This window comes from Mobula hypostoma, chromosome 10 (genome assembly GCF_963921235.1).
Source record: "Mobula hypostoma chromosome 10, sMobHyp1.1, whole genome shotgun sequence".
NCBI lineage: Eukaryota > Metazoa > Chordata > Chondrichthyes > Myliobatiformes > Myliobatidae > Mobula > Mobula hypostoma.
The window spans coordinates 38,929,033-38,997,598 of NC_086106.1; the positions used below are offsets into that span (position 1 = coordinate 38,929,033).

General features: G+C 49.7%; 1 protein-coding gene across 3 annotated transcripts; it reads left to right on the top strand.

Moving 5' to 3' along the window:
* Positions 1–7,335: 7,335 nt before the first annotated feature.
* Positions 7,336–49,190, top strand: pld3 (phospholipase D family member 3). Of its 3 annotated transcripts, XM_063060363.1 has the most exons (13): positions 7,336–7,644; positions 16,181–16,219; positions 16,999–17,061; positions 17,821–17,889; positions 21,528–21,700; positions 23,588–23,771; positions 28,896–29,013; positions 30,923–31,050; positions 32,363–32,563; positions 33,376–33,515; positions 40,078–40,243; positions 45,483–45,582; positions 48,028–49,190. In XM_063060363.1, the coding sequence occupies exons 3-13, from the start codon at positions 17,035–17,037 to the stop codon at positions 48,228–48,230; spliced, it is 1,509 nt and encodes a 502-aa protein (XP_062916433.1). In that variant the 5' UTR covers positions 7,336–7,644; positions 16,181–16,219; positions 16,999–17,034; the 3' UTR covers positions 48,231–49,190. The 3 variants fall into 3 exon arrangements, with proteins under 3 accessions (XP_062916433.1, XP_062916432.1, XP_062916431.1); XM_063060362.1 differs by lacking the exon at positions 16,181–16,219 and having other exon boundaries at positions 7,337–7,710; XM_063060361.1 differs by lacking the exon at positions 16,181–16,219 and having other exon boundaries at positions 7,337–7,644.
* Positions 49,191–68,566: the final 19,376 nt, after the last annotated feature.

The following is a 68,566-nucleotide window of genomic DNA, read 5'->3' on the forward strand; positions in this document are numbered from 1 at the left end:
ATGTTCAGCACAGCTTTGTGGGCTGAAGGGCCTGTATTGTGCTGTAGGTTTTCTATGTTTCTATAAACACTCTCTCAATGCTTTTCATCACCATAGATGTGAGTGCTACTGGATGGTAGTCGTTAAGGCAGCTCACACTACGTTTCTTAGGTACTGGTGTAATTGTCGCCCTTTTGAAGCAGGTGGGAACTTCCGACCGTAGCAGTGAGATATTGAAGATGTCTTTGAACACACCCACCAGGTGGTTGGCACAGGTTTTCAGAGTCCAACCAGGTACTCCATCAGGGCCTGTCGCCTTGCGGGGGTTCACCCTCTTGTAAGACAATCTGACTTTGGCATCTGAGACACAGATCACAGAGTTACTAGATGCTACAGGGGTCCTCATAGCTGTGTTTTTTTCACCCTTTCAAAGCGAGCACAAAAGACATTGAGCTCATCTGGCTGTGAAGCATCACTGCCATTCATGACATTAGGTTTTGCTTTGTAGGAAGCAATGGTCTGCGATCCCTGCAGAGTTGACGTGCATCTGATTCCTCATCCAACCTTGTTTAGAATTGTTCCTTTGCTTTTGAGGTAGCCCTCTGCAAGTCGTACTGCTTTCCTTGTACAGACCTGGGTCACCAGACTTGATTGCCACAGATCTAGCCCTCAGGTCAACCATATTCTGTCCATTACAGCCACCTGGAGCTTTCATTATCCCCCGGATTTCCACAATGACCTGTCTATCCTTGGTCTCGCCCATTGCCAGGGTGAGGCCAAACACGAATTAAGGAGCAGCCCCTGGTTAGTCTCCAGCCATGAACACTGAGTTTTCCACTTCCAGGTAACCCACACTCCTCTCTCCTGGTTCATCCTGAATGCTGATGCTTGCTTTATTGTTTGCATGGTTGGATTTCATTTGTGCATCTGGTGTTGGTTGTTTTTTCAAATTGGATTCTTTTGGGTTTCTTGTTTGGTGGTTGCCTATTAAGCAGAAGGATCTCAAGTTTGTATAATTTATACAGACTTTGATAATAAAATATACTTTGAACTTTGAACGTCTGCCCATCCCTCACACACTCCTCCCACTGGGTCCCTTGCTCTCCACCCCCATTGTTTCCATTTGCCCTCCTCCCCTCCCTTATTTGTTTCATGCTCCAGCTTCCTCTCCTATCAGTTCCTACCATCTCCCTCCACCTGTCACCTCCCAACCTCTGTCACTGTCCCCAACCTTTGCTCCCACACGACTCCATCGGCCGATCAACTCCTCCCTGCCCACATCCACCTATCATCTGCCGGCTCCTGCCTCACCCCCCCACCCCCCGCCGACCTCTTTATACTGACTATAAAGATGAATGGTCTTGACCTGAAGCATTGACTGTCTTCTTTCCTCCACAGATGCTGCCTGGCCCACTGACATGTTCCAGCAGTTCTATTTTTTGCTCCAGTTTCCAGCATCTGCAGTCTCCTGTGTCTTCTAGTCCATCACTTTCTCCTTAGACCCACCAAAGGGTGACATAGTTACCAGGTTCAGATTTTGCTGCTGGTATCCCCACGGCTATCTGAAGCTCAGGCTGGTGTAATTGAAGCCTGTCCAGTCACAAGAATTCACCTTGTCTTTGGCTTGTTCAGAAAAATGTTCTGTCCCACCTTCTCATCATTCTTGTGTTCAGGGCTCTTCCTATATGCAGCCAAGAGATTTGATTTGAGTGCAGAGATGAGAGTGGGCATCATTGCCACTCGCACAAGAACCTTATTCACACCTCCTTAAACGTACTTCATTGTATCTGCAGACAGTCATTGCTGAATGTCTCAGATGTTCTGGAAAAGGCTGGCTTATCAGAAGCAGATGGACGATGGCATCCTCACTGTGTGTGTTGCTGAGGATTTCCAGCATCTGAAGAATCCCTTGGGTTACTGCTACATCTTTAGTGCTCCGTAGTTACGATGCTGAGGATGTTCTACGAGTCTGTGGTGGCCAGTGCTATCATGTTTGCTGTTGTGTGCTGGGGCAGCAGGCTGAGGGTGGCAGACACCAACAGAATCAACAAACTCATTCGTAAGGCCAGTGATGCTGTGGGGATGGAACTGGACTCTCTGACGGTGGTGTCTGAAAAGAGGATGCTGTCTAAGTTGCATGCCATCTTGGACAATGTCTCCCATCCACTACATAATGTACTGGTTGGGCACAGGAGTTCATTCAGCCAGAGACTCATTCCACCGAGATGCAACACAGAGCATCTTAGGAAGTCATTCCTGCCTGTGGCCATCAAACTTTACAACTCCTCCCTTGGAGGGTCAGAAATCCTGAGCCAATAGGCTGGTCCTGGACTTATTTCATAATTTACTGGCATAATTTACATATTACTATTTAACTATTTATGGTTCTATTACTATTTATTATTTATGGAGCAACTATAACGAAAACCAATTTCCCCCGGGATTAATAAAGTATGACTATGACTATGACTACACAAAGCCTCAGACTTCAAGCCTGACTGAATTTCTAATGCTGAATCCCAATAAAACAGCATTGATTACCTGACCTGTCTCGGCACTTTTCCAGTTTAGAAGTGAAAATTTTCAAGGGGAAGTGACTGGAAAGGACGAAGGAAGAAGCCAGAATAAGTCGGAGGGGTGGAGGAGGAGGAGTACAACCTGTCAGGTGATAGGTGAGAGCAGGTAAGGGGGGAGGTATGACGTGAGAAGCTGGGAGGTGATAGGTCAGAAAGGTAAAGGGCTGAATGAGGAGGAATCTGATAGGAGAGAAGAGTGGACCATGGGAGAAAGGGAAGGAGGAGGGGAACCAAAGGAAGGTGATGGGCAGCAGGGAAGGGGTAAGAGAGGAGTAGAACAGGGGATCTAAAATTACAAGCCATCCCTGGGCAATGACATTCAAAATGCTGGAGGAACTCAGCAGGTCAAGTTCTCCAGCATGTTGTGTGTGTTGCTCCAGATTTCCAGCATCTGTAGAATCTCTTTTATCCCTGGGTAACAAAGCAATTCCATTTTTTACAAGCATCCATAAGCTGATTTTGTGCAAAAGTCAGAAAATACAATTACTAAAAGTTGTGAGAGACAGGAAACTAGTTCTGATAGCTGTAGGAATTAAAATCAGTATGTACATCAGATTTTTTAATTTAATAATAATATTATGGGAGCTCATTCATATGTCGGGTGTTGATAACCTGTGACAACCTATCTCTGGATGAAATTCATTATGTAGGGTGTTAGTAACCTGGGACAGCCCATCTCTGGATAAAATTCATTACGTAGGGTGTGGATAACCTGGGACAGCCCATCTCTGGATGAAATTCATATGAAGGGTGTGGATAACCTGGGACAGCCCATCTCTGGATGAGATTCAAATGTAGGGCGTTAATAACCTGGGACAGCCCATCTCTGGATGAAATTCATTATATAGGGTGTGGATAACCTTGGGCAGCCCATCTCTGGATGAGATTCAAATGTAGGGTGTTAATAACCTGGGACAGCCCATCTCTGGATGAAATTCATTATGTAGGGTGTGGATAAGCTGGGACAGCCCATCTCTGGATGAGATTCATTATGTAGGGTGTTAATAACCTGGGACAGCCCATCTCTGGATGAAACATAGAAACATGGAAAATAGGTGCAGGAGTAGGCCATTCAGCCCTTCGAGCCTGCACCGCCGTTCAGTATGATCATGGCTGATCATCCAACTCAGAACCCTGTACCAGCCTTCCCTCCATACCCACTGATCCCTTTAGCCACAAGGGCCATATCTAACTCCCTCTTAAATATAGCCAATGAACTGGCCTCAACTGTTTCCTGTGGCAGAGAATTCCACAGATTCACTACTCTCTGTGTGAAGAAGTTTTTCCTAATCTCGGTCCTAAAAGGCTTCCCCTTTATCCTCAAACTGTGACCCCTCGTTCTGGACTTCCCCAACATCGGGAACAATCTTCCTGCATCTAGCCTGTCCAATCCCTTTAGGATTTTATACGTTTCAATCAGATCCCCCCTCAATCTTCTAAACTCCAACGAGTATAAGCCTAGTTCAACCAGTCTTTCATCATATGAAAGTCCTGCCATCCCAGGAATCAATCTGGTGAACCTTCTTTGTACTCCCTCTATGGCAAGGATGTCTTTCCTCAGATTAGGGGACCAAAACTGCACACAATACTCCAGGTGTGGTCTCACCAAGGCCTTGTACAACTGCAGTAGTACCTCCCTACTCCTGTACTCGAATCCTCTCGCTATAAATGCCAGCATACCATCTGCCTTTTTCACTGCCTGCTGTACCTGCATGCCCACTTTCAATCACTGGTGTATAATGACACCCAGGTCCCGTTGCACCTCCCCTTTTCCTAATCGGCCACCATTCAGATAATAATCTGTTTTCCTGTTTTTGCCACCAAGGTGGATAACCTCACATTTATCCACATTAAAATGCATCTGCCATGAATTTGCCCACTCACCTAACCTATCCAAGTCACCCTACATCCTCTTAGCATCCTCCTCACAGCTAACACTGCCACCCAGCTTTGTGTCATCCGCAAACTTGGAGGTGCTGCATTTAATTCCCTCATCCAAGTCATTAATAAATATTGTAAACAACTGGGGTCCTAGCACTGAGCCTTGCGGTACCCTACTAGTCACTGCCTGCCATTCTGAAAAGGTCCCGTTTATTCCCACTCTTTGCTTCCTGTCTGCCAACCAATTCTCCACCCACACCAATACCTTACCCCCAATACCGTGTGCTTTAAGTTTGCACACTAATCTCCTGTGTGGGACCTTGTCAAAAGCCTTTTGAAAATCCAAATATACCACATCCACTGGTTCTCCCCTATCCACTCTACTAGTTACATCCTCAAAAAATTCTATGAGATTCGTCAGACATTATTTTCCTTTCACAAATCCATGCTGACTTTGTCCGATGATTTCACCGCTTTCCAAATGTGCTGTTATCACATCTTTGATAACTGACTCTAGCAGTTTCCCCACCACCGACGTTAGGCTAACCGGTCTATAATTCCCCGGTTTCTCTCTCCCTCCTTTTTTAAAAAGTGGGGTTACATTTGCCACCCTCCAATCCTCAGGAACTAGTCCAGAATCTAAAGGTTTTGAAAGATTATCACTAATGCATCCACTATTTCTTGGGCTACTTCCTTAAGCACTCTGGGATGCAGACCATCTGGCCCTGGGGATTTATCTGCCTTTAATCCCTTCAATTTACCTAATACCACATCCCTACTAACATGTATTTCCCTCAGTTCCTCCATCTCACTGGACCCTCTGTCCCCTACTATTTCCGGAAGATTATTTATGTCCTCCTTAGTGAAGACAGAACCAAAGTAATTATTCAATTGGTCTGCCATGTCCTTGCTCCCCATAATCAAAAAATATGTTGGGTGTTGATAACCTGGGACAGCCCATCTCTGGATGAATTGGCAAGACAAAGAAATCTACAGACCAAGTGCTGTTAAGTGGAAAATGTGAAGATGAGCTATTTAATAGTCAATGTGGATATGGTGGTCAAAGAGACTGTTTCTGAGCAACACAAACAAAATGCTGGCGGAATGCTGCAGGTCAGGTAGCATATATGGAGGAGAAAAACAGATGATATTTCAGGCAGAGACACTTTCTCAGGGCACTGAGTTGTGAGGAGCTTATGGTTGACTGTTCATTTCCCAGTCAGATGCTGCCTGACCTGCTGAGTTCCTCCAATATTTTGTGTGCAATGGTGAAGACGTACAGCATTTGCTGAATCTCTTGTATATGTGAGCCTGTTTCTGTGCTGTGTAGTTCTAAGCCTTTATATGGACCACCGGGAATGTGACACAGGAGAGGCTGTGGATGCTGGAAATCTGCATCAACACAACACACACAAAATGTTGGAAGAACTCAGCAGGACAGGTAGCAAATCATAAAACAAGTGATTCTGCAAGTACTGGCAATCCAGAGCAACACACACAAAACGCTGGAGGAGCTCAGCACGTCAGGCAGCATCGGTGGAGAAGAATCGACAGCCAATCCTTTGATCGGAACTGGAAAGGAAGGGGGAATAAGAAGGTGGGAAGGTGGGAAGGGTGTAAGGGGGAGGAGTGCAAGCTGGCACATGACAGGCGAGGGGAAAAGTAGGTGGGTAGGGGTGGGAATGATGTGAGAAGCAGGGAGGGTACAGGTGGAAGTAAGGGCTGAAGAAGCAGCACGAAAACCAATTTCCCCCGGGATCAATAAAGTACGACTATGACTATGACTACTATGACTAACACAAGAAAAAACGGTCCACAGGAGAAAGGAAGGAGGAAGGGAACCAGAGGGAGGTGATCAGAAGTTGAGAAGAGAAGGAGTAGAGGGGATCGGAATGGAGAAGAGGAGGAGGGGAGGGGGAAGAAATTACTGGAAGTTAGTGAAGTTGATGTACACGCCATCAGGTTGGATGCTACCCTGACAGAATACCAGGTCTATCCTGAGAGTAGCCTCATAGAGGAAGCCATGGACTGACATGTCGGAATGGGAATGGGAAGCAAAATTAGGAAGTCTCACCTTTTGCAGCAGACAAGGTGCTCAACAAAGCAGCCCCCCCATCTACTGTACACCAAGTGTCACTGTTTTTTTTATAATTAAAATAAAATGTATTCATAATAAAAATTATTTACACGAATAAACCGTGCAATGCCTTTTCCTTCTCCATCCACAGTCAATGCTGTCAGTATTGTTTTATTACATTCCTGAAACCCAATAGGACTGTTACCCCTCACATCTCCCCCCGGGGTGGTTCCCTACTATAAGGCGGGTGGAGGAGGGAAGTGGCCAATTGACAGTTTGGGCTGAGACCCCTCACCAGGACACGCTAACGTGAGTAGTTTATGATTGCCTGATTTCAGGTACATGATTGCTCAAAAAAAAAGTAACAAGAAATTGTACCGTATTTGTGTTAAACAAGTCAGGGTCAGAAACTGCCACAGAGGCAGGATAGCTGAATAGAATTGCAAGGCATCTCGAGAACCTCCACTCCTTCCGTCAAACATGCAATGTCCCAGTGGCCAAACAATTTAATTCCCATCCCCACTCCCATTCCGACATGTTAGTCCATGGTCAGCGTGGTGGGGTAACGCCTCGTATTCCTTCTACGTAGCCTCCGACCTGATGGCGTGAGCCTCATTTCCCTCTTCAAGCTTCCAAACCTCTCCTCTTCACCTGGTGCCTCGCCTCCCCTTTCTCCCATGGTCCACTCCTCTCCTCTCAGATTCCTTCTTCTCCACCTATCGCATTGTAACTTGCCCTCCCGCTCCCCACCTTTCTATTCCGGTGCCTTCCCCCTTCCCATCCAGTCCTGAAGAAGGGTGTCAGCCTGTTGTTCATTTCCACAGACGCTGCCGGGCTCCTCCGGCACGTCGAGCGCGCTGCCGCTTTGATCAGGGATGCCGGAGACGGGAACACGCTCTGATTGGCGCCGCTCCCGATTTCTGGGAATCATGTGATCCTGATGTCAGCCTCTGTAACTGGAGCTGGCCCGGCCGGCCGGCACACACGATTGGTGTGACCGCAGTCCTGTGCCGGACGTGAATCGTTCAGCTGCTGCCGTGTCCCGCGGCGTGGTCAGGCCGAACCGGGAGCCGGCGAGTCACCCGGCAGTGCCGTGGACGGACACGCCAGACGGGAGGCGGACGTAAACTGGTAGGTTGGCCCTTCGCAGTCCCGCAGCCTTCGGTGAAAGTTGGGCTCCTTTCGCGGAGATTAGAGGTACTGAAAATAAGGATTCAGGGGTCGGAAGGGTGAGGGGGTTCGGATCTGGGTGGAGCTTTGACGGGAGGTGGGGTGGGGGAGGCGGGTTCGATCTTGTTCTCGGGTGCTGTTTGTGTGGAGTTTGCACGTTCGTCCAGTTTCCTCCAGCATCCCAAGGTTAGTAGGTCAATTAGTCGCTGTAACATTCTCCCAGTATGTAGGAGAGAACGTCGGTGAATGTAGGTGAGTGTATTGAAGGGAACTTGGGGAGATGGGACCCCATTGCAGGCGGGGTATTGGGGAGCAGGACACTGGGTGATGGGACCCCAGTGGGGATGGGGTATTGGGGAGCAAGACACTGGGTGATGGGACCCCAGTGGGGACGGGGTATTGGGGAGCAGGACACCGGGTGATGGGACCCCAGTGGGGACGAGGTATTGAGGAGCAGGACACTGGGTGATGGAAGCCCAGCGGGGATGGGGTCTTTGGGAGCAGTTCACTGGGTGATGGGACCCCAGCAGGGATGTGGTATTGAGGAGCAGGACACTGGGTGATGGGACCCCAGTGGGGATGGACAGGGTATTGGGGAGCAGGACACTGGGTGATGGAACCTCATTGGAGATGGGGTGCTGGTGAAAGGGATTGTGGGTGCTGTCATCTATGTGTGGACAGGGTGCTGGTGAACAGGACTGTGGGTGGGGGAACTCAGTTGGGGACAGGGGCTGGTGAACAGGACATTGGATGCTGAGATTTGTGTGTGTGGGAAGTCAGCATTGGAGCATTGGAATATCAGGTACCCGACTTCACTTAAGCATAGAGAAGGCTAATTCCTTCACAGGGTGTGGGTGCCCAATTGCAGTCTTCAGGGGGCTTCAAGTGTTAAACGCTGATGCCATCAGGTGCTGTGCCGACATGATGGAGAACTATCACCTTCTCTCTCAACACACTGGCCTGTGAGTTTCAGAAATGTTAGGGAGAGTTGTCAGGTACAACGGAGAAACAGGCCTTTTGTCCCAGTGAGTTTGCTGTGGAATCCTACTGCCCTTTGGCCTATTGGATTTGTGCTGAATATCAGCCACCAGTTTACAGTGATCCTTTTTTAGTCCGTCCTCGTTCAAAGTAAGGTGTAACTGCTGCGTACCTTTGCCACTGGACTCTGCAACGTGGGATGTGATGCACAGTATATAGTTTTGGGGGCCAATGTAACAAAATTTCACCTCAAATAGACCATGGCACTTCTCCACCTTCAGTGAGGCTCTGTGTGAGGAGCCAAGGTGAGACCTTGGGTGTAGGGAAGGGAGGAATATTCCCTTGCCTCGGACGGCTCAGCGGTTTAGACTAATGTGTGACGGAAGCTCAGATCACTTGGTGGTTTTGGAGGAGGAGCGGAGAGGTTTCTGCAACGTGCAGAGGGAACATTGTGCAGTCATCCGCACTTCCTCCCTATGTGGTTTTAGATTTGCACCAAACCAATCAGCCCTCCCGGCTGCACGGATCACTGCTGGCTTTGAGACCCCCACCAATACCTGAGAGCTATTCGCCTTTCGAAATGAAAAGTGGGCCCTTTTACAGTTTCCACCGTAACTTAAGGGCCCAATTGTCGAAAGTAGGAATCACAGCAGTGAGTGAAGGCCATAGGGTCATATGACATAGGAGTAGTGATAGTCCATTCGGCCCATCAAGCCTGCTCTGCCATTCGATTATGGCTGATTTATTTTCCCTCTGACTATGGACTCACTTCCATGCATTCTGCAACACATGTTCACAGTACTATTTATTGATTTTTTTTTTGTATTCGTCTTTCGTACATTGGTTGTCAGTCTTTGTGTGTAGTTTTTCATTGATTCTATTTTATTTGTTCTACTTTGAATGCCTGCAAAAAATGAATTTCATAGTAGTATATGATGACAAAGACATACTTTGAAAATAAATTTACTTTGAACACTGAACCCCATTCCCTGGTTTTCTCCCTGTATCCTTTGCCTTTACAAATCAAGGACCTATCAACCTCCACTTTAAATATACCCAGTGACTTGGCCTCCACAGCTGCCTGTGGCAATGAAGTCCACAGATTCACTGCCCTCCAGATAAAGAAATTCCTCCTCATTTTTGTTCTAAAGAGATACACTGCCATCAGAGGCTGTGCCCTCTGGTCCTAAACTCCCCCACTATTGGTAACATACTCACCAATATTCAGTAGATTTCAATGAGATCCTTCCCTCATTCTTCTAAATTCTAGTGAGTACAGGGTCTGGGCCATCCCATTCCTCGTACGTTAACCCTGACAGCCAGAAGGGAAAGTTTGTAAGTTAGGTTGGAATCGGGCCGGGGCGGGGGGGGTGGTGCAGTGTGGGTGTGGGGTAGAAATAGACATGTTTGACAGAAGAACAGAGGCAAGAGCTGATTGTAACTCTGACTGTAAATGTCACAGTCCTTTCCGTAACTGGTTTCATCAGTTCTACAGTGAAACACTTCCAGGTGCCCAAGCACTGTGGTAGGCAACACGTGCATTATAAACTCCCAGGACAAAACACTTCTGAAGTTCAAAGTGCATTTATTATTAAGGTATGTATGCCATATGCAACCTTGTGATTCACCTTCTTGCAGCCAGCCAGAAAACAAAGAAACACAATAAAAGATCCACACAACAAACACCATCAAACATCCAATGTGCGAGTTTAAAAAGAACAAATCATGCAAACAATTAAAGTGAGCAAATAACATAGTGAGATCCTGGACCACAGAGTGAGCCACAGCCACAGAGCCAGTTCAGTGCCACAGCCAGTCCAAGGGCCTGACGGCTGCAGGCTTCAGGCCACAGCCACAGAGCCAGTTCAGTGCTGCGACGAGTAAAGCCTCATGGAATGGTGAGCTGAACACCGGATCATACTTTGCCCCTGGCCTCGCTGTCTTAATATTTTAAATTTCTGTGCAACCTGTGTACTTTCTATGTGATTAACAAAAACTTCTAGAACACACATCAGGTCAGGCTGCATCTGTGAAGAAAGAAACAGTTTATGTTTCGGGTCTGTGACCCTATTCTCAGATTTCCAGCATCTGCAGTCTTTTTAAACTTTTGATTTGTGTTTCGATGAGTTGGTTTGGGTGGAACATTGGCCCTGGTCCCAAAATAAAATTGACTTGTGAGTTTGTGATTCATCATCCATTTGCAGCTTCAAGCCTTGTCTCCTCCCCACCTCTGTACTCTCTGAAAACCCTGCATGGTTCCTCTAATTATGCTGCTGTGATCATCCTCAACGTTAGCTGCTCTGCCATTGCTGAATAAGTCCTCAGCATCTGTGATCCTAAACTCTGGAATTAGCGTTCCTAAACTTCTACCTGCTCTGGATTAGACTCTGAAAACACTGCTGTTACGGGTGCTACATAAATGCAAGCTGTCATTTGTGGCTGAGTAATTTGTGCAGACCGATACTGAAACGCAAGTTTCGTGAGGAAGTCGGCACAGGATGAATGGGACGGCAGCTCTCCTCACTTCCCTGGAGCCTGACCCTGATCTGCTCACGATGCTGCGACAGCACTTTCTGCTTGTGCTGTGGCAGGGCAATGACTGGAAGTGTCAAAGTAATGCCCAGTGTCTTCCCACTAACTTCCTCACAAAGGCTCGCAGTTTTTAGAGAAGGTGGGGCTCTTTTGCTAAATATTATCTTTTAATCTGAATCAATTTACATGGTTTCCTTCCTATTTTATGTTATATAAATGTGAATTGGCAGTTGTTGTTTTCTTTTTCTTCTTATATATATATAAATGATTGTAAGACGTATTGCTCCGGGAGTTGGTTCCTAATGTTTTTTTTTCTTTTTTTGTTTTATAGTTAGTGGGTTTTTTTTATTTAGCTGGAGTTCTCTTTTTTTCCTTCTTTTCCTTTTATAAAATTCTTTTTTCATTAGCATATGTAAGTCTTTTTTCCAGCTTTATTAATTATATACTAATTTGTTGAATTTCGGTATTTTATAGCTGTAGAAGATTATATATTAATAAAAAGATTTTAAAATGCAATTAACGAAGCCTCTAATTGGTTGCGATCAAAGTCATTAACCAATGAGCAGAAATAAGTTCTCCCTTTTTACTGTAATGAATGTTGAAGGAAGGAAGCCAAGCAAATTATTACATATTGTTATGAATAGTATGACTTCCTTTATTTACTGCACACGTATGCTCATGGCAAGCCCCTCGACACAGGATGGTGGCAGGTGCAGCTGAGGAATGGGCCTTTCGGCCCATCATGGCCGTGCTGGTGGCCTGTACACTTCCTTGGCTGCAACACAACACACAGACGGCACTCAATGACTGAATGAGTGTGTTGGATGAATCCCACTCCCCCAACAACCTTGCTGGATATGACTGGCCTCTGGCTCAGGGGGTTTGTATTTTTTATTTATTTAGAGATTCAGAATTAGGTTCAATATTGCTGGCATATGTCACGAAATTTGTTTTGTGGCAGCAGTACCTTGCAATACAGAATGAAGCTACAAATTACGAGAGAGAGAGAGCGAGAGAGAAGTAAATATTTATTTATTTACAGATGCAGTATGGTGTAGGTCTTTCAGGCCCTTGGAGACTTGCTGCCCCAGCAAACCCCAAAAACCTCAATTTAATCCTAATTAATCACAGGACAGTTTACAATGGACAATTAACTTAGCCGGTACATCTTTGGGTTGCGGGATGATACTGGAGGGCACGTGGAAGACCCACACACTCCACGTCGATGAGCCTCCTTGGGGAACATCACCAGAATTAAACTCCAGAGTTGTAATGGCATCACACTGCCCACTACCCTGCCGCGTGTGTATGTGTGGTAGTGCTCGGGGGTGCAATTAAGAAGTCTGATGGTGGGGGGGTAGGGGGCGGTGAGGTAGATGCTGTTCCTGAAGTGTTGAGTGTGTTTTCAGACTTCGGTACCTCCTCGATCAGGAGAGGGCATGTCCTAGGTACAGCGTGGTAACAGGCCCTTGGAGCAATTCCATTCCCCCACTAATTCCCTGCTGCGCATTTTCTCTCTCATTAACTCCTCAATGATCTTTCCCCACTTGCCACGGGGCAGTGTACGGTAGCTGATCAGCAACCCACCCAGTATGTCTTTGTGGCATGTTGGAGGAAACCAGAACACTAGGAAGAACTTGAGCATTTGCAATGTACATACATCTATTGATGCTTCTGGACACATCTTCAGTGATGTTCCTGGAATCATCGGGTGTTTCGGGACTTGCAACATCATACACCCTCGTCCAGGTGACCCAGCCGGGGCTGATCAGACCCCAGCTTGTGTCCAGATGGCCAGCTACTTATGACTCCATGGCTCCCCTCTTTTGAGCCACAGCCATCTTGAGGCCCTCTCTGCCGCATCCATGGTACTGCGGATGGCTCTCCTCGTCTTCTCTCCCTCGATGCCCAAAATGCTGAAGGCTCTAACTAAAGAACGGGCTACGAATCCCCTACAACCAACCTCCACTGGGAGACACCTCGCTCTCCATCCAGCCTGCTGACAGTTGCTGACCAGTCCTGCATACTTGGAGAGCTTCCTTTCAAAGGCTTCTTCCAAGCTATCTTCCCATGGGACTGTCAGCTCCAGCAGCACCACTTGTTTAGTAGACTCAGACACTAGGACAATGTCTGGCCGCAGGGTGGTGGCTGCAGTATGGTTGGGGAACTTCAGCTGCCCTTCGAGGTCCACCAACAGCTGCCAGTCCCTTGCAAAGGTCAGGATGCCTGCAGATGTTCTTTTGGCAGGTATTGACTGCTCCCCAGCTCTGACAAAGGCAATGGTCTGCTTGGAGGGTCGGGACCACTTCACCCACTCAACTCCTGCACTGATGGCTTCAGCGATGGTCTTCAGGACCTGAACATCAGAAAACTGCAGACGCTGGAAATCTTCAGTAAAGCTTGAAAATGCAAGAAGCACTCAGCAGGTCAGGCACCATCTGTGGAGAGAGAAACAGAGTTTCTAGTCCGAGTCTCTAATGAGGAAGAATCTGAGACCTGCAACGCCCATTGTTTCTCTTTCCTCAGATGCCACCTATCCTGCCGGGTATTCTCAACACTTTCTGTTTTGGTCACGGAGAACGTGCAAACTCCACACAGACAGCTTGATGGCTGAGCGCCTGCAGCCGTCTCGGGCTCCCAGCTGTCAGCCTCTTCAACTCTTGCTTCTTGTTCCCACAATGACCAGTCAGTGCTCAACCTCGTCCACTGCCAGAAAACCTGGTATTCCACCTGGGTGGTCTACAAGCACATTGAATTTTCCAATTTCAGCCTACCCACACCTGTTCTTCCTTTCTCTCTCCCTCTAACGCATCCCCAACTTCTTCCCAAACTCCCTCCACCCCCAGCCCTCCATTTCCAATTTTCCACTAGTTCTGCCTGTGCTTGGCTCTCCGTAATCTGGTTCCACTGACTTTCCCCTTTACTTATCAGATTCCAGCATCTGTGACGTCTTGTTTCTCTGATTATTGCCTTCCAGTCTGTCTGCCTACCTCCGGCCCCTGCCCTCCCTGTACCTGGCTCCATCACCTGCCAGCTCCTGCCTCACCCCTCCTCGCTTCGCTGTCCTCGCGCTCCCCCCCCCCATGCTCTCTGTCCTTGCGCAAGATCTCAATCTGAAACATTGACTGTCCCTCAGTCTCCGTGGATGTTCCCTGACCTGTTAACTTTCCTGCTGGTGGGTTTAGTTGTCTAGGCTGGGGCAAAGGAGTTTGGTTTAATCTCTGGTCAAATACTAAGTAAACAAAAGCACAGTTTCACTCTTGCACGTGGTTACATGTTTACAGGAAATGGAGGGGAGAGCAGTGCTGAACTGAGAATAACTATTTGTTTATTGAGATACAGTGCGAAATAGACCTTTTCCTAGAGATGCTGCCTGGCCTGCTGCGTTCACCAGCAACTTTGATGTGTGTTGCGAAATAGGCCCTTCAGGTTGCACTACCCAGCAACTCCTGAGTTAACCCCAGCTTCATCACAGACAATTTACAATGACTAATTAACCTAGTAACCGGTACATCTTTGGACTGTGGGAGGAAACCGGAGCACCAGGAGGAAACCCACTCATTCCAAGGGGAGTCTGTACACCAGAGCACGCTGGAATTGAACTCTGAACTCCGACGCCCTGAGCTGTAATAGTGTCGTGCCAGCTGGGTGCCACAATAACGCAGCAGTCAGATTGCACTGTGTGAGGGTGGGGGCCGGGAGAGTGAAGCCTGGGGCAGAGCAGAATGTTGCACATTGGAGTAGTTTTAACAAGTTCTTTGTCGAAGGAAAGTGCAGAGAATTTGTGTTTAAACTTCCAGAAAATGTAGGTGGGGCCCCAGCTGGCCCCAGATCAAGGCTTGGGTCATAGAACATGGACACAGTGGCTAGCAAGGGATTTTGCTGGGACTTGACGGCCTGAGTTCTCGGGAAAGGTCAGATAGACTAGGTCTTTATTCCTTCTAACTTGGGTGAATGTGGGGAGATTTGATAATATATTAAAATATAAAATATATAAGTATATAAAATTATGAGTGCGACGTGGGGTAAATGCAGGCTGGGTTTGGGTGAGACTTGAACTGGAGGTGATAAGTGAAAGGTGAAGTAAATTGAGGGGAATCTTCTTCACTCAGATGGTGGTGAGAGTGTGGAATGAACTGCCAGCAAAAGTGCTGGATGGGGGTTTGATTTCAACATTTAAGAGAGATTGGGGTAAGTACATGGCTTACAGGGGTATGGAGGGCTATGTTCCAGGTGAGGCAGAATAATAGAATCAGCATTGACTAGATGGGCCAAATGGCTGTTTGTGTGCTGTGGTGCTCTCTGACCCAGACTCAGGTCTGCAGAGAGTACCATCTGTCAGAAGTGCTGAACGCATCACGTGCGTCAGTCTACCTGCCATCGTGTATGCTATACATATATACAGAAAAGGACCAGTAACATCACAAAGGGTCCCACCCACCCTGCTCATGAACTGTTTGTCCCACTCCCATCAGGGAGGAGGCTACGTAGCATCCACTCCAGGACCACCAGACTCAAAAACAGTTCCTTTCCCCAAGCAGTAAGGCTGATCAACACCTTCACTGCTACTTTATTTAAATCTTCTAGATTTTTACTTTAATCTTGTGTATTTATATTTATCGTGTTTTTCTAAGACTGTCATCTTTGTCTTTTGTGGGTTTCTTTTATGCTGCATTGGATCCAGAGTAACAATTATTTCAAGCAACACACATCAAAGTTGCTGATGAATGCCCTGACGAAGGGTCTCGGCCCAAATCGTTGACTGTACCTCTTCCTATAGATGGTGCCTGGCCTGCTGCATTCACCAGCAACTTTGATGTGTGTTGCTTGAATTTGCAGCATCTGCAGATTTCCTTGTGTATGCGTAACAATTATTTCATTCTCCTTTATATTTGTGTACAGGAAAGATACGAAACTATCTTGAATTTACTGTAAATATTTTTATTTATTCTCCCCATGTTCCCATCAACTCTCCCCCCCCCCCCAGATTCTTCCATTCACCCACACACTCGGGGCAATTCCAGCGGTCAGTTAACCCACCAGACCCTACATCTTAGGGATGCAGAAGGAAGCCCACGTGGTTGTAAACAGGACATGCAAACTCTGTGACAACAGTGTCCGAGGCCGGGATTGAACCTGGATCTCTGGTGCAGCTCTACCAGCTGTGCCATCCATTAAGCAGCACCGGGTGGGAGAGAGCAGTCACTCGGAAGGACAGTGGGACGGTGGCCTGTAGGATCCTGAGGGACTTGAATCAAAGTTATCAACAAGGACCGTCTGAGTGGCTCAGAGATAATGATACTTAAGAACAGGTGGCTGTTGTTCAGGCTGTCTGCTGTTGTGGTCTAGCGATCTAGTAACCAGTGACCTCTAGCTCTGTTGCATAGTTGTTAGCACAGCTTGGGGCGTTGAAGTTTGAATTCATTTCCGGTACCATCCGTGAGGAGTTTGTACGTTCTCCTCATGAAGCGCATGGGTGCTCCCACGGTCCACGGACATATGGGTTGGTAGGTTAATTGGTCGTTGTAAGTTGTCCTGTGATTAGGCTCGGGTTAAATCGGGGGTTGCTGGGCAACATGACTCAAAGGGCCTGTTCTGTGCTGGATCCCAATAAATATCACTAAATAAATAAGGGAGTTGGATACGAGAAACATTATTTTTAAATCCAGAGTCACAGCTTGGGAGTCAAGGGGCAAGTGGGAAAATAGACAGAAAGGTCTATACTTTGATCAGTACCTTACTGGGTGTGTGGTGCTGCCTTTCTTTCCCCTCTTCACTAATGCCCCACCTTGTCCCATTCTGCAGCTACGTGACTGAGCTCCAATCCTGCGCGATAACAACATGAGGCTACAGCTGATCCACCAAAAGGTAATTGTGTCCCTGACACTGTGCTGGGGGTAGCTGGTGTCATGGGACTGGGCCTGGTCTCATCGGCATCTCCAGGACCATTTATGATCGATATTTATTGTGCTCGATTCTCATTCCTGCTAGATCCTTGGTTCTCTATTGAGAGGAAATTTGATGGAGGTATGCAAAATTATGAGGGGTATAGATAGGGTAAATGCAAGTAGGCTTTTTCCACTGATGTTGGGTGGGACTGCAACTAGAGGTCGTGGGTTAAGGGGGAAAGTTGAAATGTTTAAGGAGAGCGAGGGGAAACTGCTTCACTCAGAGAGTCGTGAGAATGTGGAGCAAACTGCCAGTGGTACATGCAAGCTCGATTTCAACATCTAAGAGAAGTTTAGATGGGTACGTGGATGTGCTTGGGGCCTGGTGCAGGTCAATGGGAGTAGGCAGTTTAGATGGTTTGGCACAGACTAGGTGGGCCAAAAGGCCTGTTTCTGTTCTGTACTTCTCTGACTAACATTTCTATCCCTTTGCATTGATATTGTGTGAGAGAATACGGGGGGGGGTGTGTGGAGGGGGAAGAGATTGTGTGAGAGAAGGAGTGTATGCACACTGTGTGTGAGCTGTCATTAACTAGTGATAGTGGGAACAGGTTCAATGTTACACAGTCAGTCAGTGCCCAGTCCTTTGTATTTCGAAACCAAAGATCCTGTGGGACTCGGGAAACTCACCGTTAGCGCCGTTAACTCCTTCTGACCATGATCTTCTTTCTCCCTGTAGATGAAGCCATCACTACCATCACCCAATGGGAGTGTAAGCTGCACCCCACCAACCCCAGGACTGCACAAGGTACGCGTCCAACCTCCAACACATCCCTGCGGTCTGGGAAAGTCTGTCACCAGGGGTGAGGAGGATGGGCAGGTCTGTCCTGCTCAGCGTGGGTGGTTTCCACAGCAACACAAGGGTTAAATTATAGGTCACGCTATGTTACTTCTGTTTAAACGTACCGTGGGTTAACAGTAAAGAATCATATTTATTTACAGTAATAAACAAACATGTCTTAACCCCGCCATGTGCTGAAACATTCTAGCAATCCTGCGTGTGCTCAGTGCTCTGTCCAATCCTGTACTGGCACATCATTGCACGTGATATCATCACATCTTCCTTTCCTTAAAAAGAAAAAATAATTAACAACGTTAATCAAAGCAAATACATAATTCAACAAGTCTCTATCAGTCTCTCTGTGGGTTTATGAACACGAGTAGACCTTCTAAGTGGTACACACAGATCTTGTGTTTCCTTGTTATTATTTACATGTTTTGTCTCGTCTGCATCAGTTAACTGAATCTCTGAAGAATCACATCTACCTTTCATTAAAAAGAAAAACAAGTAACAACATTAACCAATAAACAAATCTATATCTGCTAACTGAAACTTTTGAAGTTGGCTCTTCGCTTTCTGAGCCATGTCTCTTCTTGTGCTTCTTCTTTGCTGCTTCAAGCTTTTCTTTATGTATCTGAACTAAGCTTTTTGGTATACTCTCACATGTCTCCTGGTTGGAATCTGGAATTTCAGGTAAGCAGTTCATGCTGTCCTCAGCAATCTGCTTCCCTGCTTCTGTTTGGACTGTATCTTTCCTAATTCCTTCCACTTCCATTTGTAATGAAATGCAAATCTTCTTTTCTTCATCTAATTCATTCATTAACTGTGTAATCTTTTTTTTTATGAAGTTTCAATAAAACTTCTCAATTCCTTCACTTGTGCTTTCACTTCTTCCTTATACTGTGCCCACTGTGAGCGTTCTTGCTCTAGACAGTGATTAGACTGAATCTCATATTCCCTCTGTGTCTCTCTCATTATCGCTTTCATTGAAGCAACTGCATCCTCCCATTGCTTTTTCACACCATCAATTGCCTCCTGTTTGGTCGTCTCAGACACTGCAGCTGCTGCTTTTATATTCTCCATGTCAGCATTTGCATAAAGTGCATCTATATAGGATTCCTCACGATCATCTTCAATCACTGTGTTTACTTGTTTCATTTTATTTTCCTTCTTTCTACTTCTACAACAGCGCAAAAAATGATTAATCTTACCGCAGTTGTAGCAAGTTTTTGCCATATGTGAAACACTGATTTGGGTGATGTTCCTGTGCACAGCGATCACATGACTTTTTTCTTTCAAATGCTGTCTTGCTCCCTGTCGGTTTTGTCAACATATTATTATATTTCTTAATATATTTGTGCTTTTTTACAGCATTTACATTGCAGTTTTCAACAAAAAGCTCTTCGGCCTGTGACATTACGGTCTCAGAAGCTTTGCAGAGCGCGAAAGCTTTTTCAGAATTTAAATCTTGCTCTCTCAATAGCCTTCCTCTCAGTGCATTATCTTGAATGCCATAAACAATCTTTAATAAGAGAGTCTGTGAGCAATCCAAACTTCCACGTTCTGCTACACTTTCTTAACTCAGTCACATACTGATCAATTGTTTCAGTAGCTCTAGCACACGTGAATAATTTAAATTGCTCATACGTTAAATTACACTTAGGTGTACAAAATACTTCAAATCTGTCCATTATCGACTTCAAATTGAAATTATCTCTATCTTCAAAGACAAAATTATTATATACCTCGACTGCGTCATTCCCGATTACATGGAGCAGGACTGCAGCTTTAGTTTTGTCCGCTTTTCTATCAGCTCCGATCGCCGATAAATATATTTCAAACGTTGCTTGAATATCCTCCCATTCTCAGCTACATTACCAGTCAGCTGCAATTTTGGTGGGGGTTGTAAATCTTTCTTTTCACTGTTTACAGTTCAAACTTTTTTTCCGATTATCTTCGATTCTTGATCTTCCCGTATTATTCTCCCAGAACCACTTCTGACACCATGTTATGTTACTTCTGTTTAAACGTACCATGGGTTAACAGTAAAGTATCATATTCTGGAAGAATTAGAGAACTTTTATTTACAGTAATAAACAAACATGTCTTAACCCCCACCACGTGCTGGAACATTCTAGCAATCCCGCGCATGCTCAGTGCTCTGTCCAGCCATGTACTGGCAGATCATTGCACATGATATCATCACAGGTTACACAGGCTGGGTTAATGTGGGTACACAATTAGCAGATGACCCTTTTGAGAGAATCACAGTGGACACCGTCAGAGGTGGGGGGGAGTCTCCTCTGAAAGGACAACTCATAACAAGTTTGTACGTTCTTGTGTGACCTGATCTGCGGACTAGAGCAGGGCAGTTCCAGAGTGAACTCGGAAACTTCTTTGTCGTGGGGTAGGTGCTGAAAGTGAGTGGTGGGTGTCCAGTCAGAATGCTAGTGCGACAAAATGGAGTTTATGGTTCTGCATGTGTACACTGTGATTAAAAACTTATTTGCAGCAGCATCAGAGGCTGCAAACATAAATCCAGTTAAGCATTTACAAGAAAACAATAAATTAATAACAACAGTTATACACGAAAGGACACAATGGGACCAAATTGTAATGCAAAGTGATGGTAGTGTTGCTATGCTGGGGTAGAGAATAGGGTTGTGCAGGCTGGTTCAAGAACTGAATGGTTAAAGGGAAGCAGCTGTTCTTGAACTTGAATCTGGCAGGACTTCAGGCCTCTGTACCTCCTGCCTGATGGTACTGTGCATGGCCCAGATGATGGGGTCCTCTGACAGAGGTAGCCCTCTTGAGGTGACACCTCCTGTAGATACTACTGACGGTGAGGGAGGGATGTGCCCGTGATGTATTGACCTGAGTCCATTACTCTGCAGCTTCCTATGTTCTTGCACATTTGAATTACCACACCAGAGCATGATGCAACCAGTCAGGGTAGTTTCCGTAAGAAATAAGACAAAGGAGCAGAAGTCGGCCATTCGGCCCATCGAGTCTGCTCTGCCATTTTATCATGAGCTGATCCATTCTCCCATTTAGTCCCACTCCCCCGCCTTCTCACCATAACCTTTGCTACCCTGGCTACTCCCATACCTATCAATCTCTGCCTTAAATACACTCAATGACTTGGCCTCCACTGCCGCCCGTGGCAACAAATTCCGCAGGTTCACCACCCTCTGCTAAAAAAAATTTCTTCGCATTTCTGTTCTGAACGGGCGCCCTTCAATCTGTAAGTCATGCCCTCTCGTACTAGACTCCCCCATCCTGGGAAACAACTTTGCCACATCCACTCTGTCCATGTCTTTCAACATTCGAAATGTTTCTGTGAGGTCCCCCCTCATTCTTCTAAACTCCAAGGAGTTTCAGCAGTATAATAATCGATATTAGTGGAAGCAACATCTAACAGTCTGGGAAATCTGCTGGTCTGCAACAGCCAGAATACATTATCAGAATTTGCCCTGTGTCTTGCTTTTACCGACTGCAGTGTCTCTCTGGAAGGGCCTGTGTGGAGGGGTTTGTGGACAGATTGTTGGGTGGGGGTGCAGCGTTGCTGTTTTAGCCCACACTGAATATGAATCTTCCTGCTTCAGATCTACCGAGAGGCAGCCATGGTGCTGTCTGTCATCCTCATCCTCGTCCTCGTGATGCTGGTGCAGCTGCTGCTCTTCCCACTCAACCAGCGAGTCAGCCACACGGCTCGGACGCAGGGCGGAGAGCTACAGCCAGACAAGGACCAGAGCCAGGCTTGCACTGACCCCTGCAGGTACCCCATGGGATAGCGGGCTATTCAGCCTCCTGAGGTTAGCCTAGCCTTGGGAATGCCGGGCTGTAGTGGCTTCTCCAATTATCTGGGCGGGTTGGGGGTTGGGGGAGGGAGGAGTGTCAAATTCCATCATCTCCTGCTGGTATCCCGGGGAACAGATTGGCAGCAGTGTATTCTGGGTGTATTCTGTGGCGTTGGCAGTGGTGCGCCCTGTTGTAGCAGGTTTACTTGTTTCAGCTAATAAAGTGGCCACTGAGTGTGTCTTTGTGATCTCCTGCTGTTGTAGCCCATCCACTTCTAGGTTTGACATGCTGTGCATTTTGGAGCTGCGCTTCTGCACACCACTGTTGTAACATGTGGTTATTTGAGTTACTGTCACCTCCCTGTCAGCTTGAACCAATCTGGCCATTCTCCTCTGACCTCTCATTAGCAAGGTGTTTTGTCCCACAGAACTGCTACTCACTGGATATTTTTTGTTTTTCACACCATTCTCTTTAAACTCTCGAGACTGTTCATGAAAATCCCAGGAGGTGAGCAGTTTCTGAGATACTCAAACCTCCCTGTCTGGCACCAGCAATCATTCCACGGTCAATGTCACAGGTCACATTTCTTCCCCATTCTGATGTTTGATCTGAACAACAACTGAACCGCTTGACCATGTCTGCATGCTTCCATGGATTGAGTTGTTGCCACATGATCGGCTGATTAGGTATTTGCATTAATGAGTAGGTGTACCTAATAAAGTGGCTTCTAAGTGCAGATTTTTCCAGTAGAAGTCAAGTTCTCTCCAATGAAGATTTATTCTATGAAGCATTAAGGCTAACAAGGTTTGGCTGCATAACCTATAGTTGGTGTCACTAACATAGAACATTTCATCTGAGCATAGGTCCTTTGGCCACAATGTTGTGCTGATCTCTTGCTTTAAGGTCAATCTAACCTTTTCCTCTTGCATAGACCTCTATTTTTCTGTCATCTATGTGCCGTCTAAGTGTTTCTTAAATGCCCCTAATGTTTCTACCTCTACCACCACCCCAAGGGTGTTCCATGCAGTCAGCACTCTCCACGCGAAGAACTTGCTTCTGACAGTCTCTCCCCACTATGGTTTCCTCCAATCTCCGTATTCCCCCTTGTGAAAGCCATTTTCATCCTGGGGAATAAGTCAGGATGCCCAGGGCTGCCCACCCAGTCTATTTCTGTTATCTTGTACGCCTCTATCAAGTTACTTTTCATCCTCCTCTGCTTCAAAGAGAAAAGCCCTAGCTCGTTCAGCATTTCCTCATGAGACATGGCAGCCTTTTCTGATTATCTGGACTGCATTCCTTCAGTACAGACAGTGCCAGATCTGCGAATGATTAAGGAACAGACTAATTCCCACTCCCATCAGGGGGAGGATACTCCAGGACCACCAGACCCAAAAACGGTAACTTTCTCCAAGCAGTAAGGCTGAGCAACACCTCCACCCACTAACCCAACCCTCCACCACTACTTTATCATTTCCTGATAGAGTCGCCTTGTGTACAGACTCTCCTGGACCTAGTGTCACTTCATGGACATACAATCAATCTATATAAGCTATCTTATATGTATTGATTTTTTTATTGTTTTGTGTTTTTTTTTGCGCTACGTTGGATCTGGAGTAACAATTTTCTATCACGCTGGAAATGACATTAAGCAACGTTGCATTAATAAGGTTTCCCTGCCCCTCGGTGTAAGTGGGAGTCACGGGGGACAGTATTACAGCCCTGGCTTCCAGGTCCCACCCATTACCTAATGCCACTTCTGTGAGGGGGGTGCCAGCCAAATGTAGTGACGGGGAGAGATCTTGTTGTAACGAATTATTTTTTTTGTTCAAGTTCCACCTACTGAAGATCATTCTTCTGTTCCCAGTCTCACCCTTGTCGAAAGCATTCCAGAAGGGATACACTTTGATCCCAATTTCACCAGGAATCCCTCCATTTCTGATGGTTGGATGAGGCTGTTAAGCAGTGCTGGGAGCAGCGTTGACATCGCTTCCTTCTACTGGACCATGAGAAACAACGACACGAGGACAGCAGAGCCCACAGCCAGGCAGGTGGGTCAGGAGGTGCTCAGTGTCAGTGACCTCTGCCCGTAACCCATCACTGACATCTTCACAGGCACGCGGGAGTCGAAACGATGCATGGGCCACCCTTGGTCATAGATGAATTTAACAGAGAAACAGGCCCTTTGGCCCATCTAGTCCATGTCAGCCACAGCATTCTCCCTGCTAGCCTGAGCTGCCTGCATTTGTCCCACAACCCTCGAACCCACTTTCCTTCATTCAAATGCCTATTAAATATTGCTGTGAACCTGGCAGCTCATTCCAGCTACTTACTGACCTGTTACCTCTCGGGTTTCCCATCTTATCTTGCATCTGTACTCTAGTTGTGGTCTCCCCAACCCTAGGGAAAACCCTGTGGTCATCCACCTTATGCATTCCCTCATGATTTTACAAACATCTGTGAAGGCATCCCTCATTGTCCTATACTCCAGGGAATAAGACAGTGTGGCCAACCATTCTGTATAACCTCAACCCTCTAGTCTCTAGCAGGTAGCATCCTCATGTAGAGTGCCTATAAAGAGTATTCCCCCCCCCCATTTGGGAGTTTTTGTGTCATATTGTTTCACAACATTGAATCACAGTGGATTTGATTTGTCTTTTTTTGACACTGATCAACAGAAAAATACTCTTTCATGTCAAAGTGAAAACAGATCTCTACAAAGTGATCTAAATCAATTACAAATATAAAACACAAAATAATTGCATAAGTATTCACCCCCCTTTGATATGACACACCAAATCATCACTGGTGCAGCCAACTGGCTTGAGAAGTCATCTAATTAGTTAAATGGAGATCACCTGTGTGCAGTCAAGATGTTTCGATTGACCGTAGTAAAAATACACCTGTATCTGGAAGGTCCAATTGCTGCTGAGTCAGTATCCCGGCAAAAACTACACCATGAAGACAAAGGAACACTCCAAGCAATTCCATGAAAAGTATATTGAAAAGCACAAGTCAGGGGATGGATAAAAGAAAATTTCCAAGTCCCTGAATATCCCTTGGAGTACAGTTAAATCAGTCATCAAGAAATGGAAAGAATATGGTACAACTGCAAGTCTGCTTAGAGCAGGCTGTCCTCAAAAACTGAGTGAGCGTGCAAGAAGGGAACAGTGAGGGAGGCCACTGTGACAACTCTGGAGGAGTTGCAAGCTTCAGTGGCTGAGATGGGAGAGACTGCACATACAACAACTGTTGCCTGGATGCTTCACCAGTCACAGCTTTACGGGAGAGTGGCAAGGAGAGACCCACTGTTGGGAAAAAAAACTTACATGAAATCTCAGTTGGAGTTTGCCAGAAGGCATGTGGAAGATTCTGAAGTCAGCTGGAAGAAGGTTCTATGGTCTGATGAAACCAAAATGAGCTTTTTGGCCATCAGAGTAAACACTGTGTTTGGTGTAAACCAAACACCACACGTCATCAAAAACACACCATCCCTATTGTGAAACATGGCTGCATCATGCTCTGGGGAGGCTTCACTGCAGCAGGGCCTGGAAGGCTTGTGAAGGTAGAGGGTAAAATGACTGTAGCAAAATACAGGGAAAACCTGATGCAGTCTGCAAGAGAAACTTGACTTGAGAGATTTGTTTTCCAGCAAGACAATGACTCCAAGCAGAAAGTCAAAATTACACAGGAATGGGTTAAAAATAACAAAGTTAATGTCCTGATGGCCAAGTCAGGGTCCAGACCTCAATCTAGTTGAGAATTTGTGGCTGGACTTGAAAATGGCTGTTCACTCGCAATTCCCATGTAACATAACAGAGCTTCAGCAGTTTTGTAAAGAAGAATGTGGAAAAATTTCAGTGTCCAGATGTGCAAAGCTGATAGAGACCTATCCACACAGGCTCAAGGCTGTAATTGCTGCCAAGGGTTCATCTACTAGTTACTAACTTGAAGAGGGTGAATAATTATGCAATCAATTATTTTGTGTTTAATAATTGTAATAAATTTAGACCAATTTGTAGAAATTTGTTTTCACTTTGACACAGGTATTTTCTGTTAATCAGTGTCAAAAAAGCCAAATTAAGTACACTGTGATTCAATGTTGTAAAACACGAAAACTTCCAAGGTGTTGAATACTTTTTGTAGGCACCATATCTCTTCTGCACCCTCTTCAGCTTGACAATGTCTTTCCTATAACAGGGTGACCAAATCTGTACACAATAGGCCAAGCACGGTCCCATGGGCGACTTTTATAATGTTCCTGCTGATCAACGTAATGCCTTGACTGATGAAAGCCAGCCTTCTCTACCGTCTACGTGAGCGGCCATTTTCAGTGAACTGTGCCCTTGTGGGCAGGACTGTGCTGCAGTAGTCTCCAGATGGCCAGATGGATACAACTTCAGTACCTCACATGAAAATTGTGAGCACAGCAATCTTCCTAACAGGCCTGCCATCTGTCCACAGAAACGTTCACTTCCACCACCACAGAGTAGCTGTGATGTGTCCTGCCTTCAAAGCACACTGCAGTTACTTGCCCAGGACACTCAGACAGCATTTCCTAAACTCTGCCATCCTTCCTCCTTGAAGGAAAATGACAGCAACTGCAAGGGAATTAGAATCCAAATCAGGTTTGATATCACTGGCATACATCGTAAAATTTCGCAGTAGCAGTTCATGGCAATATGTGATTTTTTTAAAAAAACTTTAAGTTGCAATAAATATATATAAAAAAAGAGAATTTATTTAAATAGTGCATTAAAAAAGGAGGAAAAAACATACTGAGCTAGTGTTCCTGAAATGTTTACTGTGGCTCTTCAAGCTCCTGAATCTCCCTCATGATGGATGCCACCTTTGGGAAGCATCACCTTTTGACGGGGTCCTGGATGCAGAGCAGACAAGTGCCCTTGATGGATCTGTCTGAGTTTACGTCTCTCTGCAGCTTTTTCTGGTCCTGTGCAAGGGCCCCGTCCATACCAGACGGTGATGCAGCCAGTTGGAATGCTCTCCACGGTACATCTGTAGAAATTTGGGAGTTGACAGCTCCTACGGGCTCCCATTCAGTTCATTGATTCAGCACAGTAAGAGGCACTTCCAGCCCAACGAGCTCGCACCGCTCTGTTACACCTACGTGCCAAATAATCTACTAACTTGTACACCTTTTGACTGGGAGGAAATCGGAGCACCCGGAGGAAACCCACACATTCATGGGAAGAACATACAAACTCCTTACAGACAGCGACAGAATTGAAGCCGAGTCTGTGGCGTTGTATTAGTGTTAGGCTAATCGCAACGTTACCATGCTACCTTGTGGCTAGTCCTTCATTGTCACTTGGTCTTAGTCCATAACTGTAGAAGCAAAACTCGGCTATTCAGCCCATCGAGACTGCTCCAACATTCTTTCATGGCTGATTTATTGTACCTCTCAACTCTATTCTCCTATCATCTCCTTGTAACCTTTGACACCCTGACTATTCAAGAACATATCCTCCAAGTTGAGTGAACTTGGCCTTTTCTCCTTGGAGCGACGGAGGATGAGAGGTGACCTGATAGAGGTGTATAAGATGATGAGAGGCATTGATCGTGTGGATAGCCAGAGGCTTTGTCCCAGGGCTGGAATGGCTAATGTGAAGAGGTATAGTTTGAAAGTGCTTGGAAGGTTGGCGGGGAGGGGGTGATAGAGGGAAGTTTCTCACAGATTGGTGAGTGCATGGAATGCACTGCCAGCAACGGTGGTGGAGGCGGAGACAATAGGGTCTTTTAAGAGACTCTTAGATAGCTACATGGAGCTTAAAAAAGTAGAGGGCTATGCGGTGGGGAAATTGTAGGCAGTCTCTAGAGTAGGTAGCATGGTCAGCACAACATTGTTCTATATTAAGTTCTGCTTTAAAGATACTCAATGATTTGCTGTCTGTCGTCATGAATTCCATAGATTCACCACCCTCTGGCTAAAGAAATTCCTCCTCATCTCTGTTCTAAATGGACGTCCATTCTGAAGCTGTGGCCTGTGGTCTCTCCACACCCACTCTTATCAGTTCACCAGATCTCATCGCTCCTTCTCCCACATCTGTGATCCTGTGCTGCGGTCATTGACTTCAATGCCGGTTTCAAAGAAAAAAGCAACTTTATTGGAAGTGCTGCAATAAATCGTTTCAAACTGCAATGACAACTGAACCTATTGATGATAGAGAAACTGTCCAATTGGCCCCTCTGGCCCTCTGGCTGCACTATGCAGCAGGGAGGAGGGAACATCGACTCAGACCATGAGAGGCCTGCGTCGGGCATTTTCATATCTTACAAGGCGCAGATTGGAGGTCTGTGTGGGGCGCCACTCCTTGCACAGACACTAGAGCAATGTGTGGTTAAGTGCCTTGCTCAAGGACACAAGTACGCAACCACAGCGGAGGCTCAAACTAGTGACCTTCAAATCACTAGACGAGCACCTTAACCACTTGGCCATGTGCCCAACGCAAATGCAGCAACCCTGGCCTAATTCACAGGACAATTTACCTACTAACCGGTAAGATGTTTGGATGTGGAAGGAAACCGAAGCACCAGGAGAAAGCCCACGCATTCCACAAGGGGTCATAACAGGGGCTCCTTGCAGATCATATTGGAATTGAACCCTGAGCTACAAAAGAATTGTGCTAACAGCTGTGCTGCTATTGCACCCGACTAACTTCAGCCAAATTAAAATATTGCCATACTGATCTGGAAAGCAATTGATTTCCCCGCAGTGTCCAGCACTTCTTTCGTGCCCATTGACAGCGCGTTTTATTTTTCAGAGATGCCAGGAGTCTACCCCTGGAAGAAGGCCAAGCATCCAGCTTGGGCAGGGCCCTCAACTCCATGGGCAGTTTGGTCAGGCCCAGGGGGAGGTCAATCTCCTCTTGGTCTTCACGCTGCCCTGTGAACCCCTGCAGTGACTGTAGTTGTGCTGTGTAGGGTTTAATATAAATTCGTTGCTCTTCCCTTGGGTCTTGGGCTAACCAGCTCTGTTTCCTTCGGCGATACGAACACACCCATCCTACCCAGATCTCTGTTCTTGCAGCCTCTCACAGTTGGCTCCATCCACCTCATCTCATTCCTGTTGCTGAATGTATGGCCCCGTGCTATCCTGCGCTGAATTCCGTCTGCACCTGTCGCTAACCTCCTGATCTGTGGCCTTGTCTCCTCAGGGGGAAGCCATACTAAAGGAACTACAGAGAGTATCTGGGAAGCTCTCAGTCCGAGTTGTTGTTAGCAAGCCGAACAAGGAACAGACTCTGGCCGACCTTAATCTGCTGAAGCAGAGTGGTGAGGAAACTGGGGTGCTGGGGAGCGATCGGGATACCAGAGTGTGTCGGAGGTGGGAGAATGTTGCTGGATGGAAGGTGTGTGGAGAGATCCTGTGGCGGAGAATGGGGATTGGGGCTAATGGCGCTGTTTAAGAGGGTGAGAGGCTCCAACAGTTCCGGCCAGTGGTTCAGTGGGACACCAGACTTCGTTGTTTCCTTCTCCCAGGTGTGTGACCCTGTGCTGCCTGTCATCGACGTCACTGGGCTGGAATGCAGATCCAACCCAGGTGCAGGGTTTTGCCTGGAAGTGTTGCCTGTCCACAATGTGAATGAATTATCGGAAGTGTAGGTGGAGCGATACACATGGTCAGCTAGAGAAGTGGGTAACAGTGCTGTGCGATATCAGAATAGTACATCAGGAAGCGGAGATAAAACTACTTTGGTGGTGACTTCTTATCTTCATTTTGGGGGATTTTTTTTTCATATCTGATTTACAGAAAAATTGGTTTACAGACAGTTCTCCGGGACAGAACCCTTGGTAACCAGGGACGGCCTGTACTTATCTTAAAGCAGGGGTTCCCAACCTTTTTTATGCCATGGACCCCTACCATTATCCAAGGGGTCCTTGGAACTCCTGCCTTAGAGGGAGTGGACCACCACTCTGTGCAGATATGAATGAGGAGAGATTAAATAGGTTGCATTTTGAAAGGGCACCTGAGTTTGCAACGCTTTGACAAATAGACGGGAGGGGGAGTCAAATCACTGAATAGTGTTGAGGTGGACAGTCCATGTTTAAGCAGCAATTAGATAATGGTAATTGGTTTATTATTGTTAGATGCATGAAGATACAGCAAAAAGCTTTTTGTCTGCCTGCCATCTTGGCAGATCATTCCAGATATCAGTACATGGCAATGGTACAAAAGGAGAAACGGTTGTAGAGAATGTCCTGCCCTGGTAGATGTTACTGTGCAGACGTCATGAGGAGTGGAAGGGAGGGGCCATGAGGAGATAGTAGAGTGAAGAGGTCATGAGTGGAAGGGAGGGGCCATGAGGCGATAGTACAGTGCCAGTGGAGAATATCACAGTGCAGAGGTTGTGAGGAGTGGAAGGGAGGGGCCATGAGGAGATAGTAGAGTGCAGAGGTCATGAGTGGAAGGGAGGGGCCATGAGGCGATAGTACAGTGCCAGTGGAGAATATCACAGTGCAGAGGTTGTGAGGAGTGGAAGGGAGGGGCCATGAGGAGGTAGTACAGTACCAGTGGAGAATATCACAGTGCAGAGGTCATGACTGGGAGGGAGGGGCCATGAGGAGATAGTACAGTGCCAGTGGAGAATATCACAGTGCAGAGGTCGTGAGGAGTGGAAAGGAGGGGCCATGAGGAGATAGTACAGTGCAGAGGTCATGAGTGGGAGGGAGGGGCCATGAGGAGATAGTACAGTGCAGAGGTCATGAGGAGACAGACAGAGCAATCAGGAGTTCATCTTTAATGTACAAGAGGTCCAGTCAATAGTTTTGTAACAACAGTTGATCTGGTGGTATGTGTTGTCAAGCTTTTGTATCTTCTATCTTCTGGGAGGGGCGAGAAGAGTCCTTGATTATGTTGGGTGCTTTCCTGAGGAAATGGGAAGTGTAGATGGAAAAATTTAACATGACGAGGGAAAGGACTATCCTACTGCATGCACGTGGGTTGAGTGTAGAAAGAGAAAGGGTCATCACGGACAGGATGGGCTGAAGGGTGTGCTCTGGTGTTCTAGACACCAAAGGCATTGAGAATATTGGCAAGAGTGTGAATGTGGTGTTGAGATGGAGGGTCAACAGCAATTGTGTTGAACGGCAGGGAAGGGTTGATGAGCTGAAGGGTCTGACCCTGTTTCCAATGTTTCTATGGACATGCAGTTGGGTTAATGTGTGTTTGATGCATTGGCAGGAGCCAAGGTGACAGTGGTGGATATGCCCAGACTGACCACTGGGGTTCTGCACACAAAGTTCTGGATTGTGGATAAGAAACACTTGTACATTGGGAGTGCCAACATGGACTGGAGATCACTGACACAGGTACAGGGGACCAAGCTGAGGCTGAGACCCTGACACTGATATTGCACTAACACAGACACAATTGCTGCCCTTTAGAGAGGACCCAGAGCTAAGGTATGACAGAGGATGTTAGATGCCTTGTGTCACAGTCTGACAAAGATCCTCAGTGAAACTGATTCTTCTAGAACCCTTCCCTCTCCCTACTGTTTGCTTCACCGCTGCCCATGAGATCTTCATGTTTATGTTGCCCGTGTTCCGTCTCAATACCCAACCCTAATCCTGTGTTCACTCTCAATACCCAACCCTAATCCTGTGTTCACTCTCAATACCCAACCCTAATCCTGTGTTCAGTCTCAATACCCAACGCTATTGAACAGGCAAAGATCCCTGCGTTCGCTGTCAATACCCGACCCTAATGAACAGGCGATGATTCACCGCGTTCGCTCTCGATACCTGACCCTAATGAACAGGCGACGATCACCGCGTTCACTCTCGATACCCGACCCTAATGAACAGGCGATGATCACCGCGTTCGCTCTCGATACCCGACCCTAATGAACAGGCGATGATCCCGGCGTTCGCTCTCAATACCCGACCCTAATGGACAGGCGATGATCCCTGTGTTCGCTCTCAATACCCGACTCTAATGAACAGGCGATGATCACCGCGTTCGCTCTCAATACCCGACCCTAATGGACAGGCGATGATCACCGCGTTCGCTCTCAATACCCGACCCTAATGAACAGGCGATGATCACCGCGTTCGCTCTTCATACCCGACCCTAATGGACAGGCGATGATCCCTGCGTTCGCTCTCAATACCCGACCCTAATGAACAGGCGATGATCACCGCGTTCGCTCTCAATACCCGACCCTAATGAACAGGCGATGATCCCTGCGTTCGCTCTCAATACCCGACCCTAATGAACAGGCGATGATTCCTGCGTTCACTCTCAATACCCGACCCTAATGAACAGGCGATGATCACCGCGTTCGCTCTCAATACCCGACCCTAATGAACAGGCGATGATCACCGCGTTCGCTCTCAATACCCGACCCTAATGAACAGGCGATGATCCCTGCGTTCACTCTCAATACCCGACCCTAATGAACAGGCGATGGTCACCGCGTTCGCTCTCAATACCCGACCCTAATGAACAGGCGATGATCACCGCGTTCGCTCTCAATACCCGACCCTAATGAACAGGCGATGATCACCACGTTCGCTCTCAATACCCGACCCTAATGAACAGGCGATGATGCTCTTTGGGAGGAGCTGCAGCATTGCAGCATGTTCACGAACTCCTGGTCTTGTCGTTCTCTTCCGTCAACAGGTGAAGGAGCTGGGAGCCATCATCTACAACTGCAGCTGTCTGGCCAAGGACCTGATTAAGATTTTTGAGGCATACTGGAGTATCGGTGGGCCCAATAGTACCATCCCTCACACTTGGCCCAGTAACTACTCCACGGCCTACAACAGAGAAAGTCCCATGGAACTGAAGTTGAACGACACACCAGCCAGCGTTTACTTCTCGGTGAGTTCCCGCTCCACCAGTGCAGCACCTGGAGGAGGTGCTGGTGAGCAAATCAGATCTGGTCTGTGGGTGGTGAGGTGGACAACCCAATGCCCCTGAAGGTGGCTTCCCTGTGATTAAGATACAGCATCTTCATTTCCCCCCCCCACCCACCCCGCACTTGTGACAAGGTGGACTTCTGCTCTTCCCCCTCTACCCTTCGGAACAATTAACAATGATTGATAAGTTTTTTTCTGGCGGGGGGGTAGCCTCTGTAACTTAGTGATTAGAGCTCAAGGGGTTAGAGTTCAGAGTTCAATCCCAGTGTCATCTGCAAGGAGTTTGTGTGGCCTGTCTGTGCGTTTTCTCTGGATGCTTCAGTTTCCTCCCACACTCCAAAGACTTATCGATTAATTGGTCATTGTAAATTATCTCGTGATTAAGCTAGGGCAGTGCAGTTCAAAGAGTTAGAAGATTCTATCTGTGAGGAGTTTGTACGTTCTCCCCATGACTGTGTCGGTTTCCTCCAGGTGCTCTGGTTTCCTCCCACAGTCTAGACACATGAGTTAGAGTTAGTAAGACGTGGGCATTGCTACACTGCATGGTGACATTTGCGGGCTGCCCCTGACACATTTAGACTGCATTGATACAAATGATGTTTCGATTCAAGTGTGACCAGTAAAGCTAATCTTTACTATCTGTGGCTGTGTCTCGAATTCTCTATGCCTGGGATACCGCTGCAAGACAGCTTTTCGTTGCACCCTGTGCATACTGTATGTGTACTCGAGCAAATAAATTTTCACCTCAATCTCTTGAACCCGTCTCCCTTCCAGAGCTCTCCACCTGCTCTGTGCGCAAAGAACCGGACCGATGATCTCACATCCATCCTGAGCATCATTGACGATGCAGAAAAGTTTGTGTATGTGGCCGTCATGAATTACATCCCTGTTACGATATTTACTCATCCCAGAAGGTAATAGACATTCTTTGTCTGTCTATGTGTGTTTCCTTGTGTCTCTCTCTCATTCGTGCCCCACTCATGAGGCTGTCTGTTATTCCCCTATCACCTGTCCCAGAGGTGGAATCCCACCACTGAAATCCAAGCATCCTTTGCATTAGCTAAAACCTACCCACAGTTGTGTAGGAACCTGACTGTAACTAATTGTATTTTAAACATGCTGTCACTAGTGGCTGTTACTGACCAGTAATACCTATGTTTGTCTTTATCCAGCCTCTCAAAGTGAACTGTGACCTTTTGTGTGGGTGATTTGGTGTGTGAGTGTCTGGGCGATGAAGGGTCATTGGTTATGTGTGAGCTGCATTCTGCATCACACTGTAGTTGGGAGTCAGGTCTTCAGCAATTCCACCTCCGGTTGGTAAAAGTGTCCTAATCGGAATCAGGTTTAATATCACTCGCATTGTGAATTTGTTGTTTTGTAGTAGTGGAATATTTTTTTTTAAATCTGTAAGTTGCAATAGAAATATAAACAGTGGATTCCAATTAATTGGATCACGTTTTGGTGCATTTAAGTGGCTGCCTCAATTAGCCAAAGTTTCATGGAAATAGTTAAAAAGGTATAAAAAAGATAAACAGTAACAAGTTGTGTATTTTATTGAAATAAAGAAAAAAGACCACCACCAATAGTACTACAGCTCTATAAAGCTGTATTTTAGTTCATGATAGTTATTGACAGAGGAATTCCATAAGAGTCAGGCCATTTGGCCCATCGGGTCTGCTCCGCAACTTCATCGTGGCTAATCCATTTCCCTCTCAGCTCCAGCCTCCTGCCTTCTCCCTATAACCCTTTATGCCCTGGCTAATCAATAATCTATCAACCTCTGCCTTAAATATATCCAATGACTTGGCCTCCACCGCCACCTGTGGCAACAAATTCCACAGACTCGCTACCCTTTGGTTAAAGACATTCCTTTCATCTCCATTCTAAATGGATGTCCCTCTATTCTGGGGCTGTGTCCTCTGGTCTTAGATTCTCCCACCATAGGAAACATCTTCTCCACATTCACTCTGTTGAGACCTTTCGACATCTGATAGGTTTCAATGACAATCCCCCTCATTCTTAATTCCAGTGAGTACAGGCCCAAAGCCATGAAATGCTCCTCGTATGACAAGCCGTTCAATCTCAGAAGCATTTTTGTGAATCTTCTTTGAACCCTCTCCAGTGTCATTGCATCCTTTCTTCGATAAGGGGCCCAAAACTGCTCACAATACTTCAAGTAAGGCCTACCAGGGCCCTGTAAAGCCTCAAAATTACATTCTTGCTTTTGTATTCTAGTCCTTTTGAATCCTGCACAAGGACTCTCAAGTCCCTTTGCAGCTCAGATTTTTGAATTTTCTGTCTATTTAGAAAATAGACTATGCTTTTATTTCTTTCACTGAAATGCCTGACCATACACATCCTGATGCCATATTCCATCCGTCTCTTCTTTGCCCATTCTCCTAATCTGTCTTTCTGTAGCCTCTCTGCTTCCTGAACACTACCTTCCCTCCACCTATCTTCGTATCATCTGCAAACCTGGCCACAAGGCTGTCAATTCCGTCATCGAAATTCTTGACCTACAATGTTAAAAGAACTGTCTTCACACAGACCCTTACGGAACACCATGAGTCACTGGCAATCAACCAAAAAAAAGACTTCCCTTTATCTCCACTCTTTGTCTCCTGCCAATCAGCCAATGCTCAATCCATGCTAGAGTATTTCCTGTAATACTTGTTAAGCAGCCTCGTGTGGCACCTTGTCGAAGGCCTTCTGAAAACCCAAGTACACAACATCCACTGATTCTCCTTTGTCTATCCTGCTTGTTATTTCCTCAAAGAATTTTAACAGATTTGTCAGGTAAGATTTTCCCTGAAGGAAACCATGCTGACTTTGGCCTATTTTATCATGTGCCTCATCGTTAACGATTGACTCCAACATCTTTCCAACCACTGAAGTCAGGTAACTAGTCTATAATTTCCTTTGTTCTGCCTCTCTCCCTTCTTGAAGAGTGAAGTGACATTTGCCATTTCCATTCTGCTGGAATCATGCCAGAATCTAGTGGTCCAGGTGATTTATCTACCTTCAGACCTTTGTTTCCCAAGCACCTTCTCCCTAGTAATGGCAACTTAATTCACTTCTGCCCCGACACTCTTGAACTAACCAGCTTATTGTCAGTGACTGATGAAAAATACTTATTTCATTCGGCCGCTGGTTCCTTGTCCCCCATTACTACCCCTCCAGCATCATTTTCCAGTGGTCTGATAACTTCTCTTGTCTCTTTTACTCCTTGTATATCTGAAGAAACTTTTGGTATCTCTTTAATATTATTGCCAAGCTTACCTTTGTATTCCATTTTATGACTTTTATTTAGTTGCCTTGATGAAGGGTCTCAGCCCGAAACGTCGATTGTTTACTGTTTTTCATAGATGCTGCCTGGCCCACTGAGTTACTCCAGCATATTGTGTCTGTTGGTTAGTTGCTTTCTGTTTTCTTAAAAGCTCCCCAATCCTCTAACTTCCCACTTTTTTTTGCTCTATTACATGCTCTCTCTTTGGTTTTTATGTTGGCTTTGACTTTTCTCGTCAGCTGTGGTTGCATCATCCTGCCTTTAGAATACTTTGTGATGTAACTATCCTGCACCTTCTGAATTGCTCCCAGAAACTCCATTTCTGCTCTGCTGTCATCCCTGCTAGTGTCCTCTTCCAATCAAATTTGGACAGCTCCTCCCTTGTGTCTCTGTAATGCCTTTTAATCCTCTGTAACACTGATACATCTGACACCTCATGTAGATGATGGACTGCGTTCATATAATGCTTTAAATGATTATACCCTCTAAATCTTCATTTTCATTGTAACATTGAAGATGATTGTTGATACCTTCAAATTGATCTATGACTAAAGAGTATATGTATTAATTTGTTGTAATAAGTATTCAGTTTCTTCAGTATTTCTGTCTTTTATAATTTCAATAAAATACATTGTGCTTGGAAGAGGAATTTCAATTTTGTGTAAGGTATCAGAGGTGTGTGTGATGAGGTTAATAGCATGGAGGATGTTTCCTATGGTGGGAAGTCAAAGACCAGAGGAGACAGCGTCAGCATAGAGGGGGCGTCCTTTTAGAATGGAGATGAGGGGAAATTTGTTTAGTTAGAGAGTGGTGAACGTGGAATTTGTTGATACAGTTTGCTATGGAGGCTAAGTTATTGGGTATATTCAAGACAGAGGTTGATTGATTAATCAGGGCATGAAGGGATACAGGGGTGAAGGCAGGGGATTGGGACTGGGGGGAAATGAATCAGCCAGGATGAAATGGCAGTCCAGACTCAACGGGCCAACTGGCCTAATTCTGCTCTTGTATCTTGTCTTGTGGTCCAAATTATTCTCAGTTCCTAACTTGTTGAAGTAGTGAAATTTCATTCCTTTCACTTTCACTCCTGGCCTTTTCTGGCATCTCCAAGCCTGAATGCTTGAAACCAATGTGAGCAAAACGGTGCTGAATTGTCTTGCTGCCTACTTCTCACCAACCATCAGTGACAAAAATCGCTGCTTTTTGAACACAAACACATGCAACTGACACTATTTTAAAAACTGATCGCTGTATGCATGGTGTGGTGTCTAACGGCCACACAAGTGCACACGACTGATGCAAGTTAGAACATCCCAAATACACGAATGGAATCCCACCAACCTTCTCAATTAGTTTTTAATCTTTAAGAGTTGTCCCAAAGAAGCAGCTGCCCCTATTAACTGATGGTCCAATTAACTGGAACCAACTGTATTTAGTAAAAGGAAAGCAGAGAGTGGTCATGGCCTGTTCAGAAATCTGGTGGCAGAGGGGAAGAAGCTGTACCTGAAATATCCCTACTGTAGTCGTAGTAGCTCGTGCATGACACTGGATAGACAACACTAACTCAAGTCCCACACTGTCAGCATTGAACTGCATGTAGTCCCAATCCCATTCTACAGTCCAAACACTTCATCCAAGGAGGTTGAAAGGCCCAGATTCCACAGGGATATTTGCCCAGTGTGTGCCCAAGCTTGGGATTGCTCACTACAGCTGAACTTGCTTCCCCAGTACCTGCCTTGGGAATTCTCAATTCTCAGGTTTATTTAACTCAAGTAGAATATCTCCAAGGGGCTGAGGCAAGGATTAGATTCATTCTAGAATAAATTGAGCTTGGCTAAATATTTTGCATTCTGCAGATTTTCTTTAGTATGTTACATTTAGAATGTTACTTTTAGAATGTTTTAACTGTCTTTAATAGTTTTTGATCAATTCTCAATGTCAGTATACAGTTATGTACTGTAGTGTACAGTTAGCAATCTGTCACACAGAAGATTCTGCAGATGCTAGAAATCTTGAGAAACACACGAAATGCTGGAGGAATAAGCAGTTGACGCTTTGGCCCAAGAAGTGTTAACTGTTTATTCCACTCCATGGATGCTGCCCGACTTGCTAATTCGTCCAGCTGTTTGTGAGTGTGTACACACATGATTTTCAGATTGGAGGCATGCCTCATTCTGGCCCCTCCCTCCCACATTACTTCACCGAGATGTCCACCACTGAGACTCTTTGTCAGATGTTGCATTAGCAAGAGTAGGCAGTGATTATTTTTGAAGTGCATGCAGTTCACCATTGGTGGTTAGAGTTGAGAATCGTTGGAGTCCAATGTCACACAAACAAGGTTTGGAGTTGTTGGAGGTCAAACATCCACTGGGTAATGTCCGAGGTCCAACCATCTCCAGCTGATCTTCCTTCCATCAGAAGAGGACTTGTTTGCTGATGATTGCACAATGTTCCTTGGGAGCCTGTCCTCTCCCGCGTTGCCATTGACCCCACCCACTGCACTCATAGTGTATATACACACACACACACACACACACACACACACACACACCCGTTACTTCCCAACATTCCCCCCCCCCCCACTCCCTCTATCTAGTTCTGGTTCCATCTATCATCCCCCCCCCCCGCCAAATGGATTCCATTATCATCTCCTTTACTTATTAGAATCCAGCACTGATGGCCTTTGTATTCCTCCAGCAGCTGTCTCCAACCTTCACCCTTCCCTCCCCTTGCCTCACACCACTCTACCTGTCATTGCATTCTCTCAAACACGAGGAAATCTGCAGATGCTGGAAATTCAAGCAACACACACAAAGTGCTGGTGGAACGCAGCAGGCCAGGCAGCATCTACAGGAAGAAGCACAGTCGACATTTCGGGCCGAGACCCTTTGTCAGGAGGGTATTGCATTCTCTCTCTTTGTCTGCCACTATCTGTCATCCATCTGCCACTGTCTACAAACTCCATCCTCTCCTCTCCCCTCCCGTACCTGGCACAGCCTGCCCCTCACCTTTCCCTCTTCATCAGTCTACCAGTCACGTCAGGCTCCTGTTTCACTTCCTTTTGCATTTCTCCCTCCCTTTTCCCTCCCCCAAACTTGCCCACTTTACACCACCCTCTCCACTCTCAGTCGTGCAGGGTCGTGACCCGAATCGTAGAAAGTTCCTTCATCCTCAACCCTCCACAGGTGCTGCTTGACCTGCTGAGTTTCTCAAGCAGATTTTGTTGATTGCCCCATATTCCAGCATCTGCAGTCTCTCCTGACTCCTCCCCACATCCCTCCTGCCCCTGTTCTCCCACTTCTTACCCCCAGTGAGCTGTGGGTGGCAATTCACAGCAGCGTTAACCTGTCAACGAGCAATTTACTGGGGATGTGGGAAGAAATTGGAGAACCTTACTGCCATCACGTTTCTGTTTATGGGAGCTTTCTCTGCAGAGGAAAAAAAAAGTTAGTTTTCATCAATGTGTTCTCCTTTCTTATACGAGTCACGTCAATCTGGAAGTGGAATTGGTTTATCATTGCATGTAGCAAGATACAGTGGGAAATACTTTCATGTCATTCATTTCAAAACTAAACGTTATCGATGTCGTACGAGGGAAAAGCAGTGGCACAGTGAAGAATTTTGTATTACAGTGTCCAAGGCAGGGAAAATCATTGCAGACACTACCCACGCAGCAATCTGCTTTTTCAAAAATCTCCCTTCTGAAAAGTGCTGTTGGGCTAATACAACAAAAACTTCACACCATCTTAAAAGTGTCTTCTCCCAGGCAGTTAATCTAATCAACCGTTCCCGTTTGCTCCACACCCTGCCCCCTATCTGTCATCTCAAATAATGCACTGTAAACACTGTTAAACATTTAATTGTATTTTTAATAACTTTTTTATAGAACTGTTTCTAATTGTGAATCTTGTGTGTTTTATTGCACATCGCACCGACATACCAGAGCAAATCCTGTAACTGTACAGCATAAAGTTGATCCTCCATTTACAAAGTTAAGTGCAGGTAGACACTGTACAGATCAGGAGCCCAGTGAAGAGCAACACGTCCAAAATGCTGGAGGAACTCAGCAGGTCAGGCAGTAGATTTTCAGCAAATGTAGTCTCATTTGGAATTTGTGAGGGTGGGGAGAGATTGTTCATGTCCAAAGTTTCCCAGGGAGAGAATCAGTACTAATCCCAGTGACCCCACAGGTTCTGGCCAGCGATCGACAACAGGCTGAGGAAGGCAGCGTTCGAGCGGAGGCTGCAGGTGCGTCTCCTGGTCAGCTGTTGGCATCACACGGACCCTTCCATGTTCCCCTTCCTCTACTCCCTGGCTGCCCTGAAAAGCCGCTGGAAACCCCTACAAGTGGAAGTGGTGAGTGAACTGTGACCCTGCATGCTACGAGCAGTCACCAGAGACAGGACAGGGCAGGCAGGAAAGATCTGTAATTCTGATATTCACATGGACTTTGTGAAACTGTTTTCTAAGTTTGTGTTTTAACAGCACATTGTTGGAACCGAGTCTTGAAACACATCCCTTTCTCTGATACCTTAATCAGGTTTATTAACACTGATGTATGTTGTGAAATTTATTGTTTCGCAGCACCAGTGCAATGCAAGACATAAAACTTATTCTGAATTATTAAAAAAAACAGCACCAAAGAGGAAAAGTGAGGTAGTGTTCATGGGCCATTCAGAAATCTAATGGCAGAGAGGTAGAAGCTGTTCCTAAAGTGTCGATTATGGATCTTCAGGCTCCTGTACCTCCCCGATGGGGTGAGGTCCCTCCCTCATGATGCAGGTCCTCAGTGATGGAGACCACCACCTTGAGGCATTGCCTTTTGAAGATGGTGGGAGCCTCGTGCCCGTGATGAAGCATCCGCAGTGATGGATGCTGCCTTCTTGAGGTACTGCCTCTCAAAGAAACTCTGAATTCAGAAGCCCACCCCATCAGAGAAAATACCTCGCAGGTGAACAACACGCAGTGCTGTACTCTGTGGTGTCTGATCATTACTGGAGAGGGCGAGGGAAAAGGAGGGAATCGGCTATGACTCCCAACCCAGTGATCTCATAGCCATAATGTATCCTCCATGGCACAAAATTTAAAAACTGACAAAGTTCGTTGTTTCCTCCTTGTCCACCCTTGTAAATAAGGTTGAAATAATACGGAGAAAATTTACAAGGATGTTGCCAGGTCTGGAGGATCTGAGTTATAAGGAAAGATCAAGTAGGTTAGGATTTCATTGTTGTCATTAAAGGAGTGTTCCTCATCCTTTAGGTGTAGACACACAACTGAGCTTTGACCTGAGGTGTTACCCTCCTATGTTGGGCCATCCATTTGTGAAATGGTTGTTTTGTCTCACCAATAGACAGATCTGTGTAGTTCTCATTGCATTGGATAGCATATACAATATTACTCTGTTTATGTTGGGGTGTAGGATCCTTGAGGTGGACAAGTTTCTGCCAGAGTGTGATTGTAGGTTTGAAAAGCAGGGATTTGGAGGTTGTTAAAAATCCTTTGTCCAAAATGTGCACATTGTTATCAGAGAGGACGGGTGGTTTGAAAGAGGGGTTAAAGAGGCCATCTTAGTCAAACTGGAAAACACGTCCCTGAACAGAGAGAGTGGGGTACAACACCACCTATCAGCTACTTACAGTGCAGTCCTAACTTCTGTACCCCATCTCCGCAATGGTTCACACCTCCCTTCATGCAAAGGAAAGACTAATGATACCTTTAAACAACTCTCAGAATCTGTAAACCAGAGAACTACCCACCATGAATCCAAACTGGAGAAGCCTCTCGGACGAGTGACAAAACGTCTCCTAGACAACACAGCAAGTCCAGTTGCCTTGGTTTACTACTGCGTGATATATGATGACTGAGAACCTTCAGAGACATGATTCAATGTCATCTCCTGTACACAACTGTAAGGAGAATGAAATAATTGTTACTCCGGGTATGAGGCAGCACAAAAACACAATAATAAAGCACACCGTAACTATAACTGCGTAAGATAGCTTGCATACAGGGATTGTATGTCAATCATGTGACACGAGGTGACTGACAGGAAATAATAAAGTTGTGGTCTGGTGGGTTAGTGGGTGGAGATGTTGATCAGCCGGACTGCTTGGGTAAAGAAAGGCTCATGTTACAGAAAATCACATTTTGGGTGATTTTTATGATATAACAACGAAAATGAACAGGCCATTCGGTCCATAATGCTGTGCTGACCCAGCTAAAAAGCAAATCAATAACACCCAAACACTAAATCCTCCTACCTACACCGTATTCATATCCTCCAGCTTCCTTGCATCCATGTGCCTAGCTAAAAGCCTCTAATGTCCCTGCCCCTATCACCATACCAGATAGCGCATTCCAGGCATCCACCACGCTTTGAGTTAAAAAACTTGCCCCTCGCATCCCCTGTGAAGTTAGCCCCTCTCACCTTCAATGCATACCCTGTGGTATTAGACATCTCAACCCTGAGAAACAGATACTCTGTCCACTCTATCCAGAGAAAACGGCCCAAGTTTATCCACTCTCTTGTGACAGCACATGCTCTCTAAACTGGGCAGCATCCCGGTAAACCTCTTCTGCACCCTCTCCAAATCCTCAAGTCCATCCTATAGTGGAGTGACCAGAAGTGACCGAACCAGGCTTTTATAACGTCTTGACTTTTGAACTCAACACGTTGACTAATAGAAGCAAGCATTCCATAAGCCTTCAATCTGTCTAACCATGTTCAATGAGCTGTGAACAAGGATCCCAACATCCCTCTGCTCAGCAACACTGTTAAGGACCTTGCCCTGAACAGTGTGCTGTCTCCTTGCATTTCCCCTCCCAAGGTGAAACACCTCACATTAAACTCCAACTGCCATTTCTCAGTCCATATCTGCAGCTGATCTATATTGCACTGTATTCTTCGCCATTCTTCTACACCATCCATAACTCCACAAGTCTTGATATCATTGGCAAACTTACTAACCCACCCGTCTACATTTTCCTTCACGTAGTGCAGGGGTTGGCATATCCCCCTACAGGTGCCGCAATGGCTCATCTCATAGACTGCCTCTGAGTTCCAGAGCCCTGCATGTGACCCCGGGTGCTGTCTGCGTGGAGGCTGCTTGTTCACCAGAGGCCTGGGTTTCACCCTGACCCCGGGTGCTGTCTGCGTGGAGGCTGCTTGTTCACCAGAGGCCTGGGTTTCACCCTGACCCCGGATGCTGTCTGCGTGGAGGCTGCTTGTTCACCAGAGGCCTGGGGTTCACCCTGACCCCGGGTGCTGTCTGCGTGGAGGCTGCTTGTTCACCAGAGGCCTGGGTTTCACCCTGACCCCGGGTGCTGTCTGCGTGGAGGCTGCTTGTTCACCAGAGGCCTGGGTTTCACCCTGACCCCGGGTGCTGTCTGCGTGGAGGCTGCTTGTTCACCAGAGGCCTGGGTTTCACCCTGACCCCGGGTGCTGTCTGCGTGGAGGCTGCTTGTTCACCAGAGGCCTGGGTTTCACCCTGACCCCGGGTGCTGTCTGCGTGGAGGCTGCTTGTTCACCAGAGGCCTGGGTTTCACCCTGACCCCGGGTGCTGTCTGCGTGGAGGCTGCTTGTTCTCCAGAGGCCTGGGTTTCACCCTGACCCCGGGTGCTGTCTGCGTGGAGGCTGCTTGTTCACCAGAGGCCTGGGTTTCACCCTGACCCCGGGTGCTGTCTGCGTGGAGTCTGCTTGTTCTCCAGAGGCCTGGGTTTCACCCTGACCCCGGGTGCTGTCTGCGTGGAGTCTGCTTGTTCACCAGAGGCCTGGGTTTCACCCTGACCCCGGGTACTGTCTATGTGGAGTCTTCTTGTTCTCTCTGTGACCACGTGGGCATTGTTGGTTGTGCCACATCACAACGATGTGTGGGTTGGTGGTTTAACTGGCCACTCTGTGTAGATGAGCGGCAGAATTTGGGGGAGGGGTGGGGAAGTTGATCGGGAATATGAGGAGAGTAAGTTGAGTAGGGGATGTGTTTATTTAGAGTTACTGCATAGAGTGGGCCCTTCTGTCCTTCGAGCCGAGCCGCACCGCACTACCCAGCAACCCCTGACAAACCCAATTTAACCCTAACCGAATAGAGTAGGGTTATCACGAGGTCAGGGTAGGGTTAGAGTGGGGTCATGGTCGGGTTAGGGTATGGTTATGTTAGGGTTAGTATGGGGTCATGGTAGGGTATGGTTATGGTAGGGTTAGGGTGCGGTTATGGTAGGGTTCGTGTGGGTCAGGTAGCACTACTGCAGGGTAGGGTTTAGGATGAAGTGTTAGTGTGGGGTCGGGTTAGGTTAGGGTTAGGGTCGGGTTAGTGTGGGTCAGGTAGCGCTACTGCAGGGTAGGGTTAGGGTGAAGTCATGTTGGGGTTAGTTGGGGTATTTTTAGCGTGGAGTTAAAGTTGGTGTGTGGTAGGGTTTGGGTAGAGTCGTGTTAGTGTGGGGTATGGTTGGGTTCGTAAGGGGTTAGTGTGGTGCAGAGCTGGGTTAACGTGTGCTCAGTTTAGAGTAGAGTAGTGTTTGGGTTCGTGTAAAAAAGGAGCTGCTTGACGATTAGTGTGAATTCACTGGGCAGAAGTGTCTGTTACAGTGCCGTGTGACACTTTCCTGTAGAAACCTCAGAAATCCTTGGATAACCTTTGGGTATCTTATACAAGAATGTGGAAGATTTAGAGCAAATGAAGAGGAGATTGACCAGGATGCTGTCTGGAATAGAGGGCATGTTTTATTAGGGTGTATGTGAAGCGAAGGAGAATGAGAGGTGATTTGATGGAGGTGTACAGGATGGTGGGAGGTATAGAGACAGGCAGAGAGTTCTCACAAGGCAGAAGTGGCTAATACAAGGAGGGATAATTTTCAGGTGATTGGAGGAGAGTGTAGAGGGGATATCAGTGCTAAGTTCTTTACACAGTGGTGACCAAGTGGAACAGGCTGCTGTGGTGGTGGTAGAGGCAGTTCCATTGGGGAATTTTAGAGTCTCTTAGATAGGCACATGGTTGATAGAAAAATGGAAGGCTATGTGGGAGGGAAGGGTTAGATTGATCTTGGAGTAGGTTAAAAGGTCAGCTCGACATTCTGGGCTGAAGGTATCTCCTGTTCTGTGATCCTTCCTGGAGCCCAGAACTGATGCTGTTCTCTTACTGGAGTCGAGGTAGACATCTGCATACCTGAACCCTTTTGCACTTCAACTCCCAGAGGGGAAAAAGCAGGCTTTTCTCACTAGGTCACGTATGAAACAAATGGGACTTTCTACACTCATACCACATTCTAGGTTCACGTGAATAAAAGTTCTCCTTTTGAATGGACGGATGTCTTCAGACGTTTGGGCACCAGACTAGCATCGTGGGTATTGATGTGCACAGCCGTGTTGGTCCTGGTGTTCTTCCCCCACCACCACCCCCCCGCAGCTTCTGGCCACTGGGACTCTGAAAGGGCCGATGCGTTCACTCCACACAGGCTCTGACCTTTCTACCCTCTCCTGCGCTGTGCCGTATCAACTGGGACTTCACTCACTGAGGCAGGGTAACGTTACAGAGACACCCCGTCTCCAACGGTCTATGGTTATGGAAACATGGTAACCTTTTCTGTTTGCTTCTTGCAGAGAGTCTTTGTTGTCCCAGCAACACAGAGGCAGAAAAAGATCCCATACTCCCGGGTCAACCACAACAAATACATGGTAACAGACAAGGTGGCCTATATTGGTGAGTTCCCAGCTGATTTGATTGCAGACTGTCGGTTCTGTCTGTGTTTTGGATGACAGAAGTGATGGCTTTGTGGCTAAGATTGCAGATGTTACAAAGATGGGTGGATGGGCAGACAGTGTTGAGGAAGCAGGGGGTTTGCAGAAGGACAGGTAGATTAAAGAATGGGCAAAGAAGTGGCAGATGGAACACAGTGTTGGGAAGTGTATGGTCATGCACTTTGGTAGAAGAAATAAAAATACAGACTGCTTTGCTAACCAGGCAGAAAATTCAAACATTCGAGGTGCAAAGAGATTTGGGAGTCTTCATGCACAATTCTGTTAAGTTTCACTTGCAGGTTGAGTCAGTGGTAAGGAAGCAGATGTAATGTTAGCATTCATTTTGAGAGGACTAGAATATAAAAGCGGGGATGTAACGTTGAGACTTTATAAGGCACTGGTGAGGCCTCACTTGAATTGACTTTATTTCTTACATCCTTCACATACATGAGTAAAAATCTTTACATCTGTCTAAATTTACAACGTGCAATTTATAGTAATTTGTAATAAATAGATGTACAACAGGACGGTCAATATAGCATAGAAGTACAATTGTATCAGTGTGAATTAATCAGTCTGTTGACCTGGTGGAGGAAGCTGCCCCAGAGCCTGTTGGTTCTGGCTTTTATGCTGCGGTACCATTTCCCGGATGGTAGCAGCTGGAACAGTTTGTGGTTGGGATGACTTAGGTCCCCAATGATCGCTCGGGCCCTTTTTACACACCTGTCCTTGTAAATGTCCTGAATATTGGGAAGTTCACAACTACAGATGCGCTGGGCTGTCCACACAACTCTCTGCAGAGTCCTGCCATTGAGGGAAGTACAGTTCCCATCCCAGGCAGTCGTGCAATCAGTCAGGATGCTTTCAGTTGTGCCCTTGTAGAAAGTCCTTAAGATCTGGGGACTCATGCCAAACTTCTTCAACTGTCTGAGGTGAAAGAGGCACTGTTGTGTTTTTTTTCACCAAACAGCGGGTATGCACAGACCACATGAGTTCCTCTGTGATGTTTATGCCGAGGAGCTGTTCACGCTGTCAACCCCAGATTCATTGATGTCAATAGGGGTTAGGCTGTCTCCATTCCTCCTGTAGTCCACAACCAGCTCCTTTGTTTTGGCGACATTGAAGGAGAGGTTGTTTTCTTGACACCACTGTGGTAGGGTGATGACTTCTCTGTAGGCTGCCCCATTATTATTTGAGGTAAGGCCAATCAATATAGTGTGGTCAGCAAATTTAATTAGCGGCTTGGAGCTGTGGGTGGAGCTTGGGTTATCGTGAGCAGTTTTGGGCCCTTGTCTAGGAAAGGATGTGCTGACATTGGAGAGGGATCAATGGAGGTTCATGAGAATGATTGCAGGAATGAAAGGGTTATTGTCTGAGGAGCGTTTGATGGCTCTGGGCCTGTACTTGCTGGAAATCAGAAGAATGAGGGGGGGATCTCATTGAAACCTATCAAATGTTGAAAGGCCTAGATAAGGGTGGTTGTGGAGAAGATGTTTCCTGCAACGGGGTAGTCTTGGACCAGAGGGCACTGCTTCAGAATTGAAGGACACCCATTTAGAACGGAGCTGAGGAAGAAAATGGTGAATCTATGGAAATCATTGCCACGGGCAGCTGCGGTGGGCAGGTCATTGGTTGTATTTAAGGTTCTTGCTTAGTCAGGGTCTGAAAGGTTATGGGGAGAAAGCAGCAGAATGGGATTGAGAGGGAAATGGATTAGCCGTGATGAAATGATGGAGCAGACTTGATGGGCTGAATGGCCTAATTCTGCTCCTATATTTCATAGTCTTATGGTCTTGGATCAGTTCAAGAACCAGATGGTTGTTGGAAAGTAGCTGTTCTTGATTTTGGTGTTTTGAGACTTGACAGCAGTGAGAAGATGGCATGAGCCAGGTAGTGGGTATCCTTGATAAATGCAGCCTTTGTGAGGATGTGCCCCATGGGTGCAATAGGTGCAGCTGCCCTCGTGCCCTTCAGATGTGACACAGGTCCTGATGCTACATGGACTTGTGCAGGTTGAAGGCTGATGTATAGATTGTTGTAAGGTCTCTTAAGGAGACAAGTCAGTGATGTTTGTAATTCACTGAGTGTTGGGGGCAAAGGTTACAGGAGATTTGGGGGAGGTGAAATCACTATATGATAAACGTTTTTCAGTCTCTACCACATAAGGTCTTAAACATGAGACTCTGTAGATGCTGGAAATCCAGAGACAACACACACAAACTGCCAGAGGAACTCAACAGGTCAGGCAGCATCTACGGAGGGGGATTAAAAAATTATGTTTTGGGCCAAGACCCTCATCAGGACTGGATAAGGTCTCTTCACCAGTGAGGTTTCAGAATGGCAACAGGGTTTGATCGTAGTTCCATCACGGGTCTTTGCTAATCCCAGTGTTCACTCTGCATTCCAGGGACATCCAACTGGTCTGGTGACTACTTTGAGAACACAGCGGGCGTGGGTCTGGTGGTAAACCAGTCCGATTCAAGGGGACCGTCCCAAGCACCCACTGTCGCTCAGCAGCTGCGAGAGGTGTTTGAGCGCGACTGGCAATCGCCATACAGCAAGGTTATGGACTCTGCGAATAAGTGGTTCAGAATCTGTAAATATCTTTAACCACAGCCAAGAAGCTGCTCACTTGGGGTTGGAATATTAGCCAGTACAACCCTGGGCAGATTTCAGGAGTTTCCAATGGTGTGAATTTGTTACAGGATGTGATTATTGAATTTCCAGTGAGGGTTCTCCGGATCACCCACTGTGACTTTTTGACAGAAGACGCAGGCAATTCGCAATCCATGTTCTCCAGGTTGTCTGCAGTAAATGATCGGAGGGACCCTGGGGAAAGTGTGACATGTTTGTTCCTCTGGATGTTGCAAGCAGTGATGGGGAGGTGCTGACTAGCTGTGGTTTATTGTTGTGCCTCTCACCACACTGCTGTGATACCCCGCTGTCGCCAGCGCTGTAGTGGTGTGGTCACACAACTACACTGGTCATAGTCGAGCCATCTCGCGCCACTAAATTTGCTGTCCACAGCTGTTGGAGGTGGGGAGCAGGGGAGTGGAGTTCCCTGACTATACAAAACTCAGCAGAGAAATGTACAACTGGGCGCTACAGCAGCTTGGCAGTTAGCACGGCACAAATATAGCTTGAGAACCAGAGTTCAATCCCAGTGTCCTCGGTAAGGAGTCTTTCTACATCATCCCCATGGAATGTGTGGGCTTTCTTCTGGTGCACAGCATCCTCCCACAGTCCGAAGATGTACCGATCAGTAAGCTCATATGTCATTGTCAATTGTCACATGATTCGCTTAGGGTTAAATTGGGAGTTGTCACGCGCAGCCCAGCTGTATTGCTAAATCAATAAATAAATGCCACACGGGACTGGCATCAATCTCACATAGTTGTAAGTGTGAAGGTTTTACCACGTGGTGCGTTATTACACCAGAATGTTACAACAGTCTGGAAGCAAGATGTGCTGAGGTGTCAATAGCAGAGGTGCACAGTAAATGCTGTGTTCTAGACCCTCTGTACAAACAGCAGAGACACACAGAGCATTCAGACTGGGTGACAGAGGGTACGTTACAGTCTGGAGAGACTGGCTGGCGGGGGGGGGTTCGGTGTGCGGGGAGACTGGCTCGGGGGGGGTTCGGTGTGCGGGGAGACTGGCTGGCGTGCGGGGAGACTGGCTGGCGGGGGGGGTTCGGTGTGCGGGGAGACTGGCTGGCGGGGGGGTTCGGTGTGCGGGGAGACTGGCTGGCGGGGGGGGTTCGGTGTGCGGGGAGACTGGCTGGCGGGGGGGGTTTGGTGTGCGGGGAGACTGGCTGGCGGGGGGTTCGGTGTGCGGGGAGACTGGCTGGCGGGGGGTTCGGTGCCGTGCGGGGAGACTGGGTGACGGGGTGTTCGTTACCGTGCGGGGAGACTGGGTGACGGAGGGTTCGATGTGCGGGGAGACTGGGTGACGGAGGGTTCGGTGTGCGGAGAGACTGGGTGACGGGGAGTTCGTGACCGTGCGGGGAGACTGGGTGACGGGGAGTACGGTGTGCGGGGAGACTGGGTGACGGGGTGTTCGTTAACGTGCGGGGAGACGGTGACGGGGTGTTCGTTACCGTGCGGGGAGACTGGGTGACGGGGTGTTCGGTGTGCGGTGAGACTGGGTGACGGGGTGTTCGTTACCGTGCGGTGAGACTGGGTGACGGGGTGTTCGTTACCGTGCGGGGAGACTGGGTGACGGAGGGTTTGTTACCGTGTGGGGAGACTGGGTGACGGAGGGGTTGGTGTGCGGGGAGACTGGGTGACAGGGTGTTCGTTACCCTGTGGGGAGACTGGGTGACGCGGGATTCGTTACCGTGTGGGGAGACTGGGTGACGGGGGGTTCGTTACCGTTTGGGGGGACTGGGTGACGGGGGATTCGTTACTGTGTGGGGAGACTGGGTGACACGGGATTCATTACCGTGTGGGAAGACTGAGTGACGGGCGGTTCGTTACCGTTTGGGGGGACTGGGTGATGGGATATTCGGTGTGTGGGGAGACTTGGTGACGGGGGTTTCGTTACCGTGTGTGGGGAGACTGGGTGACGGGAGGTTCGTTACCATGTGGGGTGACTGTTTGACGGGGAGTTCATTACCGTTTGGGGAGACCGGGCGACGGGGTGTTCGGTGTGTGGGGAGACTTGGTGACGGGGGTTTCGTTACCGTGTGTGGGGAGACTGGGTGACGGGAGGTTTGTTACCATGTGGGGAGACTGGGTGACGGAGGGTTTGTTACCGTGTGAGGAGACTGGGTGACGGAGTGTTCGTTACCGTGTCGGGAGACTGAGTGACAGAGGGTTCGTTACCGTGTGTGGGGAGACTGGGTGACGGAGGATTGTTACTGTGTGGGGACACTGGGTGACGGGGAGTTCTTTACCGTTTGGGGGGACCGGGTGGCGGGGTGTTAGGTGTGTGGGGAGACTGGGTGATGGAGGGTTTCGTTACCGTGTGTGGGGAGACTGGGTGACGGGGAGTTCGTTACCGTGTGGGGAGACTGGGTGACGGAGGGTTCGTTACCGTGTGTGGGGAGACTGGGTGACACAGGATTCGTTACAGTGTGGGGAGACTGGGTGACGGGAGTTCGTTACCCTGTGGGGAGACTGGGTGACTATGGGTTTGGTGTCTGAGGAGACTGGGTGACGGGGAGTTCGTTACCGTGTGGGGAGACTGGGTGATGGAGGGTTCGTTACCGTGTGTGGGGATACTGGGTGACACGGGATTCATTACCGTGTGGGGAGACTGGGTGACGGGAGTTCGTTACCCTGTGGGGAGACTGGGTGACGGGGAGTTCGTTACCGTGTGGGGGGACTGGGTGACGGGCTGTTCGGTGTGTGGGGAGACTTGGCGACGGTGTTTTCGTTACCATGTGTGGGGAGACTGGGTGACAGGGGGTTCGTTACCATGTGGGGAGACTGCGTGACGGGGAGTTCATTACCGTTTGGAGAGACTGGGTGACGCGGGATTCGTTACTGTGTGGGAGACTGGGTGACGGTAGGTTCGTTACCGTGTGGGGAGACTGGGTGACGGGGAGTTCGTTACCGTGTGGGGAGACTGGGTGACGGGGGGTTCGTTACCGTTTGGGGGGACTGGGTGACGGGCTGTTCGGTGTGTGGGGAGACTTGGCGACGGTGTTTTCGTTACCATGTGTGGGGAGACTGGGTGACAGGGGGTTCGTTACCATGTGGGGAGACTGTTTGATGGGGAGTTCTTTACCGTTTGGGGGGACCGGGTGGCGGGGTGTTAGGTGTGTGGGGAGACTGGGTGATGGAGGGTTTCGTTACCGTGTGTGGGGAGACTGGGTGACGGGGGGGTTCTTTACCGTGTGGGGAGACTGGGTGATGGAGGGTTCGTTACCGTGTGTGGGGAGACTGGGTGACGTGGGGTTAAGTGTGTGGGGAGACTGGGTGACGTGGGGTTAAGTGTGTGGGGAGACTGGGTGACGTGGGGTTAAGTGTGTGGGGAGACTGGGTGACGGAGGGATCGTTACCGTGTGGGGAGTCTTGGTGATGGGGAGTTCGTTACCGTGTGTGGGGAGACTGGGTGACGGAGGGTTCGTAACAGCGTGTGGGGAGACTGGGTGACGGGGAGTTCGTTACCGTGTGTGGGGAGACTGGGTGACGGAGGGTTCGTTACCGTGTGTGGGGACACTGGGTGACGGAGGGTTCGTAACAGCGTGTGGGGAGACTGGGTGACGGAGGGTTCGTTACCGTGTGTGGGGACACTGAGTGACTATGGGTTTGGTGTTTGAGGAGACAGGGTGATGGAGGGTTCGTTACTGTGTGGGGAGACTGGGTGACAGAGGGTTCGTTACCGTGTGTGGGGAGACTGGGTGACGGGGGGTTCTGTTACCATGTTGGGAGACTGGGTGACGGAGGGTTCGTTACCGTGTGGGGAGACTGGGTGACGGAGGGTTTGTTACCGTGTGGGGAGACTGGGTGATGGAATGTTCGTTACCGTGTGTGGGGAGACTGGGTGACGGGGAGTTGGTTATCGTCTGGGGAGACTGAGTGACGGAGGGTTCGTTACCGTGTGTGGGGAGACTGGGTGACGGAGGGATCATTCCCGTGTGTGGGGAGACTGGGTGACGGAGGGATCGTTCCCGTGTCTGGGGAGACTGGGTGACAGAGGGTTCGTTACCGTTTGGGCGGACTGGGTGACGGGCTGTTTGGTGTGTAGGGAGACTTGGGGACGGGGGTTTCGTTACCGTGTGGGGAGTCTGGGTGACGGGGGATTCGTTACCATGTGGGGAGACTGTGTGACGGAGGGTTTGTTACCGTGTGGGGAGACTGGGTGACGGGGGTTTCGTTAACTTGTGGGGAGACTGGGTGATGGGGGGTTCGTTACCGTGTGGGGAGAATGGGTGTCGGGAGGTTCGTTAACTTGTGGAGAGACTTGGTGAAGGGGGTTTCCATTACCGTGTCGGGAGACTGGGTGATGGGGTGGTTTGTTACCGTTTGGGGAGACTGGGTGACGGGGGGTTCGGTGTGTGGGGAGACTGGCTGACGGGGGGAGGTTCTTTACCGTGTCGGAAGACTTAGTGATGGGGGAGTTCATTATCCTGTGGGGGGACTGGTTGACGCGGGTTTCGTTACTGTGTCTGGTGACTGGGTAACGTAGGGTTCGTTACCGTGTGGGGAGACTAGGTGACGGGGTGTTCGCTATCGTGTGGGGAGACTGGGTGACGGAGGGTTCTGTTACCATGTTGGGAGACTGGGTGACGGGGGTTTCGTTCCCTTTGGGGAGACTGGGTGACAGGGGTGTTCGCTACCGTGTGGGGAGACTGGGTGACGGAGGAATCGTTACCGTTTGGGAAGACTGGTTGACATGGGTATCGTTACCATCTGTGGGGACACTGGGTAATGGGGGGTTCGTTACCATGTCGGGAGACTGGATGACGGAGGGTTCGTTACCGTGTGTGGGGAGACTGGGTGACAGATGGTTCGTAACAGCGTGTGGGGAGACTGGGTGACGGGGAGTTCATTACCGTGTGGGGAGACTGGGCGACAGAGGGTTTGTTACCGTGTGGGGAGACTGGGTGGCGGAGGGTTCGTTACCATGTGTGGGGAGACTGGGTGCCGGAGGGTTCGTAACAGCGTGTGGGGAGACTGGGTGACGGGAAGTTTTTTACCGTGTCGGGAGACTGGGTGATGGGGTGGTTTGTTACCGTTTGGGGAGACTGGGTCACGGGGCGTTCGGTGTGTGGGGAGACTGGCTAACGGGGGGGGGGGGGCGGGTCCGTTACCGTGTCGGAAGACTTAGTGATGGGGGAGTTCATTATCCTGTGGGGGGACTAGTTGACGCGGGTTTCGTTACTGTGTCTGGTGACTGGGTAACGTAGGGTTCGTTACCGTGTGGGGAGACTGGGTGACGGGGTGTTCGCTATCGTGTGGGGAGACTGGACTACCATGTGACGGAGTTTGACTTGCATGTGGGAGGAGGGTTCTGGGCTGACGGAGGGTTGTACCGTTCTGTTACCATGTTGGGGGGTTCGACCTGGGGTGACGGAGGTTCGAGACTGGGTGACGGAGGGTTCGTTACCGTGTGGGGAGACTGGGTGACTGGGTGACATGGGTATATGGGTTCGTTGTCCGTCTGTGGGGAGACTGGGTGACGGAGGGTTCATTACCTTGTGTGGTGGGGGAGACTGGGTGATGGAGGGTTCGTTACCGTGTGGGGAGACTGCGTGATGGGGGGGTTCGTTACCGTGTTTCGGGAGACTATGTGACGGGGGGTTCGTTACCATCTGGGGACACTGTGTGACGGGGAGTTCGTTACCGTGTGTGGGGAGACTGGGTGACGGAGTGTTCGTTACCGTGTGTGGGGACACTGGGTGACAGGGGGTTCTGTTACCATGTTGGGAGACTGGGTGACGGAGGGTTCGTTACCGTGTGGGGAGACTGGGTGACGGGGGGGTTCGTTAACTTGTGGAGAGACTTGGTGAAGGGGGTTTCATTACCGTGTCCGGAGACTGTGTGATGGGGTGTTTGTTACCGTGTGGGGAGACTGGGTGACGGAGGCTTCGGTGTGGGAGGAGACTGGGTGACGGAGGCTTCGTTACCGTGTCTGGTGACTGGGTGACGGAGGGTTCGTTACCGTGTGTGGGGACACTGAGTGACTATGGGTTTGGTGTTTGAGGAGACAGGGTGATGGAGGGTTCGTTACTGTGTGGGGAGACTGGGTGACAGAGGGTTCGTTACCGTGTGTGGGGAGACTGGGTGACGGGGGGTTCTGTTACCATGTTGGGAGACTGGGTGACGGAGGGTTCGTTACCGTTTGGGGAGACTGGGTGACGGAGGGTTCGTTACCGTGTGGGGAGACTGGGTGACGGAGGGTTCGTTACCGTGTGTGGGGAGACTGGGTGACGGGGAGTTCTGTTATCGTCTGGGGAGACTGAGTGACGGAGGGTTCGTTACCGTGTGTGGGGAGACTGGATGACGGAGGGATCATTCCCGTGTGTGGGGAGACTGGGTGACGGAGGGATCGTTCCCGTGTGTGGGGAGACTGGGTGACGGAGGGATCGTTCCCGTGTGTGGGGAGACTGGGTGACGGAGGGATCGTTCCCGTGTGTGGGGAGACTGGGTGACAGAGGGTTCGTTACCGTTTGGGCGGACTGGGTGACAGGCTGTTTGGTGTGTAGGGAGACTTGGGGACGGGGGTTTCGTTACCGTGTGGGGAGTCTGGGTGACGGGGGATTCGTTACCATGTGGGGAGACTGTGTGACGGAGGGTTTGTTACCGTGTGGGGAGACTGGGTGACGGGGGGTTCGTTAACTTGTGGGGAGACTGGGTGATGGGGGGTTCGTTACCGTGTGGGGAGAATGGGTGTCGGGAGGTTCGTTAACTTGTGGAGAGACTTGGTGAAGGGGGTTTCATTACCGTGTCCGGAGACTGTGTGATGGGGTGTTTGTTACCGTGTGGGGAGACTGGGTGACGGAGGCTTCGGTGTGGGAGGAGACTGGGTGACGGAGGCTTCGTTACCGTGTCTGGTGACTGGGTGACGGAGGGTTCGTTACCGTGTGTGGGGACACTGAGTGACTATGGGTTTGGTGTTTGAGGAGACAGGGTGATGGAGGGTTCGTTACTGTGTGGGGAGACTGGGTGACAGAGGGTTCATTACCGTGTGTGGGGAGACTGGGTGACGGGGGGTTCTGTTACCATGTTGGGAGACTGGGTGACGGAGGGTTCGTTACCGTGTGGGGAGACTGGGTGACGGAGGGTTTGTTACCGTGTGGGGAGACTGGGTGATGGAATGTTCGTTACCGTGTGTGGGGAGACTGGGTGACGGGGAGTTGGTTATCGTCTGGGGAGACTGAGTGACGGAGGGTTCGTTACCGTGTGTGGGGAGACTGGGTGACGGAGGGATCATTCCCGTGTGTGGGGAGACTGGGTGACGGAGGGATCGTTCCCGTGTGTGGGGAGACTGGGTGACGGAGGGATCGTTCCCGTGTCTGGGGAGACTGGGTGACAGAGGGTTCGTTACCGTTTGGGCGGACTGGGTGACGGGCTGTTTGGTGTGTAGGAAGACTTGGGGACGGGGGTTTCGTTACCGTGTGGGGAGTCTGGGTGACGGGGGATTCGTTACCATGTGGGGAGACTGTGTGACGGAGGGTTTGTTACCGTGTGGGGAGACTGGGTGACGGGGGGTTCGTTAACTTGTGGGGAGACTGGGTGATGGAGGGTTCGTTACCGTGTGGGGAGAATGGGTGTCGGGAGGTTCGTTAACTTGTGGAGAGACTTGGTGAAGGGGGTTTCATTACCGTGTCGGGAGACTGGGTGATGGGGTGGTTTGTTACCGTTTGGGGAGACTGGGTGACGGGGGGTTCGGTGTGTGGGGAGACTGGCTGACGGGGGGAGGTTCTTTACCGTGTCGGAAGACTTAGTGATGGGGGAGTTCATTATCCTGTGGGGGGACTAGTTGACGCGGGTTTCGTTACTGTGTCTGGTGACTGGGTAACGTAGGGTTCGTTACCGTGTGGGGAGACTGGGTGACGGGGTGTTCGCTATCGTGTGGGGAGACTGGGTGACGGAGGGTTCTGTTACCATGTTGGGAGACTGGGCGACGGAGGGTTCGTTACCGTGTGGGGAGACTGGGTGACGGAAGGGTTCGTTGCCGTCTGTGGGGAGACTGGGTGACGGAGGGTTCATTACCTTGTGGGGAGACTGAGTGATGGAGGGTTCGTTACCGTGTGGGGAGACTGCGTGATGGGGGGGTTCGTTACCGTGTTTCGGGAGACTATGTGACGGGGGGTTCGTTACCATCTGGGGACACTGTGTGACGGGGAGTTTCGTTACCGTGTGGGGACACTGGGTGACGGGGTGTTCATTACCATGTGGGGAGACTGGGTGACGGGGGTTACGGTGTGTGTGGAGACTGGGCGACGGGGTGTTCAGTGTGTGGGGAGACTTGGTGACGGGGCGGGGGGTGTTGGTTACCGTTTGGGAAGACTGGTTGACATGGGTATCGTTACCATCTGTGGGGACACTGGGTAATGGGGGGTTCGTTACCATGTCGGGAGACTGGATGACGGGTGTTTTGTTCCCTTTGGGGAGACTGGGTGACGGGGGGGGGTTCGTTCACTTTGGGGAGACTGGATGACGGGGAGGTTCATTCCCTTTGGGGAGACTGGGTGACAGAGGGTTTGTTACCGTGTGGGGAGACTGGGTGACGGAGGGTTCGTTACCATGTGTGGGGAGACTGGGTGACGGAGGGTTCGTAACAGCGTGTGGGGAGACTGGGTGACGGGGGTTTTGTTACCGTGTGGGGAGACTGGGTGACGGAGGGTTCGTTACCGTGTGTGGGGAGACTGGGTGACGGAGGGATTGTTACTGTGTGGGGACACTGGGTGACTATGGGTTTGGTGTCTGAGGAGACTGTGTGTCGGAGGGTTCGTTACTGTTTGTGCAGAGACTGGGTGACGGAGGGTTCGTTACCGTCTGTGGGGAGACTGGGTGACGGGGGGTTCGTTACCTTGTGGGGAGACTGAGTGACGGAGGGTTCGTTACCGTGTGGGGAGACTGGGTGATGGGGGCTTAGATGTGTGGGGAGACTGCGTGATGGGGGGGTTCTTTACCTTGTGTGGGGAGACTGGGTGACGGAGGGTTCGTAACAGCATGTGGGGAGACTGGGTGACGGGGAGTTCGTTACCGTGTGTGGGGAGACTGGGTGACGGAGGGTTCGTTACCGTCTGTGGGGAGACTGGGTGACGGGGGGTTCGTTACCTTGTGGGGAGACTGAGTGACGGAGGGTTCGTTACCGTGTGGGGAGACTGGGTGATGGGGGCTTAGGTGTGTGGGGAGACTGCGTGATGGGGGGGTTCTTTACCTTGTGTGGGGAGACTGGGTGACGGAGGGTTCGTAACAGCATGTGGGGAGACTGGGTGACGGGGAGTTCGTTACCGTGTGTGGGGAGACTGGGTGACGGAGTGTTCGTTACCGTGTGTGGGGACACTGGGTGACAGGGGGTTCTGTTACCATGTTGGGAGACTGGGTGACGGAGGGTTCGTTACCGTGTGGGGAGACTGGGTGACGGGGGGGGTTCGTTAACTTGTGGAGAGACTTGGTGAAGGGGGTTTCATTACCGTGTCCGGAGACTGTGTGATGGGGTGTTTGTTACCGTGTGGGGAGACTGGGTGACGGAGGCTTTGGTGTGGGAGGAGACTGGGTGACGGAGGCTTCGTTACCGTGTCTGGTGACTGGGTGACGGAGGGTTCGTTACCGTGTGTGGGGAGACTGGGTGACGGACGGTTCGTAACAGCGTGTGGGGAGACTGGGTGATGGGGGTTTTGTTACCGTGTGGGGAGACTGGGTGATGGGGGTTTTGTTACCGTGTGGGGAGACTGGGTGACGGAGGGTTCGTAACAGCATGTGGGGAGACTGGGTGACGGGGAGTTCGTTACCGTGTGTGGGGAGACTGGGTGACGGAGTGTTCGTTACCGTGTGTGGGGACACTGGGTGACTGGGGGTTCTGTTACCATGTTGGGAGACTGGGTGACGGAGGGTTCGTTACCGTGTGGGGAGACTGGGTGACGGGGGGGTTCGTTAACTTGTGGAGAGACTTGGTGAAGGGGGTTTCATTACCGTGTCCGGAGACTGTGTGATGGGGTGTTTGTTACCGTGTGGGGAGACTGGGTGACGGAGGCTTCGGTGTGGGAGGAGACTGGGTGACGGAGGCTTCGTTACCGTGTCTGGTGACTGGGTGACGGAGGGTTCGTTACCTTGTGTGGGGAGACTGGGTGACAGGGAGTTCGTTACCGTGTGTGGGGACACTGGGTGACAGGGGGTTCTGTTACCATGTTGGGAGACTGGGTGACGGAGGGTTCGTTACCGTGTGGGGAGACTGGGTGATGGGGGGGGTTTGTTAACTTGTGGAGAGACTTGGTGAAGGGGGTTTCATTACCGTGTCCGGAGACTATGTGATGGGGTGTTTGTTACCGTGTGGGGAGACTGGGTGACGGAGGCTTCGGTGTGGGAGGAGACTGGGTGACGGAGGCTTCGTTACCGTGTCTGGTGACTGGGTGACGGAGGGTTCGTTACCGTGTGTGGGGAGACTGGGTGACGGAGGGTTCGTTACCGTCTGTGGGGAGACTGGGTGACGGGGGGTTCTGTTACCATGTTGGGAGACTGGGTGACGGAGGGTTCATTACCGTGTAGGGAGACTGGGTGACGGGGGGGCTCGTTAACTTGTGGAGAGACTTGGTGAAGGGGGTTTCATTACCGTGTCGGGAGACTGTGTGATGGGGTGTTTGTTACCGTGTGGGGAGACTGGGTGACGGAGGCTTCGTTACCGTGTCTGGTGACTGGGTGATGTAGGGTTCGTTACCGTGTGTGGGGAGACTGGGTGACGGAGGGTTCGTTACCGTGTGTGGGGAGACTGGGTGAAGCGGGGGTTTGTTATCGTGTGGGGAGATTGGGTGTCGGAGGGTTTGTTACTGTGACTGGGTGACGGAGGGTTCATTACCGTGTGTGGCAAGATTGGGTGATGGAGCTTTCGGTGTCTGGGCAGACTGGGTGGTGGAGGGTTTGTTACTGTCTGGGGAGACTGGGTGACGGAGGGCTCGTTACTGTCTGGGGAGACTGGGTGACGGAGGGCTCGTTACCGTGTCTGGTGACTGGGTGACGTAGGGTTCGTTACCGTGTGAGGGGAGACTGGATGACGGAGAGTTCGTTACCGTGTGTGGGGAGAGTGGGTGATGGGGGGGTTCGTTATCGTGTGGGGAGACTGGGTGACGGAGGGTTCGTAACAGCGTGTGGGGAGACTGGGTGATGGGGGTTTTGTTACCGTGTGGGGAGACTGGGTGATGGGGGTTTTGTTACCGTGTGGGGAGACTGGGTGACGGAGGGTTCGTTACCGTGTGTGGGGAGACTGGGTGACGGAGGGATCGTTACTGTGTGGGGACACTGGGTGACTATGGGTTTGGTGTCTGAGGAGACTGGGTGACGGAGGGTTTGTTACTGTTTGTGCAGAGACTGGGTGACGGGGTGTTCGCTATCGTGTGGGGAGACTGGGTGACGGTTCGTTACCGTCTGTGGGGAGACTGGGTGATGGGGGGTTCGTTACCTTGTGGGGAGACTGAGTGACGGAGGGTGCATTACCGTGTGGGGAGACTGGGTGATGGGGGCTTAGGTGTGTGGGGAGACTGCGTGATGGGGGGGTTCTTTACCTTGTGTGGGGAGACTGGGTGACAGGGAGTTCGTTACCGTGTGTGGGGACACTGGGTGACAGGGGGTTCTGTTACCATGTTGGGAGACTGGGTGACGGAGGGTTCGTTACCGTGTGGGGAGACTGGGTGATGGGGGGGGTTTGTTAACTTGTGGAGAGACTTGGTGAAGGGGGTTTCATTACCGTGTCCGGAGACTATGTGATGGGGTGTTTGTTACCGTGTGGGGAGACTGGGTGACGGAGGCTTCGGTGTGGGAGGAGACTGGGTGACGGAGGCTTCGTTACCGTGTCTGGTGACTGGGTGACGGAGGGTTCGTTACCGTGTGTGGGGAGACTGGGTGACGGAGGGTTCGTTACCGTCTGTGGGGAGACTGGGTGACGGGGGGTTCTGTTACCATGTTGGGAGACTGGGTGACGGAGGGTTCATTACCGTGTAGGGAGACTGGGTGACGGGGGGGCTCGTTAACTTGTGGAGAGACTTGGTGAAGGGGGTTTCATTACCGTGTCGGGAGACTGTGTGATGGGGTGTTTGTTACCGTGTGGGGAGACTGGGTGACGGAGGCTTCGTTACCGTGTCTGGTGACTGGGTGATGTAGGGTTCGTTACCGTGTGTGGGGAGACTGGGTGACGGGGGTATCGTTACCATCTGTGGGGATACTGGGTAATGGGTGGTTCGTTACCATGTGGGGAGACTTGGGTGATGGGGGGGTTCGTTACCGTGTCGGGAAACTGGATGACGGCTGTTTCGTTCCCTTTGGGGAGACTGGGTGACGGGGGGGGGTTCATTCCCTTTGGGGAGACTGGGTGACGGGGGGTTCGCTACCATGTGGGGATAGTGGGTGACAGAGTGTTCATTACCGTGCGGGGAGACTGGGTGACGGAGGGTTTGTTACCGTGTGGGGAGACTGGGTGACGGAGGGTTCACTATCATGTGGGGAGACTGGGTGACGGAGGGTTCTGTTACCATGTTGGGAGACTGGGTGACGGAGGTTTCGTTACCATCTGTGGGGAGACTGCGTGATGGGGGGGTTCGTTACCGTGTGTGGGGAGACTGGGTGACGGAGGGTTCGTAACGCGTGTGAGGAGACTGGGTGATGGAGGGTTCGTTACCGTGTGTGGGGAGACTGGGTGACGGAGGGTTCGTTACCGTGTGTGGGGAGACTGGGTGACGGATTGTTCGTTACCGTGTGTGGGGAGACTGGGTGACGGAGGGATCGTTCCCGTGTCTGGGGAGACTGGGTGATGGAGGATCGTTACTGTGTGGGGACACTGGGTGACTATGGGTTTGATGTCTGCGGAGACTGGGTGACGGAGGGTTTGTTACCGTGTGGGGAGACTGGGTGACAGAGGGTTCGTTACCGTGTGTGGGGAGACTGGGTGACGGAGGGTTCGCTATCGTGTGGGGAGACTGGGTGACGGAGGGTTCTGTTACCATGTTGGGAGACTGGGTGACGGAGGGTTCATTACCATCTGTGGGGAGACTGCGTGATGGGTGGGTTCGTTACCGTGTGTGGGGAGACTGGGTGACGGAGGGTTCGTAACGCGTGTGGGGAGACTGGGTGACGGGGAGTTTTTTACCGTGTGGGGAGACTGGGTGATGGAGGGTTCGTTACAGTGTGTGGGGAGACTGGGTGACGGAGGGTTCGTTACCGTGTGTGGGGAGACTGGGTGACGGATTGTTCGTTACCGTGTGTGGGGAGACTGGGTGACGGAGGGATCGTTCCCGTGTCTGGGGAGACTGGGTGACGGAGGGATCGTTCCCGTGTCTGGGGAGACTGGGTGATGGAGGATCGTTACTGTGTGGGGACGCTGGGTGACTATGGGTTTGATGTCTGCGGAGACTAGGTGACGGAGGGTTTGTTACCGTGTGGGGAGACTGGGTGACAGAGGGTTCGTTACCGTGTGTGGGGAGACTGGGTGACGGAGGGTTTGTTACTGTGTGGGGAGACTGGGTGACGGAGGGTTCGTTACCATCTGTGGGGAGACTGCGTGATGGGGGGGTTCGTTACCGTGTGTGGGGAGACTGGGTGACAGAGGGTTCGTTACCGTGTGGGGAGACTGGGTGACGGAGGGTTCGTTACCATGTGGGGAGACTGGGTGACAGAGGGTTCGTTACCGTGTGGGGAGACTGGGTGACGGAGGGTTCGTTACCATGTGGGGAGACTGGGTGACAGAGGGTTCGTTACCGTGTGTGGGGAGACTGAGTGACGGAGGGTTCGTAACAGCGTGTGGGGAGACTGGGTGACGGGGAGTTTTTTACTGTGTGGGGTGACTGGGTGATGGAGGGTTCATTACCGTGTGTGGGGAGACTGGGTGACGGAGGGTTCGTTACCGTGTGTGGGGAGACTGGGTGACGGATTGTTCGTTACCGTGTGTGGGGAGACTGGGTGACGGAGGGATCGTTCCCGTGTCTGGGGAGACTGGGTGACGGAGGGTTGTGTCTGCGGGGAGACTGGGTTACGGGTGGTTCCGTGTGCGGTGAGACTGGGTTACGGGTGGTTCCGTGTGCGGTGAGACTGGGTGATGGGGGGTTCGTTACCGTGTGGGGAGACTGGGTGACGGAGGGTTGTGTCTGCGGGGAGACTGGGTTACGAGTGGTTCCGTGTGTGGTGAGACTGGGTGACAGAGGGTTCGTTACCGTGTGGGGAGACTGGGTGACGGAGGGTTTCTTACCGTGTGGGGAGACTGGGTGACGGAGGGTTCGTTACCGTGTGTGGGGAGACTGGGTGACGGAGGGTTCGTTACCGTGTGTGGAGAGACTGGGTGACGGAGGGTTGTGTGTGCGGGGAGACTGGGTGATGGAGGGTTGTGTGTGCGGTGAGACTGGGTGACGGGTGGTTCCGTGTGCGGTGAGGCTGGGTGACGGGGGGTTCGTTACCGTATGTGGGGAGACTGGGTGACGGAGGGTTCGTTACCATGTGTGGAGAAACTGGGTGACGGAAGGTTCATTACCATGTGTGGGGAGACTGGGTGACGGAGGGTTCATTACCGTGTGGGTGACTGGGTGACGGAGGGTTGTGTGTGCAGGGAGACTGGGTGACGGTGGGCTCGTTACCGTGTGGGGTGACTGGGTGACGGGGGGGGGTTCGTTACCATGTGGGGAGACTGGGTGACGGAGGGTTCGTGTGTGGGGAGGCTGGGTGACGGGGGGTTCATTACCATGTGGGGAGACTGGGTGACGGGGGTTTCGTTACCGTGTGTGGAGAGACTGGGTGATGGGGGGGGTTCATTACCGTGTGGGGAGACTGGGTGCCGGAGGGTTTGTTACCGTGTGGGGAGACTGGGTGATGGAGGGTTTGTTACCGTGTAGGGAGAATGGGTGACGGAGGGTTTGTTACCGTGTCGGGAGGCTGGGTGACGGGGGGTTCATTACCATGTGGGGAGACTGGGTAACGGGGGTTTCGTTACCGTGTGTGGAGAGACTGGGTGATGGGGGGGGTTCATTACCATGTGGGGAGACTGGGTGATGGGGGGGGTTCATTACCGTGTGGGGAGACTGGGTGACGGGGGTTTCGTTCCCTTTGGGGAGACTGGGTGATGGGGGGTTTCGTTCCCTTTGGGGAGACTGGGTGACGGCGTGTTCGTTACCGGGTGGGGAGACTGGGTAACAGGGGGGTTCGTTACCAGGTGGGGAGACTGGGTGACGGGGGGTTCGGTTTGTGGGGAGACTGGGTGACGGGTGGTTCCGTGTGCCAGGAAACTGGGTGACGGTGGGTTCGTTACCGTTTGTGGGGAGACTGGGTGACGGGGGGTTCGTTACCGTGTGTGGAGAGACTGGGTGATGGAGGGTTCGTTACCGTGTGGGGAGACTGGGTGACGGAGGGTTCATTACCGTGTTGGGAGACTGGGTGACGGAGGGTTGTGTGTGCGGGGAGACTGGGTGACGGAGGGCTCGTTACCGTGTCTGTTGACTGGGTGACGGAGGGTTCATTACCGTGTGGGGAGACTGGGTGATGTAGGGTTCGTTACCGTGTATAGGGAGACTGGGTGATGTAGGGTTCGTTACCGTGTATAGGGAGACTGGGTGACTGAGGGTTCGTTACTGTGTGTGTGGAGACTGGGTGACGGTGGGGTTCATTACCGTGTGGGGAGACTGGGTGATGGAGGGTTCGTTACCGTGTGTGGAGAGACTGGGTGATGGAGGGTTCGTTACCGTGTGGGGAGACTGGGTGACGGAGGGTTCATTACCGTGTTGGGAGACTGGGTGACGGAGGGTTGTGTGTGCAGGGAGACTGGGTGACAGAGGGCTCGTTACCGTGTCTGTTGACTGGGTGACGGAGGGTTCATTACCGTGTGGGGAGACTGGGTGATGTAGGGTTCGTTACCGTGTGTAGGGAGACTGGGTGACTGAGGGTTCGTTACTGTGTGTGTGGAGACTGGGTGACGGTGGGGTTCATTACCGTGTGGGGAGACTGGGTGATGGAGGGTTCGTTACCCTGTCTGGTGACTGGGTGACAGAGGGTTCGTTACCCTGTCTGGTGACTGGGTGACAGAGGGTTCATTACCGTGCAGGGAGACTGGGTGTTGGAGGGTTTGGTGTGTGCAGAGGCTGGGTGACGGGGGTTCGTTACCATGTGCGGTGACTGGGTGACGGGGGTTTCATTCCCTTTGGGGAGACTGGGTGATGAGGGGTTGCGTTCCCTATGGGGAGACTGGGTGACGTGGGGTTCGTTACCAGGTGGGGAGACCGGGTGACGGAGGGTTCATTACCGGGTGGGGAGACTGGGTGACGGAGGGTTCGTTACCGTGTGGGGAGACTGGGTGAAGGAGGGTTCGTTACCCTTTGGGGAGACTGGGTGACGGAGGGTTCGTTACCCTTTGGGGAGACTGGGTGACGGAGGGTTCGTTATCCTGTTGAGAGACTGGGTGACGGCTGGTTTGGTGTCTGGGGAGACTGGGTAATGGAGGGTTCGTTACCGTGTGGGGAGACTGGGTGACAGAGGGTTCGTTACCGTTTGGGGAGACTGGGTGATGGAGGGTTCAGTGTGTGGGAAGACTGGGTGACGGAGGGTTCGTTACCATGTGGGGAGACTGGGTGACGGAGGGTTTGTTACCGTGTGGGCAGACTTGGTGACAGGGGGGTTCATTACCCTGTGGGGAGACTGGGTGATGGGAGGGGTTCATTACCCTGTGGGGAGACTGGGTGACAGAGGGTTCGTTACCGTGTGGGGAGACTGGGTGACGGAGGGTTTATTACTGTGTGGGGAGACTGGGTAACGGAGGGTTCGTTACCGTGTGGGGAGACTGGGTGATGGAAGGTTCGGTGTTTGGGGAGACTGGGTGACGGGTGTTCTGTATGTGGAGAGACTGGGTGACGGAGGGTTTCGATACAGTTTGTGACGTATATTCTGACGTATTTCTGTGTATCCTTTTATACAAAGGCAGCGTTTAGGTCTTAGCAAGAGGTTTGAGGTGCAATGGCGTTAAGGATCTGACCTGAGCTTTGTCCAATGAGCATCCCAGTCTCCACTGCTCACGGCCTGCTACATCTGACCCCCCGCAGCTCTCCATATTGTCACTTCATCCTACCACCACCCCCACAGCACTGCCCCACCCCCCCAATCCAGACCCTTCTCCCGCTCTACTGCGTATGTCTCTCCCAGTCTACCCCTTTTCTCACTCCTGCCGCTCCACCCACTGATCTCTGAGATCCATTCCGTTTCAACCCAGTGGGAGGGTGTTTTTGTCTACCCAACGGATGCCTTGGGTCATGCTAATCGTAACAAGCTTGGGTAATGTGTGACAGGACAGTGTAGAGAGTTTTACTGTGACTAACACGCCACCGTCAGAAGTCACACCAAAGGAAACTATTTTGCTTTGACATGGAACAAAATTATTCTTTCTGAATTCCAGGCTACCTTTGGATATCTGCTGTTTGAGAGAAAGTGTGTAGGGTAGTTTAGTTCATGAAACTTGTACAAGAATTGTTGGTATTTGAATAAAAAGGTTATGTGCCTCATGTACTGCAGTCTTTGTGAATCTGTCGGGCACCAGGTAACTGCCAAAATTTCACTGCAGCGATGGTCATAGATGGTTCAAATAAATATCATTTACTCAGGAAGTCTTGAAGCAGGAAAGCTGGGTGGGTGGGGGGGTGGGTGTAAAAGCAGACCCAGGAGCAGAGGGGACCTCCAGAATTCACTAAGAGAGGTGGAATTGGGGCAGAATATCCTGCTGATGCGACACCTGATTTTTGGGAGGCTGGTTCTGCATGAGGTAAATTATAACTTCATTGCAAGGCTGCAGTAGGGGAGCCGACCTACGTCACACTTCTGATCTGACCCTTCTCTGGGACAAAGTAAACACTGGCCCTCTCAGGTCTGAGGGACATGTGCCTCAGACTGACATTAATCATCCTTGCCCACAGATCTTGAACATCATTAGCTTTGACTGTAAAGCATGCTTCTTATTCCTTCCCACCCCATTCCACCCAGGCTGAATTTAGTTCAGCTCACCCGACTCCGGAGTCAATCCCACCGCTGTTAGTTCATGGGCTTGGTGTGTCTTCCACCACCCACTACCCCCTCGACCCTCCACCCTCCACCCCCCTACCCCATACCCTCTCCCCTCCCATTCCTTTTCCACGTTTCAAAGTACACGTACGTCACCATAGACTACCCAGAGGTACATTTTCTTGTGGCATTCACAGTGCAACAAAGATGCGATAGAATCAATAAAAAAAACTAGATGTAAACACAGACAGACAGCCAATATGCAAAAAAGACAAACTATGCAAATACAAAAATAACAAATAATGAAGTAAATGATGGATACTGAAAACGGGGTGTAGGAACGGCAGAGTCCACACTGACCATCAACCACCTATTTATAATCCTGCACTAATCCCATTTTATTCTCTTCCCACCACCCCCCCCCCCAGTCACATTAACCTCCCCCAGTTTCTACTGCGCACGCACATACTATGGACAGTCTCCTTGGGATGGGAATGGTAATTGAATGGTTGGGAGAGGGGAAACCATGATGTCACGGAGTGTGCAAACTTTACGCAGAGGCCGTGCCTAACCTGGGCTGCGAAGTCTGTGGGACGTTTCTACCAGCTGCAATACTCCAGGAAAATGGGTGTGTTTCTAAGGGAGTGCTCCCTTGTGTATGTGTCCCTCCCAGAGCAAAGCATAAAGGTCCAGGCAGCCATTTCAGTCTGCAGTAGATGTGAGAGGTGCCCAACTGGATGAGATATCAAACACAAGGCAGTATCTGAAGATGAGGAAATTCCTTCCTACCTGCGCTGGTATTTGTCTGTCGATTGGCTGACTTTGTACAAACATTCCCAACACTGATTTGATGCCTTTCATGTTGCTAAACATCCCAAATTAAACTTTATTTGGTCATTGATCACAGGGCGTCAGAGTTCAATTCCAGTGTCATCTGAAAGGAGTCCTCCCCGTGGAATGTTCCGGTTTCCTCCCACAGTCCAAAAGATGTACCGGTTAGCAGGTTAGTTGGCCCTATGTTTAGGCTAGGGTTAAGTCAGGGTTGTTGGGGTAGCGAAGCTCAGAGGGACTGTATCTCAATCATCAAATGCATTCAATGTAAAGGGCGATGGCCAAAAGCGTCATCACAGAGGTGAGTTTTCACAAATGTCTTGAAGGAAGGATGAAAGGTGAGGAGTTTCAAAATTCCAGCAGCTTGGAGCTTACCTTTAAGAGATGCGACCATCAAGTTTTTAAAGACTCCAGATTTATTAGACAGAACAGTACAGCTCAGGAGCGGGCCCTTTATCCCATAATGTTTGTAATCAAATTCCCTCCTTTAATGCCTTCTGCCTAATACAATGTCTGTATTATTCAATTTCTTGCCCCTTCAAGTGGTAATAAGCCACCTTTACTTGTGTAGCAACTCCTGAGGAGATATGAACTTTAACCCCAAGATCCCTCAGCACATGAAGACTGTCGAGGGTTTGTACGTTTATTGAAGGTGATGGGAGGGTGGCCATAAGTTGGAACAAGGTAACAAGGCTTTGAGCTGTGAATGAGCAGCAGCCAATGTGGGTGAAGCCATAGGACTGGAGGTGTGATGTTTGTTATTTATTTAGAGATACAGCACAGGACAGACCCTTTGAGCCACACCACCAACCAACCCCCAAGTTAACCCGAGTTTAACCATTAATCCACCAAGCGATTCGTGTTTGGACTGTGGGAGGAAACTGGAGCTCCAGGGGAAAACCACACAATCCACAGGGAGAACGTTCAGACTCCTTACAGAGGACGCCAGGGTTGAATGGTGAACTACGATGCCGCAAGCTTTAAAAGCATTGAGCTAACCGGTAGGCACAGTGTATGGGCAGAATTTCAACTCCAGTCTTGGCACAACACTGAACCTACCGGCAGTCCAGTGACTAGGGAGCAGATTGCCACAGAGTGAAGGAAATGGGAATCTTTATTTGGAAGTAATTGCTGAATGTTGAGTATACCGTCTGATGAGTAGCTCATGGGGCAGAGAGATTGGTGAGCACGCTGGGCGCTACTGTGCTGCAGACAATTGCACTGTCTTTGGAAGGGCTGCCGAGGAATAAGGCCAGTGGTAGAGGAGACAAATGCCTGTGTAACAGTGCGGGAAGGGAGGAGAGAAATCATTGTTGACAAGACTTCTGTATATATGGGATTCTGCAGATGCTGGCAATCCTGAGCAATGCACGCTAAGTGCTGGAGGAACTCAGCAAATCAGGCAGCATCTATGCAGAGGAATAAAGAGTCAACATCTTGGGCTGAGACCCTTCAGGACCAGAAATGAAGGGGACAGAATTCTAA

Bases quoted from the DNA above. Each gene is read 5' to 3' on its own strand.
- pld3 (XM_063060363.1), top strand. From the start codon at position 17,035: ATGAGGCTACAGCTGATCCACCAAAAG. The intron at 17,062-17,820 runs GTAATTGTGTCC...TTCTCCCTGTAG, and splicing joins TACAGCTGATCCACCAAAAG to ATGAAGCCATCACTACCATC. The intron at 45,583-48,027 runs GTGAGTTCCCAG...TCTGCATTCCAG, and splicing joins AGACAAGGTGGCCTATATTG to GGACATCCAACTGGTCTGGT.